This window comes from Solea solea, chromosome 14, assembly GCF_958295425.1.
Source record: "Solea solea chromosome 14, fSolSol10.1, whole genome shotgun sequence".
Classification (NCBI taxonomy): Eukaryota; Metazoa; Chordata; class Actinopteri; order Pleuronectiformes; family Soleidae; genus Solea; species Solea solea.
This window is the reverse complement of record NC_081147.1, coordinates 3840391-3906741: the sequence shown is the minus strand read 5'-3', so window position 1 is coordinate 3906741 and position 66351 is coordinate 3840391. Positions and strand designations below refer to the sequence as shown.

Below are 66351 nucleotides of genomic sequence, written 5' to 3'. Positions count from 1 at the left end.
CATTTGTGCCAAGAGTTTACAGCCAAGTTGGGGAGGAACTTGGCCGAGTGGGGAGGAAAAAAAAGAGTGAATCTAGTCCAAGGAATAAAACATGAAGTCTACCAACAGGCTGTTGTCATTTGGTGCAAAATAAAACTGGCCCAGTGTGACCATTACCCTCCAATTCTAAAGCAATCTTTAGATTAGACCCCATTTCTCAGCCACTTCCCAAATGACACACCGCAGAGCAAAGGGCTGTTCCTCCAACATGCCTCCTCTAAATAAAAGTCACTCATGTACTGGTTTTGAGATACACATCACAATTGTGGGTCACAGATGGTTTGAGCCAGCTGGTCTGAAATGATTGTACCTTGCCAGATGATTTCCACATCATTTCAGAACTGATGCACTGAAGCAACTGAACTGAATACAATAATTAAAGAAGACTTCATCTCAGTGTTAGCTGTTAAAGCGGAACTTTGCAAGTCTGGTTGCTTTTTCGTCTTTTTTTTTCCTCTACGGAGCTCCCCTAAAGCACATATTTGTACAACACTGTCTGCCACTGTCTCACTGTCATTAAACTCACCGCTCCCTTCCCCTCTCCTGGCCATGTGTATTTGTTTTCAACGGAGCCGGCGAACACGTCCATGTCCATGCCTGGCTGCATCTGTTTTGCATGCTTCTGTGCTTTTCAATGCATGCTATTCGAAAAAAGCCGGTCCAATGTTTACTCGTTTTGCTGTGTGGCCCTCGCTCGGTCAGACAGTCCACAAACAATGGTTTTCTCTGCTTCTTTTTCAGCGGCTATGCCACGATGATGTCTAAAAATAATGCTATCATTGCCTTGATCTTATTGCCAGTACCTGTTGTGTGTGTAGTGTGGTGAATTTGTGTTTCTTGTGAGACATACTGATACTGAGGACTCCGGGTCAGCGGCCCTTATTTTGCAAAGCTGGTTTTCTGCTAACAGATGGTCTGGAGGTTGGAGACAGCAATCATTAAAATATAGGGTAAGAATTATGCATATTTCTGCTTCAATTTGTGGTATAATTGAAACTTTTATAAGAATTATTTGTTTGTTATGTATTTTATGATCACTAATTTCAGCTCTGTAAGACTAATAAAGTAATATTCTGCATTAGTTCTATTTTATTTATTAAAAATCTAATGTGGAACTTCTGTTGTTCCCACTTAGAGATTCTAAATCATTACCAAAACATATGCCTTGATATGACTTATAGCGATCTCACACCACCATCACCCCGATGCTGCCCAGTTACATTAAATTATTACATTATTACATTACATGTCATTTAGCAGACGTTTTTATCCAAAGCGACTTACAATAATGTGTTTTTAGTCGCCGGCAGAAGATGTGGAGGCTTTCTGCTGTCCGGATGTCGATGGGGAGCTCGTTCCACCATTTGGGAGCTAGGACCGTGAACAGTCTTGAGTTCTGTGAATGCCTCTGCGATCCTCTCAGTGAGGGGGCAGCAAGCCGGTTTGCCGATGCAGAGTGAAGTAGGCGGGCTGAGGTGTAGGTTTCGATCATGTCTTGGATGTAGGCTGGACCAGATCAGTTTGTAGCATGGAACGCAAGCACTAGAGTCTTGAAATGGATGCGAGCAGCTACAGGAAGCCAGTGAAGGGAGCGGAGGAGCGGCGTAGTGTGGGAGAATTTTGGTAAGTTGAAGACCAGTCGAGCTGCTGCATTCTGGATGAGCTGCAGAGGTCGTATGGCACACGCAGGGAGACCAGCCAGGAGGGAGTTGCAGTTGTCCAAGCGTGAGATGACAAGAGCCTGGACCAGAACCTGTGCCGCCTTCTGGGTTAGAAGAGGCCGTATCCTTCTGATGTTGTGCAACATGTATCTGCAAGATCGAGCTGTTGCAGCAATGCTGGCAGTTTGTGTTTATCCTGACACAAGTAAATGTCCAGGTGTTTTTTAGCAGTAGTTGCCCCACTTAATTGATGCTGCTATTGTGCTTCCTACTCGCCATTTTTTCCAAATCAAATCAAGTCAGTTTTATTTATATAGCCTAAACTCACACATCACAGTGTGCCTCAGTGGGTTTTTACAATCACATATATAGCAATGTCCTCTGTGTGTACAAATTGACAAGAAAACAATTACCCAAAAAGGACTGAATAATGTGATGTACCGTATAAAAAGGCAGCAACTGCCTTAATTGGCACTTTATAACTCACTGGCCAATGGAGGAGAAACAGCAGTTTGTCCACTTCTTGCCGTTAATGGGAAAAAAAGTGGTGGATCTGTTCAGGCTAAGTGGCTATTTGAACAGGAGATACTGCAAATGTCAGATAGGAATTACCACTCTTCAAGTTGGGCTCTGATAATGTTAGAGGTAGCGCTGACTTCTCGTGTAAGCTTAAAAACTGATTTCCTCACTCTGCCTCCATTGAAAGGAGGTCAGCAGAATAAATAAATAGGATTTTCACTCAAACCAAAAATGGCGTTCGTCTGATTCAGCACATGCCGTGTATTGATGCCCCCAGCATGATAATGCTAACTCAGCAAAAGGCATTTGAGGGAAGACATGTGGAGTAACGCCTGCCTTGTGTGCAAGGCGGTCACATGAAAACGCCTTTTTCAAGCAAGAATGTGATGTCGCTTTAACATGAGGGCCTTGAGATGACATGAGAGAGCAGTCCTTTGCTATTTCTTCACCGCTATGCTGTGACTTTCTCTTCTCTTGCTGTCACATTGAATACTGGGATAAGCTTGAGTTGCCTGCACACTTAAATCTGATAAGTGCTTGTAAAAAAAAAAACTAAAAAAAAACACAGATCTAAGAATCATTTCTTACAAAAAGTTTAGGATAACTTGTGCAGCTGTGTGCAAAGACACCCAGTTAGATGGTGGAGAGATGGACGTAAAATACAGTCAAAGAGGTCGGAGCGCTCTCACATGTCAGACAGATTTTCATCCGCAGCTGTTGGAGGCAGAATAATGACTTTGTTCTTCTACAGCTCAGCTCTTATTGCTCTGCTGAACTCCACATTTTGTCTGCAGGAAGCTTGCAAAGGGCACTCTGGAGGAAATAAGTCATTGTCAGAGAGCTGTGACTTAAAACATTTAACTGGAATATTGCCTCCAATGTAAAGCAGTGGGCATTAAAACATGGCTGTGAGTACATGACCCAAAGGTGAGAGGTCTGAATGCACTTCTGTAGGCGTCTCTACAACACCATGATACTGCAGTATATTATACAGGAAAACACTGCAGGTATTTACTTGCTGCAAAAGCAATGCCTCTCTGGAAAGGTCACCCATTTGGGATGGTTATCTCAAAAATAGCTCGGAGTAGGGAATGGAAATTGTAGCTAAATTACTGACGTTTCCCTCATCCAACCTTTGTTCTACATCCATCAGGTCCATGTTCTATTCCCATTCAGGGGCCACATGGCAGCATAGTGGCTGGTATGACTGAGGGCTTTTCTGCATGGAGTTTGTATGTTCTCCCTGTGTGCGCATGGGTTTTCTTCAGGTACTCTGGTTTCAGTCCAAAAACATGCTAAATTAGGTGTGAGGTGTGTGTATGGTTGTTTGCGTCTGTGTGTTGTCCCTGCGATGAACTGGCAACCTGTGCAGGATGTCCCCGCCTTTCTCCCTGTGTCAGCTGGGATTGGCTCCACAACCCTCATTGTGAAGGATAAAGCAGTAGACAATGAATGAATGATCCACATGTGAATGGACACCAGTGTGATTGACAGCTGGTATCCAGTAGGAGCCTGGTTGCAGGTGATGTCTATTAACTTCCAGTTTCAAAAACTGACATGTCACAAGTCAAATCTGTTTGATTTGCATCAGTCTACAGTCAAGTCATCACCAAACACTGAAGTAGAAGAATGGAGACAGAGGTTATTTGTTTGGGACAAAGGAGATTGCCTTCTCAACTTTTTACCCAATGTTCAGTGCCCGGAAGAATCTTTGGGAGATTCAATCAAATTGATTCTGTGGAGTTTTGCAGTTACTATTTTAGTGAGGATGTACTGAAATGACTTTGAGACTTCATTCGAAAAAAGCTCAGTTTATTGAATTTAATTTCAACCTGCTGCCAGTAAAACTCTTCAGTTCAAATCTAGCTCTATATACTGAGTGGTTGCTCAGTGACATGGGTCTTCCAGCAAATCTAGTAAATCTGTTGTCCGACAATGCTTTATTAAATTAGGAACTTCTCTGCTCCTGTTGTTAGACTGTTGATGACTCGATGCCTCGTCCCCTCTCCAAACATGCTTGTGAGATGATGTCGGGAGGAGGGACCTTACCTGACCATCCATGCTGCTGTCACTGAGACCTGCCACTGCAGCAATTATGGCTCCACTAAGGGCAGAACACACAACTTGGTCACTGTATTTGTATATGTGCAAAATGGGTCTTAACTAGATTAACCACTGAGATAATCACCGTGTGGAAGCTAGTCAATTATATACTCTCAGTGTACAATACGTCACCATCTTCTTCACACACACATGCACTACTCTCCCCTTATATGACCCTCTTCTATCATTGTCTTCTCTGTTTTTTCTCGTCAGTTTTAAAACCCCTCATTAACTTGAGCTGGTCCCCTAAATCCTCTGTGATGGAAGATAATATATCCCCTGCTTTTAGCTTATCCTCAGAGATGAGAGAGAGAGACCCACCGGACAGTTCGACGGGGGGAAGGGTTGTTCAATTACGCCACAGAGTTTTATTTCACCCTCACGAACAAGCCTTGGATGGGGTGGAGAATGAGGGACAGGGGAAAAGGGCTGGAATCCTCTGGATGAATGACTGTTTAACAGACGGATGACAGATGAACCAAAAAAGTGTGAGGGCGGTCCATAATGTTAATTTTCACCTTTTAATTTTATTATCATGCCAACCCGAGTGGCATAGACGGCTGCAAAATTTACATTTATCGATGCCGTTACACCTGAACACACACAAAAATCAAACTCGGAGACGGTTCACACATGAGTGCACTCGCTCCATCCCACCCATACTGATGTCACATCATCATGCAGACAGCAGCGTCACACCTTCAGTCAGCCACACACATCTGGGAAATTTTACCAGCCAAGTCGGTGTAGGAGGAACAAACAGGAACAAACACACTTTTGGATGAGCAGGCATCATTTCAAGCACATTCATGAGTCAACGTTGAAACCTTCACCCGCTCCACACTCATAAGTACAGCCAATGTTTATCTTTGAGCAGTCAGTCGCTCTTGGAGATGCAATGATAAAGCAGCATAACAGAATTAAGAGCACCCCTACTGAATTTGTTCACTTGCCTTACTTTTGGTTTGAGTAGCAGGGCTTATGTTTATGTGGGAGTGAGCAAAAATAAACTGGAATCCCTGTGTGTTTCTGTCAGCCAGTGCAACACAGCTCAATGGAGTGTGTTTGTAATTCTTTTTGGACAACAATGGAGCTCCATGGCATAGAGGAGCAAAAATACCATATAATAGGTTATGGATGAACATACTTTATAGCAGGATAAACTCATTCTTATTCCTGGTCTTTTCTTGGGATTTGTTGAACTATGCAGGATTTGTAATTGTGTCATTGTGATGGTTAAATGGCTTGTTGTGGGTAGATTGGGGGCTGGCTCCACTGTCTGTTAGCGGAAAATCAGCCTTGCAAGGGCCACCCGTAGTCTTCAGAATCAGGAGGTCACAAATTGCTAACGGCACTACACACACACACTGTTGATTGTCTGCCGCCCCAATGTGATTGACCTGTGACCTATTTATCACCTGTGTCTGATTAACCCTGCCTTACTTGTGTGTTTAGCCTCTGTGCACCCAGTGTCTGTGTTGGGTCTTTTTGTTTTATTTGACATAACATTTCACTCTGGTTTGTTGCTGTATGTTTTTCTACGCATTTCATGTCACGTTAGCTGTATTACTACTTAGTGTGTTTTGACGTTTTTCTGTTCTCTTGCCTTTTTGTTTGTTCATTTCTGTTCAATTTGTAACTAGGGTTCGGTCCTCTGTTTTCTTTTTTTTTGCACACCCGTTTCACATGAATCATGCACCCATTCAGGAACAATGAGCATGTGTGTGTCACAACAAAACGAGAAACAACATTTGTGGAAAGCAGTGTTTTTGAGGGGGCGCAATCGGCAAGTCAGATTTTCAAATGGGCTATATAACCGCAAACATTGTTTTACTTCTAAATCAAATCCCTGTCGGTGTTGTGCTTGTGTTTCTAAGGTCAGTAGCAATGTTCTTTGTACTCCAATTGATTTTTGTGTGTAGCACATCCATGCCTTCTCTCCCTTCTCGTTTTCTCTAGAAAGTCATCTGCTATGAAATTATATTAAATCATTGTGAAAAGACCTGCAGGACATTGTAGTCTTTCTAGTTCTGGCCATTTCCCAAACACACTCCAATGCTTCAACTGAAAGCTAGCCTCGGCTCTCATTGAGCGTTGGCCTGGCTGTGCAGCATCACTGCTACAAAGCACACAATGACACTCAGGTGTTTGTGTCCCGGCTGAAAACACAAGCAAACACCTGTTCAGCTCCATAAAACCCACTCCCTGTGAAAATCCTCATGGTTTACCTTTGACTCAAAGCTCTTAACAGATTATTTAGCTAATCTCTTTGGCTCCGTTAGAAAGATACTTAATTTGCCCCTGTGGGGACTTTTGTTCCCCCCCTCTTTGCCAGGGATTATCTAACAGGACATGCACATATTAGTTTAGCACTAATATAACAAAGATTTTATGTCTAATGAACCTCCTCTGTCTCTTGTTCCCTTCTGCTCTACTTACTTCCCAATCTTCCTTTGTCTGCTCTGCTGTCTTGCAGGATTTTACTGACTTAACTTTGGATCAGTGCATGTGTGTGTGTGTCAGACACAGAGTTTCATGTTTCATAATCCACGAGACAGCAATATGGTTTATTGCGAAGAGGCCGGTGTGCTACAGCTACGGACTACAATGATATGCTTTGATAAAGTGACACAATGTAGGATTTCATTCATCAAATAATATATATATATATAATATATATAATATATATTATATATATATATATATATATGTATATATATATATATATATATATATATATATATATATATATATATATATATATATACAGTACTGTGCAAAACTTTCAGGCACCACCAGCTCTGTTGTTTTTCTGTCTGCCAAATTCTTTGATCATTGGAATTTGGAATGAAGTGATGCGACTTAAAGCTGGTCTTAGCGAGCTGTCAATGAGTTTAACTGATGCGACATGTGTATGTAATGCTCAAGCATGTCTTGAATAAACCTGCCGTAATAGACGTTTTTTACAGCAGACATTTCTTTAAATGAAATAGTAGGACAAACACAGGATTTACCAGTAACATTAAATAAGGTTCCACTCCAGTATTAACAGAGCTGTGCTATTACTCAAGTGTAAGAGTAGATCATGCTAAATACTTGACACCTGTAGAGGATGTTTTTTTTTAAACAACAAAAAACTGCATACATATTTTCTGGATGTGTTCCAGTAAAGTGAAATAGAAATAATTATCCTCAAAGTTATGTCCTTTTTGCTGTGAAGTAACTGTTACGGCCTCCTTTTAAGGAATAAGCATGGCTCGCAGGAGACCGAACATAAGGGACGCCACAACAGTATCTCACCAAATAATGTTGGTTTTTATTCAAACAAAGGTTGTCATTTGAGACAAAAATAGGAACGAAGGAGGTCCCGGCAAAAATAATAAAAAGCAGGTAGCAACCCAGCAATGGGCGGTAGGACAAAATCGACCCCCCAAACCTTCTGCAAAAATAGTAAATCCATTCATAGAGTATGTCTGAATTCCGCTGCGTCACTCATTAACATCATCTTTATACAAAAACCACAATCCCGAAGCTTCTTCACAAAAAATTTACCCCCTTAACCTTCTGCAAAAAAAGTAAGTCCTGTCACAGAGTGTGTCTGAATTGGAATCATTCAAATCAGGGGTGCTTTTTGCTGTGAAGTAACAATATTTGCCGGTGCACCTCCAGCAGCAGCATAATTAACCAGAAAATTCCTCGGCGAGGACTTGTGCTGGTAAAAAAGTAACATTTGGGTGGATTGAACCTTTAAAACTGAGTATTTAGGCAAAGTGGTATTTTGGTGGAATCCCCCTTTAAAAGAGACTGACTGTTAAGCAGTGAGGATCCAAACTGGGCTGGGTTGTGATCACAAAAATGTCATAGTTTAGCAGTCGTCCAAAATGTTATAGTTTAGTATGTCTTCCACACAGAAATACATCAGACCTGGGATTGAACCAAACACATTCTTGCAACAGTAGCATAGTTAAGACCTACAAACCACTATGCCACCATGCCACTGAAGTGCTGTTGTAAAATGTCATTGTTACGTATGTCGTCTAAAAAGTCACAAAAATGTCATAGTTTAGTACGTCATCCAAAATTTGACAAAAATGTCATAGGTTAGTATGTCGTCCAAAATCAGTCAAAAAAGTCATAGGTTAGTATGTCGTCCAAAATCAGTCAAAAAAGTCATAGTATAGTATGTCGTCCAAAATCAGTCAAAAAGGTTGTATGTCGTCCAAAATCAGTCAAAAATCATAGGTTAGTATGTCGTCCAAAATCACCTAAAATAGTTATAGGTTAGTATGTCGTCCAAGATCAGTCAAAAAGGTCATAGGTTAGTATGTCGTCCAAAATCAGTCAAAAAAGTCATAGGTTAGTATGTCGTCCAAAATCACCTAAAATAGTTATAGGTTAGTATGTCGTCCAAGATCAGTCAAAAAAGTCATAGGTTAGTATGTTGTCCAAAATCAGTCAAAAAAGTCATAGGTTAGTATGTCGTCCAAAAACACCTAAAATAGTCATAAGTTAGTATGTCGTCCAAAATCAGTCAAAAAAGTCATAGGTTAGTATGTCGTACAAAATCAGTCAAAAAAGTCATAGGTTAGTATGTCATCCAAAATCAGTCAAAAAAGTCATAGGTTAGTATGTCGTCCAAAATCAGTCAAAAAAGTCATAGGTTAGTATGTCGTCCAAAATCAGTCAAAAAAGTCATAGTATAGTAGGTCGTCCAAAGTCAGTCAAAAAAATCATAGTATAGTATGTCGTCCAAAATCTGTCAAAAAAGTCATAGGTTAGTATGTCGCCCAAAATCAGTCAAGAAAGGCATAGTAAAGTATGTCCTCCAAATCACTGAAAATCGTCTAAGTGACTGTCGAAACAGGCACACGCTACACAATCTAGATAAGATTACAAACACTCATGTAAAACTTTGAAGATACTCTCATAGGTCGTCCAAAATCACCTCCAAAATCAGAATATAGTATGTCGTCCAAAATCAGTCAAAAAAGTCATAGGTTAATATGTGGTCCAACATCAGTCAAAAAAGTCATAGGTTAGTATGTCGTCCAATATCAGTCAAAAAAGTCATAGATTAGTATGTTGTCAAAAATCAGTCAAAAAAGTCATAGGTTAGTATGTCGTCCAAAATCAGTCAAAAAACTCATAGTCTATGAAAAGTATGAAAAGTATGTCGTCTAAAATCACCTAAACTAGTCACAGGTTAGTATATCGTCCAAAATCAGTCAAAAAAGTCATAGGTTAGTATGTCGTCCAAAAACACCTAAAATAGTCATAGGTTAGTATGTTGTCCAAAATAAACCTAAAATAGTCATAGGTTAGTATGTCGTCCAAAATCAGTCAAAAAAGTCATAGGTTAGTATGTCGTCTAAAATCACCTAAACTAGTCACGGGTTAGTATGTCGTCCAAAATCAGTCAAAAAAGTCATAGGTTAGTATGTCGTCCAAAATCAGTCAAAAAAGTCATAGGTTAGTATGTCGTCTAAAATCACCTAAACTAGTCACGGGTTAGTATGTCGTCCAAAATCAGTCAAAAAAGTCATATGTCCTCCAAAATCAGTCAAGAAAGGCATAGTATAGTATATCTTCTAAATCACTGAAAATTGTCTAAGTGACTGCCAGAGGCAAGATTTTAACTGGTGACCGCTGGGGGAGAAAGCACTCTAATCTAAGTGTCGTAGACCACTAGGCCAACGGAAAATAGCTGCTGCACTACACAATCTAGTTAAGATAACAAACACTCATGTAAAACTTTGAAAATACTCTCATAGGTCGTCCGAAATCACCTCCAAAATCAAAGTATAGTATGTCGTCCAAAATCAGTCAAAAAAGTCATAGGTTAGTATGTCGTCCAATATCAGTCAAAAAAGTCATAGGTTAGTATGTCGTCCAAAATCAGTCAAAAAAGTCATAGTATAGTATGTCGTCCAAAATCTGTCAAAAAAGTCATAGGTTAGTATGTCGCCCAAAATCAGTCAAGAAAGGCATAGTAAAGTATGTCTTCCAAATCACTGAAAATCGTCTAAGTAACTGTCGAAGCAGGATTTGAACTGGTGACCACGGGGAGAGGCCGGCACTCTAATCTAAGTGTCATAGACCACTAGGCCAACGGAAAACAGGAACTACGCTACACAATCTAGATAAGATTACAAACACTCATGTAAAACTTTGAAGATACTCTCATAGGTCGTCCAAAATCACCTCCAAAATCATAGTATAGTACAGACCTGGGCATTTTACGGCCCGCGGGCCACATACGGCCCTTTAAGCGTCCCTGTCCGGCCCGCGGTATGTCAGTCATAAACACAGATGGAGTATTTATGCTGAGCATGCACTACAACTGTGTTGCTTTTATTTTGAAAAGCCTGACGTATGGACGCACGTATCTGCGTCTGTCTGCACAGCGACAGGTGACGCTAGCCAGTTACCCCTGGCCCCCTAAAAATGTCGACTCACGTTAAAAAAAGAAAAGTTAATTCCGAATGGTGCATTTTCAACAAGACATGGACTGCTAAATATTCTTTACAGGCGTCAAAGGTAACACCGTGTACACAAGTTGTTTGTGGTACACAAGTCGCTGTGTTTAAGGATTACAATCTGAATCGCTACTACGTGACCAAACACGAAGAGAAATATAAGAACTTATCTGATGACGAGCGCGCAAAGGAGTCGGAGGCAGCCTATATAGAAGACAACGTTAAGAACGAGGTACGTAGTACTTTTCTTCTACAAGTGTCTCGGTTTAAGTTCAGGAGTTATCATTATCCTCCTCCCTGTTCATTATCTAACCAGCGAAGCACCGTCACTCGTATGTAAACTCGTACGGTGTGATTGCAGCATTAGTGTGTAAGCGTGCAGGTGCGCTCTGCGAGTGTGTGTGTGGGTGTATATTCACTGCACTACACCACACCACACCACAGTAGTATAGTATAATAGTATTCATTATATAGTGTAGTCATTTGATATTTTCAATAAAGTTGGTTAGTAATTGTGTTTATTGTGTGTTTGTATGCTGCCCAATTTACACCATAACAATACAATTTACTGCTTTTTTTTAGATGAAAGTGATACAATTAAATTAAAATGAATTCAAATTTGGCTCGGCCCTCAACGATATTTTTTGTTTCTCATGTGGCCCCTTGTGGAAAATAATTGCCCACCCCTGGTATAGTATGTGGTCCAAAATCAGTCAAAAAAGTCATAGATTAGTATGTTGTCTAAAATCAGTCAAAAAAGTCATAGGTTAGTATGTTGTCCAAAATCAGTCAAAAAAGTCATAGGTTAGTATGTCGTCTTAAATCACCTAAACTAGTCACAGGTTAGTATATCGTCCAAAATCAGTCAAAGAAGTCATAGGTTAGTATGTCGTCCAAAAACACCTAAAATAGTCATAGGTTAGTATGTTGTCCAAAATAAACCTAAAATAGTCATAGGTTAGTATGTCGTCCTAAATCAGTCAAAAAAGTCATAGTATAGTATGTCGTCCAAAATCAGTCAAAAAAGTCATAGGTTAGTATGTCGTCTAAAATCACCTAAACTAGTCACAGGTTAGTATGTCGTCCAAAATCAGTCAAAAAAGTCATAGGTTAGTATGTCCTCCAAAATCAGTCAAGAAAGGCATAGTATAGTATATCTTCCAAATCACTGAAAATTGTCTAAGTGACTGCTAGAGGCAAGATTTGAACTGGTGACCGCTGGGCGAGAAAGCACTCTAATCTAAGTGTCATAGACCACTAGGCCAACGGAAAACAGCTGCTGTACTACACAATCTAGTTAAGATAACAAACACTCATGTAAAACTTTGAAAATACTCTCATAGGTCGTCCGAAATCACCTCCAAAATCAAAGTATAGTATGTCGTCCAAAATCAGTCAAAAAAGTCATAGGTTAGTATGTCGTCCAACATCAGTCAAAAAAGTCATAGGTTAGTATGTCGTCCAATATCAGTCAAAAAAGTCATAGGTTAGTATGTCGTCCAAAATCAGTCAAAAAAGTCATAAAATAGTATGTCGTCCAAAATCAGTCAAAAAAGTCATAGGTTAGTATGTCGTCCATAATCTGTAAAAAAAGTCATAGTATAGTATGTCGTCCAAAATCAGTCAAAAAAGTCATAGGTTAGTATGTCGCCCAAAATCAGTCAAGAAAGGCATAGTACAGTAAGTCTTCCAAATCACTTAAAATCGTCTAAGTGACTGTTGGAGGCAGGATTTGAACTGGTGACCACGGGGGGAGGCCCGCACTCTAATCTAAGTGTCGTAGACCACTAGGCCAACGGAAAACAGGCACTATACTACACAATCTAGATAAGATTACAAACACTCATGTAAAACTTTGAAGATACTCTCATAGGTCGTCCAAAATCACCTCCAAAATCATAGTATAGTATGTCGTCCAAAATCAGTCAAAAAAGTCATAGATTAGTATGTTGTCTAAAATCAGTCAAAAAAGTCATAGGTTAGTATGTCGTCCAAAATCAGTCAAAAAAGTCATAGGTTAGTATGTTGTCCAAAATCAGTCAAAAAAGTCATAGGTTAGTATGTCGTCCAATATCAGTCAAAAAAGTCATAGATTAGTATATTGTCCAAAATCAGTCAAAAAGTCATAGGTTAGTATGTCGTCCAAAGTCAGTCAAAAAAGTCATAGGTTAGTATGTCGTCTAAAATCACCTAAACTAGTCACAGGTGAGTATGTCGTCCTAAATCAGTCAAAGAAGTCGTAGTATAGTATGTCGTCCAAAAACACCTAAAAAGTCATAGGTTAGTATGTCGTCCAAAATCAGTCAAAAAAGTCATAGGTTAGTATGTCGTCTAAAATCACCTAAACTAGTCACAGGTTAGTATGTCGTCCAAAATCAATCAAAAAAGTCATAGGTTAGTATGTCGCCCAAAATCAGTCAAGAAAGGCATAGGTTAGTATGTCGTCCAAAAACAGTCAAAAAAGTCACAGTATAGTATATCGTCCATAATAACCTAAAATAGTCATAGTATAGTATGTCGTCCAAAAATTATTCAAAAAAGTCATAGGTTAGTATGTCTGCCAAAATCAGTCAAAAAAGTCATAGGTTAGTATGTCGTCCAAAATCAGTCAAAAAAGTTATAGGTTAGTATGTCGTCCAAAATCAGTCAAAAAAGTCATAGGTTAGTATGTCGTCCAAAATCAGTCAAAATATTCATAGGTTAGTATGTCGTCCAAAATCATTCAAAAATAGTCATAGGTTAGTATGTTGTCCAAAATCAGTCAAAAAAGTCATAGGTTAGTATGTCGTCCAAAATCAGTCAAAAAAGTCATAGGTAAGTATGTCGTCCAAAAATTAGTCAAAAAAGTCATAGGTTAGTATTTCGACCAAAAACACCTAAAATAGTCATAGGTTAGTATGTTGTCCAAAATCAGTCAAAAAAGTCATAGGTTAGTATGTCGTCCAAAAATTAGTCAAAAAAGTCATAGGTTAGTATGTCGTCCAAAATCAGTCAAAAATAGTCATAGGTTAGTATGTTGTCCAAAATCAGTCAAAAAAGTCATAGGTTAGTATGTCGTCCAAAAATTAGTCAAAAAAGTCATAGGTAAGTATGTCGTCCAAAAATTAGTCAAAAAAGTCATAGGTTAGTATGTCGTCCAAAATCAGTCAAAAAAGTCATAGGTTAGTATGTCGTCCAAAATCAGTCAAAAAAGTCATAGGTAAGTATGTCGTCCAAAAATTAGTCAAAAAAGTCATAGGTTAGTATGTCGTCCAAAAACACCTAAAATAGTCATAGGTTAGTATGTCGTCCAAAATCAGTCAAAAAAGTCATAGGTTAGTATGTCGTCCAAAAATTAGTCAAAAAAGTCATAGGTTAGTATGTCGTCCAAAATCAGTCAAAAATAGTCATAGGTTAGTATGTTGTCCAAAATCAGTCAAAAAAGTCATAGGTTAGTATGTCGTCCAAAAATTAGTCAAAAAAGTCATAGGTAAGTATGTCGTCCAAAAATTAGTCAAAAAAGTCATAGGTTAGTATGTCGTCCAAAATCAGTCAAAAAAGTCATAGGTTAGTATGTCGTCCAAAATCAATCAAAAAAGTCATAGGTTAGTATGTCGTCCAAAATCAGTCAAAAAAGTCATAGGTTAGTATGTCGTCCAAAAACACCTAAAAAAGTCATAGGTTAGTATGTCGTCCAAAATCAGTCAAAAAAGTCATAGGTTAGTATGTCGTCCAAAATCACCTAAAAAAGTCATAGGTGAGTATGTTGTCCAAAATCACCTAAAATAGTCATAGGTTAGTATGTCGTCCAAAATCAGTCAAAAAAGTCATAGGTTAGTATGTCGTCCAAAATCACCTAAAATAGTCATAGGTGAGTATGTCGTCCAAAATCAATCAAAAAAGTCATAGGTTAGTATGTCGTCCAAAATCAGTCAAAAAAGTCATAGGTTAGTATGTCATCTAAAATCACCTAAACTAGTCACAGGTTAGTATGTCGTCCAAAATCAGTCAAAAAAGTCATAGGTTAGTATGTCGTCCAAAATCACCTAAAATAGTCATAGGTGAGTATGTTGTCCAAAATCACCTAAAATAGTCATAGATTAGTATGTTGTCTAAAATCAGTCAAAAAAGTCATAGGTTAGTATGTCGTCCAAAATCATTCAAAAATAGTCATAGGTTAGTATGTCGTCCAAAATCAGTCAAAAAAGTCATAGGTTAGTATGTTGTCCAAAATCAGTCAAAAAAGTCATAGGTTAGTATGTCGTCCAATATCAGTCAAAAAAGTCATAGATTAGTATATTGTCCAAAATCAGTCAAAAAGTCATAGGTTAGTATGTCGTCCAAAGTCAGTCAAAAAAGTCATAGGTTAGTATGTCGTCTAAAATCACCTAAACTAGTCACAGGTTAGTATGTCATCCAAAATCACCTAAACTAGTCACAGGTTAGTATGTCGTCCAAAATCAGTCAAAAAAGTCATAGGTTAGTATGTCGTCCAAAATCACCTAAAATAGTCATAGGTGAGTATGTCGTCCAAAATCAGTCAAAGAAGTCGTAGTATAGTATGTTGTCCAAAAACACCTAAAAAGTCATAGGTTAGTATGTCATCCAAAATCAGTCAAAAAAGTCATAGGTTAGTATGTCGTCCAAAATCACCTAAAAAAGTCATAGGTGAGTATGTTGTCCAAAATCACCTAAAATAGTCATAGGTTAGTATGTCGTCCAAAAATTAGTCAAAAAAGTCATAGGTTAGTATGTCGTCCAAAAATTAGTCAAAAAAGTCATAGGTAAGTATGTCGTCCAAAAATTAGTCAAAAAAGTCATAGGTTAGTATGTCGTCCAAAATCAGTCAAAAAAGTCATAGGTTAGTATGTCGTCCAAAATCAATCAAAAAAGTCATAGGTTAGTATGTCGTCCAAAATCAGTCAAAAAAGTCATAGGTTAGTATGTCGTCCAAAAACACCTAAAAAAGTCATAGGTTAGTATGTCGTCCAAAATCAGTCAAAAAAGTCATAGGTTAGTATGTCGTCCAAAATCACCTAAAAAAGTCATAGGTGAGTATGTTGTCCAAAATCACCTAAAATAGTCATAGGTTAGTATGTCGTCCAAAATCAGTCAAAAAAGTCATAGGTTAGTATGTCGTCCAAAATCACCTAAAATAGTCATAGGTGAGTATGTCGTCCAAAATCAATCAAAAAAGTCATAGGTTAGTATGTCGTCCAAAATCAGTCAAAAAAGTCATAGGTTAGTATGTCATCTAAAATCACCTAAACTAGTCACAGGTTAGTATGTCGTCCAAAATCAGTCAAAAAAGTCATAGGTTAGTATGTCGTCCAAAATCACCTAAAATAGTCATAGGTGAGTATGTTGTCCAAAATCACCTAAAATAGTCATAGATTAGTATGTTGTCTAAAATCAGTCAAAAAAGTCATAGGTTAGTATGTCGTCCAAAATCATTCAAAAATAGTCATAGGTTAGTATGTCGTCCAAAATCAGTCAAAAAAGTCATAGGTTAGTATGTTGTCCAAAATCAGTCAAAAAAGTCATAGGTTAGTATGTCGTCCAATATCAGTCAAAAAAGTCATAGATTAGTATATTGTCCAAAATCAGTCAAAAAGTCATAGGTTAGTATGTCGTCCAAAGTCAGTCAAAAAAGTCATAGGTTAGTATGTCGTCTAAAATCACCTAAACTAGTCACAGGTTAGTATGTCATCCAAAATCACCTAAACTAGTCACAGGTTAGTATGTCGTCCAAAATCAGTCAAAAAAGTCATAGGTTAGTATGTCGTCCAAAATCACCTAAAATAGTCATAGGTGAGTATGTCGTCCAAAATCAGTCAAAGAAGTCGTAGTATAGTATGTTGTCCAAAAACACCTAAAAAGTCATAGGTTAGTATGTCGTCCAAAATCAGTCAAAAAAGTCATAGGTTAGTATGTCGTCCAAAATCACCTAAAAAGTCATAGGTGAGTATGTTGTCCAAAATCACCTAAAATAGTCATAGGTTAGTATGTCGTCCAAAAATTAGTCAAAAAAGTCATAGGTTAGTATGTCGTCCAAAAATTAGTCAAAAAAGTCATAGGTAAGTATGTCGTCCAAAAATTAGTCAAAAAAGTCATAGGTTAGTATGTCGTCCAAAATCAGTCAAAAAAGTCATAGGTTAGTATGTCGTCCAAAATCAATCAAAAAAGTCATAGGTTAGTATGTCGTCCAAAATCAGTCAAAAAAGTCATAGGTTAGTATGTCGTCCAAAAACACCTAAAAAAGTCATAGGTTAGTATGTCGTCCAAAATCAGTCAAAAAAGTCATAGGTTAGTATGTCGTCCAAAATCACCTAAAAAAGTCATAGGTGAGTATGTTGTCCAAAATCACCTAAAATAGTCATAGGTTAGTATGTCGTCCAAAATCAGTCAAAAAAGTCATAGGTTAGTATGTCGTCCAAAATCACCTAAAATAGTCATAGGTGAGTATGTCGTCCAAAATCAATCAAAAAAGTCATAGGTTAGTATGTCGTCCAAAATCAGTCAAAAAAGTCATAGGTTAGTATGTCATCTAAAATCACCTAAACTAGTCACAGGTTAGTATGTCGTCCAAAATCAGTCAAAAAAGTCATAGGTTAGTATGTCGTCCAAAATCACCTAAAATAGTCATAGGTGAGTATGTTGTCCAAAATCACCTAAAATAGTCATAGATTAGTATGTTGTCTAAAATCAGTCAAAAAAGTCATAGGTTAGTATGTCGTCCAAAATCATTCAAAAATAGTCATAGGTTAGTATGTCGTCCAAAATCAGTCAAAAAAGTCATAGGTTAGTATGTTGTCCAAAATCAGTCAAAAAAGTCATAGGTTAGTATGTCGTCCAATATCAGTCAAAAAAGTCATAGATTAGTATATTGTCCAAAATCAGTCAAAAAGTCATAGGTTAGTATGTCGTCCAAAGTCAGTCAAAAAAGTCATAGGTTAGTATGTCGTCTAAAATCACCTAAACTAGTCACAGGTTAGTATGTCATCCAAAATCACCTAAACTAGTCACAGGTTAGTATGTCGTCCAAAATCAGTCAAAAAAGTCATAGGTTAGTATGTCGTCCAAAATCACCTAAAATAGTCATAGGTGAGTATGTCGTCCAAAATCAGTCAAAGAAGTCGTAGTATAGTATGTTGTCCAAAAACACCTAAAAAGTCATAGGTTAGTATGTCGTCCAAAATCAGTCAAAAAAGTCATAGGTTAGTATGTCGTCCAAAATCACCTAAAAAAGTCATAGGTGAGTATGTTGTCCAAAATCACCTAAAATAGTCATAGGTTAGTATGTCGTCCAAAATCAGCCAAAAAAGTCATAGGTTAGTATGTCGTCCAAAATCACCTAAAATAGTCATAGGTGAGTATGTCGTCCAAAATCAATCAAAAAAGTCATAGGTTAGTATGTCGTCCAAAATCAGTCAAAAAAGTCATAGGTTAGTATGTCGTCTAAAATCACCTAAACTAGTCACAGGTAAGTATGTCGTCCAAAATCAGTCAAAAAAGTCATAGGTTAGTATGTCGTCCAAAATCACCTAAAATAGTCATAGGTGAGTATGTTGTCCAAAATCACCTAAAATAGTCATAGATTAGTATGTTGTCTAAAATCAGTCAAAAAAGTCATAGGTTAGTATGTCGTCCAAAATCAGTCAAAAAAGTCATAGGTTAGTATGTTGTCCAAAATCAGTCAAAAAAGTCATAGGTTAGTATGTCGTCCAATATCAATCAAAAAAGTCATAGATTAGTATATTGTCCAAAATCAGTCAAAAAGTCATAGGTTAGTATGTCGTCCAAAGTCAGTCAAAAAAGTCATAGGTTAGTATGTCGTCTTAAATCACCTAAACTAGTCACAGGTTAGTATGTCGTCCAAAATCACCTAAACTAGTCACAGGTTAGTATGTCGTCCAAAATCAGTCAAAAAAGTCATAGGTTAGTATGTCGTCCAAAATCACCTAAAATAGTCATAGGTGAGTATGTCGTCCAAAATCAGTCAAAGAAGTCGTAGTATAGTATGTTGTCCAAAAACACCTAAAAAGTCATAGGTTAGTATGTCGTCCAAAATCAGTCAAAAAAGTCATAGGTTAGTATGTCGTCTAAAATCACCTAAACTAGTCACAGGTTAGTATGTCGTCCAAAATCAATCAAAAAAGTAATAGGTTAGTATGTCGTCCAAAATCAATCAAAAAAGTAATAGGTTAGTATGTCGCCCAAAATCAGTCAAGAAAGGCATAGGTGAGTATGTCGTCCAAAAACAGCTAAAATAGTCATAGGTTAGTATTTCGTCCAAAATCAGTCAAAAAAGTCACAGTATAGTATATCGTCCATAATCACCTAAAATAGTCATAGTATAGTATGTCGTCCAAAAATTATTCAAAAAGGTCATAGGTTAGTACGTCTGCCAAAATCAGTCAAAAAAGTCATAGGTTAGTATGTCGTCCAAAATCAGTCAAAAAAGTTATAGGTTAGTATGTCGTCCAAAATCAGTCAAAAAAGTCATAGGTTAGTATGTCGTCCAAAATCAGTCAAAAAAGTCATAGGTTAGTATGTCGTCCAAAATCAGTCAAAAGATTCATAGGTTAGTATGTCGTCCAAAATCATTCAAAAATAGTCATAGGTTAGTATGTCGTCCAAAATCAGTCAAAAAAGTCATAGGTTAGTATGTTGTCCAAAATCAGTCAAAAAAGTCATAGGTTAGTATGTCGTCCAATATCAGTCAAAAAAGTCATAGATTAGTATATTGTCCAAAATCAGTCAAAAAGTCATAGGTTAGTATGTCGTCCAAAGTCAGTCAAAAAAGTCATAGGTTAGTATGTCGTCTAAAATCACCTAAACTAGTCACAGGTTAGTATGTCGTCCAAAATCACCTAAACTAGTCACAGGTTAGTATGTCGTCCAAAATCAGTCAAAAAAGTCATAGGTTAGTATGTCGTCCAAAATCACCTAAAATAGTCATAGGTGAGTATGTCGTCCAAAATCAGTCAAAGAAGTCGTAGTATAGTATGTTGTCCAAAAACACCTAAAAAGTCATAGGTTAGTATGTCGTCCAAAATCAGTCAAAAAAGTCATAGGTTAGTATGTCGTCTAAAATCACCTAAACTAGTCACAGGTTAGTATGTCGTCCAAAATCAATCAAAAAAGTAATAGGTTAGTATGTCGTCCAAAATCAATCAAAAAAGTAATAGGTTAGTATGTCGCCCAAAATCAGTCAAGAAAGGCATAGGTTAGTATGTCGTCCAAAAACAGCTAAAATAGTCATAGGTTAGTATTTCGTCCAAAATCAGTCAAAAAAGTCACAGTATAGTATATCGTCCATAATCACCTAAAATAGTCATAGTATAGTATGTCGTCCAAAAATTATTCAAAAAGGTCATAGGTTAGTATGTCTGCCAAAATCAGTCAAAAAAGTCATAGGTTAGTATGTCGTCCAAAATCAGTCAAAAAAGTTATAGGTTAGTATGTCGTCCAAAATCAGTCAAAAAAGTCATAGGTTAGTATGTCGTCCAAAATCAGTCAAAAAAGTCAGAGGTTAGTATGTCGTCCAAAATCAGTCAAAAGATTCATAGGTTAGTATGTCGTCCAAAATCATTCAAAAATAGTCATAGGTTAGTATGTTGTCCAAAATCAGTCAAAAAAGTCATAGGTTAGTATGTCGTCCAAAAATTAGTCAAAAAAGTCATAGGTTAGTATGTCGTCCAAAATCAGTCAAAAAAGTCATAGGTTAGTATGTCGTCCAAAATCAATCAAAAAAGTCATAGGTTAGTATGTCGTCCAAAATCAGTCAAAAAAGTCATAGGTTAGTATGTCGTCCAAAAACACCTAAAATAGTCATATGTTAGTATGTCGTCCAAAAATTAGATAAAAAAGTCATAGGTTAGTATGTCGTCCAAAAACAGCTAAAATAGTCATAGGTTAGTATTTCGTCCAAAATCAGTCAAAAAAGTCATAGTATAGTATGTCGTCCAAAAATTATTCAAAAAAGTCATAGGTTAGTATGTCGTCCAAAATCAGTCAAAAAAGTCATAGGTTAGTATGTCGTCCAAAAATTAGTCAAAAAAGTCATATGTTAGTATGTCGTCCAAAAATTAGATAAAAAAGTCATAGGTTAGTATGTCGTCCAAAAACAGCTAAAATAGTCATAGGTTAGTATTTCGTCCAAAATCAGTCAAAAAAGTCACAGTATAGTATATCGTCCATAATCACCTAAAATAGTCATAGTATAGTATGTCTTCCAAAAATTATTCAAAAAAGTCATAGGTTAGTATGTCGTCCAAAATCATTTAAAAAAGTCATAGGTTAGTATGTCGTCCAAAATCAGTCAAAAAAGTCATAGGTTAGTATGTCGTTTAAATCACCTAAACTAGTCACAGGTTAGTATGTCTTCCAAAATCAGTCAAAAAAGTCATACGTTAGTATGCTGTCCAAAATCAGTCAAAAAAGTCATAGTATAGTATGTTGTCCAAAATCAGTCAAAAAAGTCATAGTATAGTATGTTGTCCAAAATCAGTCAAAAAAGTCATAGTTTAATATGTCGACCAAAATCGCCTAGTTTAGTATGTCGTCCACACAGAAATATGTTGATGGGATTGAACCCAGCACATTCTTGCAACAATAGCGTAGTTAAGACGTACTAACCACTATGCCACCATGCCACTATGCCACTGAAGTGTTTCCTGTGTTATGGATGACTATGACTAGTGTTCAATTTTTAGGATGTAATCCAAGTAACCGATGACAAAGACTTTCACAGTAAGCCATGTCTTTGAAACCCTCAGCCACACAACATTTTACAGAACTCCTTTAGTGTTCAACCTTTAAAGGTGTTAAGGGACACAAATTGTGCCTCTGACAGAAAGACACTAAAGAGACTGTTGCTTGATGGCAGTGGTGGGATTTGAACCCACGCCTCCGAAGAGACTGGAGCCTAAATCCAGCGCCTTGGACCTCTCGGCCACACTACCTGCGGAAGACTGCTACCTCTCGGTTTTGTTTTTCAAAGATATCGCAAATCAGTATGACGTTGTCAGGTAAGATTCTCCACTGAAAAGGCAGACCACTGACATGCACAGGAAGAAGAAGGTCTAACCTAAGGAAGGGTTTCACTCTGCTGTTTGCCCAAAAGTTATAAAGACAAAGGAGAAATTCAGTAAAGCATTGCAAGGTTTGACCACCACCACTTGTATTGAGTCTATGGACTGCAGACATACGGTTTCACTAAACGGCCACACCCTGTCTCTTCCCCAGTGTCAGTATTTACCATCAACGACGCATAGAACACACATAGCATTGCCTTAGCAGAGGATGGTTTCGATCCATCGACCTCTGGGTTATGGGCCCAGCACGCTTCCGCTGCGCCACTCTGCTCCTGGCCTCAATGCAAAAATGAGAACAACAGATGGGCAAACTCTTCTTAGGTAGGTCTACCAGGGACCAGTTTGCCAAAGTCGAAACACGCCCAGCTTGAGGATCATGTGTACACATTGATTTATGTGTGCAGATTCCAACAATGCAACCCCGAAGCTTCTTCACACAAAATCCACTCCCCTAACCTTCTGCAAAAATAGTAAATCCAGTCACAGAGAATGACTCAATTGGAATCAAAACAAATCAGGGGTCCTCCCAGCACGCTTCCGCTGCGCCACTCTGCTCCTGGCCTCTCTGCAAAAATAGTAAATCCAGTCACAGTGACTCAATTGGAATCAAAACAAATCAGGGGTCCTTTTTGATGGGAGGTAACAATGTTTGCCTGCGCACCACCACCAGCAGCATACTTAACGATGTTTATGTTGTGAAACCCAATAGCAAATCAACTGAAAACCTTGTTAAAACTCTAGAATAAGGGCCGGTTAGCTCAGATGGTCAGAGCGTGGTGCTAATAACGCCAAGGTCATGGGTTCGACCCCCATACTGGCCATTGATGTCGTCTTTATACAAACACCACCACCCTTGAAATTTCTTCACACGAAATTCACCCCCAAAACCTTCTGCAAAAGAATTAAGTCCTGTCACAGTGTGTGTCTGAATTGGAATCATTCAAATCAGGGCTGCTTTTTGCTGTGAGGTAACAACCTATGCCGATGCACCACCACCAGCAGCATAATTAAATATGTTTACAGACACACGATTCCCAAAATTGCTAAGCCAAAAGTAGACTAAGCCTGGTGTCTCCTGGCAAACTTCACACTGGTGGCTGTAGAAGTGAGTAAGCCAACAGAGTACAGAGACTTTTCTGTGCCATGGATGACTAGTGTTCAACTTTTAGGATGTAATCCAAGTAACCGATGCCAAAGACATTTACAGTAAGACGTCTTTAAAAACCCTCAGCCACACAACATTTTACAGAACTCCTTTAGTGTTCAGGGATACAAATTGTGCCTCTCACAGAAAGCCACTGAAATGACTGTTGTCTGAAAAGGCCACCATGGCAGTGGTGGGATTTGGACCCACGCCTCCGAAGAGACTGGAGCCTAAATCCAGCGCCTTGGACCTCTCGGCCACACTACCTGCGGAAGACTGCTACCTTTCGGTTTTGTTTTTCCAAGATATCGCAAATCAGTATGACGTTGTCAGGTAAGATGCTCCACTGAAAAGGCAGACCACTGACATGCACAGGAAGAAGAATGTCTAACCTAAAGAAGGGTTTCACTCTGCTGTTTGCCCAAAAGTTATAAAAAAAAAGGAGAAATTGAGTAAAGCATTGCAAGGTCTGACAACCACCACTTGTATTGAGTCTATGGACTGCACACATAGGGTTTCACTAAATGGCCACACCCTGTCTCTTCCCCAGTGTCAGTATTCACCATCAACGACGCATAGAACACACATAGCATTGCCTTAGCAGAGGATGGTTTCGATCCATCGACCTCTGGGTTATGGGCCCAGCACGCTTCCGCTGCGCCACTCTGCTCCTGGCCTCAATGCAAAAATGAGAACAACAGATGGGCAAACTCTTCTTAGGTAGGTCTACCAGGGACCAGTTTGCCAAAGTCGAAACACGCCCAGCTTGAGGATCATGTGTACACATTGATTTATGTGTGCAGATTCCAACAATGCAACCCCAAAGCTTCTTCACACAAAATCCACTCCCCTAACCTTCTGCAAAAATAGTAAATCCAGTCACAGAGTATGACTCAATTGGAATCAAAACAAATCAGGGGTCCTTTTTGATGGGAGGTAACAATGTTTGCCTGCGCACCACCACCAGCAGCATACTTAACGATGTTTATGTTGTGAAACCCAATAGCAAATCAACTGAAAACCTTGTTAAAACTCTAGAATAAGGGCCGGTTAGCTCAGATGGTCAGAGCGTGGTGCTAATAACGCCAAGGTCATGGGTTCGACCCCCATACTGGCCATTGATGTCGTCTTTATACAAACACCACCACCCTTGAAATTTCTTCACACGAAATTCACCCCCAAAACCTTCTGCAAAAGAATTAAGTCCTGTCACAGTGTGTGTCTGAATTGGAATCATTCAAATCAGGGCTGCTTTTTGCTGTGAGGTAACAACCTATGCCGATGCACCACCACCAGCAGCATAATTAAATATGTTTACAGACACACGATTCCCAAAATTGCTAAGCCAAAAGTAGACTAAGCCTGGTGTCTCCTGGCAAACTTCACACTGGTGGCTGTAGAAGTGAGTAAGCCAACAGAGTACAGAGACTTTTCTGTGCCATGGATGACTAGTGTTCAACTTTTAGGATGTAATCCAAGTAACCGATGCCAAAGACATTTACAGTAAGACGTCTTTAAAAACCCTCAGCCACACAACATTTTACAGAACTCCTTTAGTGTTCAGGGATACAAATTGTGCCTCTCACAGAAAGCCACTGAAATGACTGTTGTCTGAAAAGGCCACCATGGCAGTGGTGGGATTTGGACCCACGCCTCCGAAGAGACTGGAGCCTAAATCCAGCGCCTTGGACCTCTCGGCCACACTACCTGCGGAAGACTGCTACCTTTCGGTTTTGTTTTTCCAAGATATCGCAAATCAGTATGACGTTGTCAGGTAAGATGCTCCACTGAAAAGGCAGACCACTGACATGCACAGGAAGAAGAATGTCTAACCTAAAGAAGGGTTTCACTCTGCTGTTTGCCCAAAAGTTATAAAAACAAAGGAGAAATTCAGTAAAGCATTGCAAGGTCTGACAACCACCACTTGTATTGAGTCTATGGACTGCACACATACGGTTTCACTAAATGGCCACACCCTGTCTCTTCCCCAGTGTCAGTATTCACCATCAACGACACATAGAACACACATAGCATTGCCTTAGCAGAGGATGGTTTCAATCCATCGACCTCTGGGTTATGGGCCCAGCACACTTCCGCTGCGCCACTCTGCTCCTGGCCTCAATGCAAAAATGAGAACAACAGATGGGCAAACTCTTCTTAGGTAGGTCTACCAGGGACCAGTTTGCCAAAGTTGAAACACGCCCAGCTTGAGGATCATGTGTACACATTGATTTATGTGTGCAGATTCCAACAATGCAACCCCAAAGCTTCTTCACACAAAATCCACTCCCCTAACCTTCTGCAAAAATAGTAAATCCAGTCACAGAGTATGACTCAATTGGAATCAAAACAAATCAGGGGTCCTTTTTGATGGGAGGTAACAATGTTTGCCTGCGCACCACCACCAGCAGCATACTTAACGATGTTTATGTTGTGAAACCCAATAGCAAATCAACTGAAAACCTTGTTAAAACTCTAGAATAAGGGCCGGTTAGCTCAGATGGTCAGAGCGTGGTGCTAATAACGCCAAGGTCATGGGTTCGACCCCCATACTGGCCATTGATGTCGTCTTTATACAAACACCACCACCCTTGAAATTTCTTCACACGAAATTCACCCCCAAAACCTTCTGCAAAAGAATTAAGTCCTGTCACAGTGTGTGTCTGAATTGGAATCATTCAAATCAGGGCTTCTTTTTGCTGTGAGGTAACAACCTATGCCGATGCACCACCACCAGCAGCATAATTAAATATGTTTACAGACACACGATTCCCAAAATTGCTAAGCCAAAAGTAGACTAAGCCTGGTGTCTCCTGGCAAACTTCACACTGGTGGCTGTAGAAGTGAGTAAGCCAACAGAGTACAGAGACTTTTCTGTGCCATGGATGACTAGTGTTCAACTTTTAGGATGTAATCCAAGTAACCGATGCCAAAGACATTTACAGTAAGACGTCTTTAAAAACCCTCAGCCACACAACATTTTACAGAACTCCTTTAGTGTTCAGGGATACAAATTGTGCCTCTCACAGAAAGCCACTGAAATGACTGTTGTCTGAAAAGGCCACCATGGCAGTGGTGGGATTTGGACCCACGCCTCCGAAGAGACTGGAGCCTAAATCCAGCGCCTTGGACCTCTCGGCCACACTACCTGCGGAAGACTGCTACCTTTCGGTTTTGTTTTTCCAAGATATCGCAAATCAGTATGACGTTGTCAGGTAAGATGCTCCACTGAAAAGGCAGACCACTGACATGCACAGGAAGAAGAATGTCTAACCTAAAGAAGGGTTTCACTCTGCTGTTTGCCCAAAAGTTATAAAAAAAAAGGAGAAATTGAGTAAAGCATTGCAAGGTCTGACAACCACCACTTGTATTGAGTCTATGGACTGCACACATAGGGTTTCACTAAATGGCCACACCCTGTCTCTTCCCCAGTGTCAGTATTCACCATCAACGACGCATAGAACACACATAGCATTGCCTTAGCAGAGGATGGTTTCGATCCATCGACCTCTGGGTTATGGGCCCAGCACGCTTCCGCTGCGCCACTCTGCTCCTGGCCTCAATGCAAAAATGAGAACAACAGATGGGCAAACTCTTCTTAGGTAGGTCTACCAGGGACCAGTTTGCCAAAGTCGAAACACGCCCAGCTTGAGGATCATGTGTACACATTGATTTATGTGTGCAGATTCCAACAATGCAACCCCAAAGCTTCTTCACACAAAATCCACTCCCCTAACCTTCTGCAAAAATAGTAAATCCAGTCACAGAGTATGACTCAATTGGAATCAAAACAAATCAGGGGTCCTTTTTGATGGGAGGTAACAATGTTTGCCTGCGCACCACCACCAGCAGCATACTTAACGATGTTTATGTTGTGAAACCCAATAGCAAATCAACTGAAAACCTTGTTAAAACTCTAGAATAAGGGCCGGTTAGCTCAGATGGTCAGAGCATGGTGCTAATAACGCCAAGGTCATGGGTTCGACCCCCATACTGGCCATTGATGTCGTCTTTATACAAACACCACCACCCTTGAAATTTCTTCACACGAAATTCACCCCCAAAACCTTCTGCAAAAGAATTAAGTCCTGTCACAGTGTGTGTCTGAATTGGAATCATTCAAATCAGGGCTGCTTTTTGCTGTGAGGTAACAACCTATGCCGATGCACCACCACCAGCAGCATAATTAAATATGTTTACAGACACACGATTCCCAAAATTGCTAAGCCAAAAGTAGACTAAGCCTGGTGTCTCCTGGCAAACTTCACACTGGTGGCTGTAGAAGTGAGTAAGCCAACAGAGTACAGAGACTTTTCTGTGCCATGGATGACTAGTGTTCAACTTTTAGGATGTAATCCAAGTAACCGATGCCAAAGACATTTACAGTAAGACGTCTTTAAAAACCCTCAGCCACACAACATTTTACAGAACTCCTTTAGTGTTCAGGGATACAAATTGTGCCTCACACAGAAAGCCACTGAAATGACTGTTGTCTGAAAAGGCCACCATGGCAGTGGTGGGATTTGGACCCACGCCTCCGAAGAGACTGGAGCCTAAATCCAGCGCCTTGGACCTCTCGGCCACACTACCTGCGGAAGACTGCTACCTTTCGGTTTTGTTTTTCCAAGATATCGCAAATCAGTATGACGTTGTCAGGTAAGATGCTCCACTGAAAAGGCAGACCACTGACATGCACAGGAAGAAGAATGTCTAACCTAAAGAAGGGTTTCACTCTGCTGTTTGCCCAAAAGTTATAAAAACAAAGGAGAAATTCAGTAAAGCATTGCAAGGTCTGACAACCACCACTTGTATTGAGTCTATGGACTGCACACATACGGTTTCACTAAATGGCCACACCCTGTCTCTTCCCCAGTGTCAGTATTCACCATCAACGACACATAGAACACACATAGCATTGCCTTAGCAGAGGATGGTTTCAATCCATCGACCTCTGGGTTATGGGCCCAGCACGCTTCCGCTGCGCCACTCTGCTCCTGGCCTCAATGCAAAAATGAGAACAACAGATGGGCAAACTCTTCTTAGGTAGGTCTACCAGGGACCAGTTTGCCAAAGTCGAAACACGCCCAGCTTGAGGATCATGTGTACACATTGATTTATGTGTGCAGATTCCAACAATGCAACCCCAAAGCTTCTTCACACAAAATCCACTCCCCTAACCTTCTGCAAAAATAGTAAATCCAGTCACAGAGTATGACTCAATTGGAATCAAAACAAATCAGGGGTCCTTTTTGATGGGAGGTAACAATGTTTGCCTGCGCACCACCACCAGCAGCATACTTAACGATGTTTATGTTGTGAAACCCAATAGCAAATCAACTGAAAACCTTGTTAAAACTCTAGAATAAGGGCCGGTTAGCTCAGATGGTCAGAGCGTGGTGCTAATAACGCCAAGGTCATGGGTTCGACCCCCATACTGGCCATTGATGTCGTCTTTATACAAACACCACCACCCTTGAAATTTCTTCACACGAAATTCACCCCCAAAACCTTCTGCAAAAGAATTAAGTCCTGTCACAGTGTGTGTCTGAATTGGAATCATTCAAATCAGGGCTGCTTTTTGCTGTGAGGTAACAACCTATGCCGGTGCACCACCACCAGCAGCATAATTAAATATGTTTACAGACACACGATTCCCAAAATTGCTAAGCCAAAAGTAGACTAAGCCTGGTGTCTCCTGGCAAACTTCACACTGGTGGCTGTAGAAGTGAGTAAGCCAACAGAGTACAGAGACTTTTCTGTGCCATGGATGACTAGTGTTCAACTTTTAGGATGTAATCCAAGTAACCGATGCCAAAGACATTTACAGTAAGACGTCTTTAAAAACCCTCAGCCACACAACATTTTACAGAACTCCTTTAGTGTTCAGGGATACAAATTGTGCCTCTCACAGAAAGCCACTGAAATGACTGTTGTCTGAAAAGGCCACCATGGCAGTGGTGGGATTTGGACCCACGCCTCCGAAGAGACTGGAGCCTAAATCCAGCGCCTTGGACCTCTCGGCCACACTACCTGCGGAAGACTGCTACCTTTCGGTTTTGTTTTTCCAAGATATCGCAAATCAGTATGACGTTGTCAGGTAAGATGCTCCACTGAAAAGGCAGACCACTGACATGCACAGGAAGAAGAATGTCTAACCTAAAGAAGGGTTTCACTCTGCTGTTTGCCCAAAAGTTATAAAAACAAAGGAGAAATTCAGTAAAGCATTGCAAGGTCTGACAACCACCACTTGTATTGAGTCTATGGACTGCACACATACGGTTTCACTAAATGGCCACACCCTGTCTCTTCCCCAGTGTCAGTATTCACCATCAACGACACATAGAACACACATAGCATTGCCTTAGCAGAGGATGGTTTCAATCCATCGACCTCTGGGTTATGGGCCCAGCACGCTTCCGCTGCGCCACTCTGCTCCTGGCCTCAATGCAAAAATGAGAACAACAGATGGGCAAACTCTTCTTAGGTAGGTCTACCAGGGACCAGTTTGCCAAAGTCGAAACACGCCCAGCTTGAGGATCATGTGTACACATTGATTTATGTGTGCAGATTCCAACAATGCAACCCCAAAGCTTCTTCACACAAAATCCACTCCCCTAACCTTCTGCAAAAATAGTAAATCCAGTCACAGAGTATGACTCAATTGGAATCAAAACAAATCAGGGGTCCTTTTTGATGGGAGGTAACAATGTTTGCCTGCGCACCACCACCAGCAGCATACTTAACGATGTTTATGTTGTGAAACCCAATAGCAAATCAACTGAAAACCTTGTTAATACTCTAGAATAAGGGCCGGTTAGCTCAGATGGTCAGAGCGTGGTGCTAATAACGCCAAGGTCATGGGTTCGACCCCCATACTGGCCATTGACGTCGTCATTATACAAACACCACAACCCCGAAGTTTCTTCACACGAAATTCACCCCCAAAACCTTCTGCAAAAGAATTAAGTCCTGTCACAGTGTGTGTCTGAATTGGAATCATTCAAATCAGGGCTGCTTTTTGCTGTGAGGTAACAACCTATGCCGGTGCACCACCACCAGCAGCATAATTAAATATGTTTACAGACACACGATTCCCAAAATTGCTAAGCCAAAAGGAGACAAAGCCTGGTGTCTCCTGGCAAACTTCACACTGGTGGCTGTAGAAGTGAGTAAGCCAACAGAGTACAGAGACTTTTCTGTGCCATGGATGACTAGTGTTCAACTTTTAGGATGTAATCCAAGTAACCGATGCCAAAGACATTTACAGTAAGCCGTCTTTAAAAACCCTCAGCCACACAACATTTTACAGAACTCCTGTAGTGTTCAGGGATACAAATTGTGCCTCTCACAGAAAGCCACTGAAATGACTGTTGTCTGAAAAGGCCACCATGGCAGTGGTGGGATTTGAACCCACGCCTCCGAAGAGACTGGAGCCTAAATCCAGCGCCTTGGACCTCTCGGCCACACTACCTGCGGAAGACTGCTACCTTTCGGTTTTGTTTTTCCAAGATATCGCAAATCAGTATGACGTTGTCAGGTAAGATGCTCCACTGAAAAGGCAGACCACTGACATGCACAGGAAGAAGAATGTCTAACCTAAAGAAGGGTTTCACTCTGCTGTTTGCCCAAAAGTTATAAAAACAAAGGAGAAATTCAGTAAAGCATTGCAAGGTCTGACAACCACCACTTGTATTGAGTCTATGGACTGCACACATAGGGTTTCACTAAATGGCCACACCCTGTCTCTTCCCCAGTGTCAGTATTCACCATCAACGACGCATAGAACACACATAGCATTGCCTTAGCAGAGGATGGTTTCGATCCATCGACCTCTGGGTTATGGGCCCAGCACGCTTCCGCTGCGCCACTCTGCTCCTGGCCTCAATGCAAAAATGAGAACAACAGATGGGCAAACTCTTCTTAGGTAGGTCTACCAGGGACCAGTTTGCCAAAGTCGAAACACGCCCAGCTTGAGGATCATGTGTACACATTGATTTATGTGTGCAGATTCCAACAATGCAACCCCAAAGCTTCTTCACACAAAATCCACTCCCCTAACCTTCTGCAAAAATAGTAAATCCAGTCACAGAGTATGACTCAATTGGAATCAAAACAAATCAGGGGTCCTTTTTGATGGGAGGTAACAATGTTTGCCTGCGCACCACCACCAGCAGCATACTTAACGATGTTTATGTTGTGAAACCCAATAGCAAATCAACTGAAAACCTTGTTAATACTCTAGAATAAGGGCCGGTTAGCTCAGATGGTCAGAGCGTGGTGCTAATAACGCCAAGGTCATGGGTTCGACCCCCATACTGGCCATTGACGTCGTCATTATACAAACACCACAACCCCGAAGTTTCTTCACACGAAATTCACCCCCAAAACCTTCTGCAAAAGAATTAAGTCCTGTCACAGTGTGTGTCTGAATTGGAATCATTCAAATCAGGGCTGCTTTTTGCTGTGAGGTAACAACCTATGCCGGTGCACCACCACCAGCAGCATAATTAAATATGTTTACAGACACACGATTCCCAAAATTGCTAAGCCAAAAGGAGACAAAGCCTGGTGTCTCCTGGCAAACTTCACACTGGTGGCTGTAGAAGTGAGTAAGCCAACAGAGTACAGAGACTTTTCTGTGCCATGGATGACTAGTGTTCAACTTTTAGGATGTAATCCAAGTAACCGATGCCAAAGACATTTACAGTAAGCCGTCTTTAAAAACCCTCAGCCACACAACATTTTACAGAACTCCTGTAGTGTTCAGGGATACAAATTGTGCCTCTCACAGAAAGCCACTGAAATGACTGTTGTCTGAAAAGGCCACCATGGCAGTGGTGGGATTTGAACCCACGCCTCCGAAGAGACTGGAGCCTAAATCCAGCGCCTTGGACCTCTCGGCCACACTACCTGCGGAAGACTGCTACCTTTCGGTTTTGTTTTTCCAAGATATCGCAAATCAGTATGACGTTGTCAGGTAAGATGCTCCACTGAAAAGGCAGACCACTGACATGCACAGGAAGAAGAATGTCTAACCTAAAGAAGGGTTTCACTCTGCTGTTTGCCCAAAAGTTATAAAAAAAAGGAGAAATTCAGTAAAGCATTGCAAGGTCTGACAACCACCACTTGTATTGAGTCTATGGACTGCACACATAGGGTTTCACTAAATGGCCACACCCTGTCTCTTCCCCAGTGTCAGTATTCACCATCAACGACGCATAGAACACACATAGCATTGCCTTAGCAGAGGATGGTTTCGATCTAATCGACCTCTGGGTTATGGGCCCAGCACGCTTCCGCTGCGCCACTCTGCTCCTGGCCTCAATGCAAAAATGAGAACAACAGATGGGCAAACTCTTCTTAGGTAGGTCTACCAGGGACCAGTTTGCCAAAGTCGAAACACGCCCAGCTTGAGGATCATGTGTACACATTGATTTATGTGTGCAGATTCCAACAATGCAACCCCAAAGCTTCTTCACACAAAATCCACTCCCCTAACCTTCTGCAAAAATAGTAAATCCAGTCACAGAGTATGACTCAATTGGAATCAAAACAAATCAGGGGTCCTTTTTGATGGGAGGTAACAATGTTTGCCTGCGCACCACCACCAGCAGCATACTTAACGATGTTTATGTTGTGAAACCCAATAGCAAATCAACTGAAAACCTTGTTAATACTCTAGAATAAGGGCCGGTTAGCTCAGATGGTCAGAGCGTGGTGCTAATAACGCCAAGGTCATGGGTTCGACCCCCATACTGGCCATTGACGTCGTCATTATACAAACACCACAACCCCGAAGTTTCTTCACACGAAATTCACCCCCAAAACCTTCTGCAAAAGAATTAAGTCCTGTCACAGTGTGTGTCTGAATTGGAATCATTCAAATCATGGCTGCTTTTTGCTGTGAGGTAACAACCTATGCCGGTGCACCACCACCAGCAGCATAATTAAATATGTTTACAGACACACGATTCCCAAAATTGCTAAGCCAAAAGGAGACAAAGCCTGGTGTCTCCTGGCAAACTTCACACTGGTGGCTGTAGAAGTGAGTAAGCCAACAGAGTACAGAGACTTTTCTGTGCCATGGATGACTAGTGTTCAACTTTTAGGATGTAATCCAAGTAACCGATGCCAAAGACATTTACAGTAAGCTGTCTTTAAAAACCCTCAGCCACACAACATTTTACAGAACTCCTTTAGTGTTCAGGGATACAAATTGTGCCTCTCACAGAAAGCCACTGAAATGACTGTTGTCTGAAAAGGCCACCATGGCAGTGGTGGGATTTGAACCCACGCCTCCGAAGAGACTGGAGCCTAAATCCAGCGCCTTGGACCTCTCGGCCACACTACCTGCGGAAGACTGCTACCTTTCGGTTTTGTTTTTCCAAGATATCGCAAATCAGTATGACGTTGTCAGGTAAGATGCTCCACTGAAAAGGCAGACCACTGACATGCACAGGAAGAAGAATGTCTAACCTAAAGAAGGGTTTCACTCTGCTGTTTGCCCAAAAGTTATAAAAAAAAAGGAGAAATTCAGTAAAGCATTGCAAGGTCTGACAACCACCACTTGTATTGAGTCTATGGACTGCACACATAGGGTTTCACTAAATGGCCACACCCTGTCTCTTCCCCAGTGTCAGTATTCACCATCAACGACGCATAGAACACACATAGCATTGCCTTAGCAGAGGATGGTTTCGATCCATCGACCTCTGGGTTATGGGCCCAGCACGCTTCCGCTGCGCCACTCTGCTCCTGGCCTCAATGCAAAAATGAGAACAACAGATGGGCAAACTCTTCTTAGGTAGGTCTACCAGGGACCAGTTTGCCAAAGTCGAAACACGCCCAGCTTGAGGATCATGTGTACACATTGATTTATGTGTGCAGATTCCAACAATGCAACCCCAAAGCTTCTTCACACAAAATCCACTCCCCTAACCTTCTGCAAAAATAGTAAATCCAGTCACAGAGTATGACTCAATTGGAATCAAAACAAATCAGGGGTCCTTTTTGATGGGAGGTAACAATGTTTGCCTGCGCACCACCACCAGCAGCATACTTAACGATGTTTATGTTGTGAAACCCAATAGCAAATCAACTGAAAACCTTGTTAATACTCTAGAATAAGGGCCGGTTAGCTCAGATGGTCAGAGCGTGGTGCTAATAACGCCAAGGTCATGGGTTCGACCCCCATACTGGCCATTGACGTCGTCATTATACAAACACCACAACCCCGAAGTTTCTTCACACGAAATTCACCCCCAAAACCTTCTGCAAAAGAATTAAGTCCTGTCACAGTGTGTGTCTGAATTGGAATCATTCAAATCAGGGCTGCTTTTTGCTGTGAGGTAACAACCTATGCCGGTGCACCACCACCAGCAGCATAATTAAATATGTTTACAGACACACGATTCCCAAAATTGCTAAGCCAAAAGGAGACAAAGCCTGGTGTCTCCTGGCAAACTTCACACTGGTGGCTGTAGAAGTGAGTAAGCCAACAGAGTACAGAGACTTTTCTGTGCCATGGATGACTAGTGTTCAACTTTTAGGATGTAATCCAAGTAACCGATGCCAAAGACATTTACAGTAAGCCGTCTTTAAAAACCCTCAGCCACACAACATTTTACAGAACTGCTTTAGTGTTCAGGGATACAAATTGTGCCTCTCACAGAAAGCCACTGAAATGACTGTTGTCTGAAAAGGCCACCATGGCAGTGGTGGGATTTGAACCCAAACCTCCGAAGAGACTGGAGCCTAAATCCAGCGCCTTGGACCTCTCGGCCACACTACCTGCGGAAGACTGCTACCTTTCGGTTTTGTTTTTCCAAGATATCGCAAATCAGTATGACGTTGTCAGGTAAGATGCTCCACTGAAAAGGCAGACCACTGACATGCACAGGAAGAAGAATGTCTAACCTAAAGAAGGGTTTCACTCTGCTGTTTGCCCAAAAGTTATAAAAACAAAGGAGAAATTCAGTAAAGCATTGCAAGGTCTGACAACCACCACTTGTATTGAGTCTATGGACTGCACACATACGGTTTCACTAAATGGCCACACCCTGTCTCTTCCCCAGTGTCAGTATTCACCATCAACGACGCATAGAACACACATAGCATTGCCTTAGCAGAGGATGGTTTCGATCCATCGACCTCTGGGTTATGGGCCCAGCACGCTTCCGCTGCGCCACTCTGCTCCTGGCCTCAATGCAAAAATGAGAACAACAGATGGGCAAACTCTTCTTAGGTAGGTCTACCAGGGACCAGTTTGCCAAAGTCGAAACACGCCCAGCTTGAGGATCATGTGTACACATTGATTTATGTGTGCAGATTCCAACAATGCAACCCCAAAGCTTCTTCACACAAAATCCACTCCCCTAACCTTCTGCAAAAATAGTAAATCCAGTCACAGAGTATGACTCAATTGGAATCAAAACAAATCAGGGGTCCTTTTTGATGGGAGGTAACAATGTTTGCCTGCGCACCACCACCAGCAGCATACTTAACGATGTTTATGTTGTGAAACCCAATAGCAAATCAACTGAAAACCTTGTTAAATCTCTAGAGTAAGGGCCGGTTAGCTCAGATGGTCAGAGCGTGGTGCTAATAACGCCAAGGTCATGGGTTCAACCCCCATACTGGCCATTGACGTCGTCATTATACAAACACCACAACCCCGAAGTTTCTTCACACGAAATTCACCCCCAAAACCTTCTGCAAAAGAATTGCTAAGCCAAAAGGAGACAAAGCCTGGTGTCTCCTGGCAAACTTCACACTGGTGGCTGTAGAAGTGAGTAAGCCAACAGAGTACAGAGACTTTTCTGTGCCATGGATGACTAGTGTTCAACTTTTAGGATGTAATCCAAGTAACCGATGCCAAAGACATTTACAGTAAGCTGTCTTTAAAAACCCTCAGCCACACAACATTTTACAGAACTCCTTTAGTGTTCAGGGATACAAATTGTGCCTCTCACAGAAAGCCACTGAAATGACTGTTGTCTGAAAAGGCCACCATGGCAGTGGTGGGATTTGAACCCACGCCTCCGAAGAGACTGGAGCCTAAATCCAGCGCCTTGGACCTCTCGGCCACACTACCTGCGGAAGACTGCTACCTTTCGGTTTTGTTTTTCCAAGATATCGCAAATCAGTATGACGTTGTCAGGTAAGATGCTCCACTGAAAAGGCAGACCACTGACATGCACAGGAAGAAGAATGTCTAACCTAAAGAAGGGTTTCACTCTGCTGTTTGCCCAAAAGTTATAAAAAAAAAGGAGAAATTCAGTAAAGCATTGCAAGGTCTGACAACCACCACTTGTATTGAGTCTATGGACTGCACACATAGGGTTTCACTAAATGGCCACACCCTGTCTCTTCCCCAGTGTCAGTATTCACCATCAACGACGCATAGAACACACATAGCATTGCCTTAGCAGAGGATGGTTTCGATCCATCGACCTCTGGGTTATGGGCCCAGCACGCTTCCGCTGCGCCACTCTGCTCCTGGCCTCAATGCAAAAATGAGAACAACAGATGGGCAAACTCTTCTTAGGTAGGTCTACCAGGGACCAGTTTGCCAAAGTCGAAACACGCCCAGCTTGAGGATCATGTGTACACATTGATTTATGTGTGCAGATTCCAACAATGCAACCCCAAAGCTTCTTCACACAAAATCCACTCCCCTAACCTTCTGCAAAAATAGTAAATCCAGTCACAGAGTATGACTCAATTGGAATCAAAACAAATCAGGGGTCCTTTTTGATGGGAGGTAACAATGTTTGCCTGCGCACCACCACCAGCAGCATACTTAACGATGTTTATGTTGTGAAACCCAATAGCAAATCAACTGAAAACCTTGTTAATACTCTAGAATAAGGGCCGGTTAGCTCAGATGGTCAGAGCGTGGTGCTAATAACGCCAAGGTCATGGGTTCGACCCCCATACTGGCCATTGACGTCGTCATTATACAAACACCACAACCCCGAAGTTTCTTCACACGAAATTCACCCCCAAAACCTTCTGCAAAAGAATTAAGTCCTGTCACAGTGTGTGTCTGAATTGGAATCATTCAAATCAGGGCTGCTTTTTGCTGTGAGGTAACAACCTATGCCGGTGCACCACCACCAGCAGCATAATTAAATATGTTTACAGACACACGATTCCCAAAATTGCTAAGCCAAAAGGAGACAAAGCCTGGTGTCTCCTGGCAAACTTCACACTGGTGGCTGTAGAAGTGAGTAAGCCAACAGAGTACAGAGACTTTTCTGTGCCATGGATGACTAGTGTTCAACTTTTAGGATGTAATCCAAGTAACCGATGCCAAAGACATTTACAGTAAGCCGTCTTTAAAAACCCTCAGCCACACAACATTTTACAGAACTCCTGTAGTGTTCAGGGATACAAATTGTGCCTCTCACAGAAAGCCACTGAAATGACTGTTGTCTGAAAAGGCCACCATGGCAGTGGTGAGATTTGAACCCACGCCTCCGAAGAGACTGGAGCCTAAATCCAGCGCCTTGGACCTCTCGGCCACACTACCTGCGGAAGACTGCTACCTTTCGGTTTTGTTTTTCCAAGATATCGCAAATCAGTATGACGTTGTCAGGTAAGATGCTCCACTGAAAAGGCAGACCACTGACATGCACAGGAAGAAGAATGTCTAACCTAAAGAAGGGTTTCACTCTGCTGTTTGCCCAAAAGTTATAAAAACAAAGGAGAAATTCAGTAAAGCATTGCAAGGTCTGACAACCACCACTTGTATTGAGTCTATGGACTGCACACATAGGGTTTCACTAAATGGCCACACCCTGTCTCTTCCCCAGTGTCAGTATTCACCATCAACGACGCACAGAACACACATAGCATTGCCTTAGCAGAGGATGGTTTCGATCCATCGACCTCTGGGTTATGGGCCCAGCACGCTTCCGCTGCGCCACTCTGCTCCTGGCCTCAATGCAAAAATGAGAACAACAGATGGGCAAACTCTTCTTAGGTAGGTCTACCAGGGACCAGTTTGCCAAAGTCGAAACACGCCCAGCTTGAGGATCATGTGTACACATTGATTTATGTGTGCAGATTCCAACAATGCAACCCCAAAGCTTCTTCACACAAAATCCACTCCCCTAACCTTCTGCAAAAATAGTAAATCCAGTCACAGAGTATGACTCAATTGGAATCAAAACAAATCAGGGGTCCTTTTTGATGGGAGGTAACAATGTTTGCCTGCGCACCACCACCAGCAGCATACTTAACGATGTTTATGTTGTGAAACCCAATAGCAAATCAACTGAAAACCTTGTTAAATCTCTAGAGTAAGGGCCGGTTAGCTCAGATGGTCAGAGCGTGGTGCTAATAACGCCAAGGTCATGGGTTCAACCCCCATACTGGCCATTGACGTCGTCATTATACAAACACCACAACCCCGAAGTTTCTTCACACGAAATTCACCCCCAAAACCTTCTGCAAAAGAATTAAGTCCTGTCACAGTGTGTGTCTGAATTGGAATCATTCGAATCAGGGCTGCTTTTTGCTGTGAGGTAACAACCTATGCCGGTGCACCACCACCAGCAGCATAATTAAATATGTTTACAGACACACGATTCCCAAAATTGCTAAGCCAAAAGGAGACAAAGCCTGGTGTCTCCTGGCAAACTTCACACTGGTGGCTGTAGAAGTGAGTAAGCCAACAGAGTACAGAGACTTTTCTGTGCCATGGATGACTAGTGTTCAACTTTTAGGATGTAATCCAAGTAACCGATGCCAAAGACATTTACAGTAAGCCGTCTTTAAAAACCCTCAGCCACACAACATTTTACAGAACTCCTTTAGTGTTCAGGGATACAAATTGTGCCTCTCACAGAAAGCCACTGAAATGACTGTTGTCTGAAAAGGCCACCATGGCAGTGGTGGGATTTGAACCCACGCCTCCGAAGAGACTGGAGCCTAAATCCAGCGCCTTGGACCTCTCGGCCACACTACCTGCGGAAGACTGCTACCTTTCGGTTTTGTTTTTCCAAGATATCGCAAATCAGTATGACGTTGTCAGGTAAGATGCTCCACTGAAAAGGCAGACCACTGACATGCACAGGAAGAAGAATGTCTAACCTAAAGAAGGGTTTCACTCTGCTGTTTGCCCAAAAGTTATAAAAACAAAGGAGAAATTCAGTAAAGCATTGCAAGGTCTGACAACCACCACTTGTATTGAGTCTATGGACTGCACACATACGGTTTCACTAAATGGCCACACCCTGTCTCTTCCCCAGTGTTAGTATTCACCATCAACGACGCATAGAACACACATAGCATTGCCTTAGCAGAGGATGGTTTCGATCCATCGACCTCTGGGTTATGGGCCCAGCACGCTTCCGCTGCGCCACTCTGCTCCTGGCCTCAATGCAAAAATGAGAACAACAGATGGGCAAACTCTTCTTAGGTAGGTCTACCAGGGACCAGTTTGCCAAAGTCGAAACACGCCCAGCTTGAGGATCATGTGTACACATTGATTTATGTGTGCAGATTCCAACAATGCAACCCCAAAGCTTCTTCACACAAAATCCACTCCCCTAACCTTCTGCAAAAATAGTAAATCCAGTCACAGAGTATGACTCAATTGGAATCAAAACAAATCAGGGGTCCTTTTTGATGGGAGGTAACAATGTTTGCCTGCGCACCACCACCAGCAGCATACTTAACGATGTTTATGTTGTGAAACCCAATAGCAAATCAACTGAAAACCTTGTTAAATCTCTAGAGTAAGGGCCGGTTAGCTCAGATGGTCAGAGCGTGGTGCTAATAACGCCAAGGTCATGGGTTCAACCCCCATACTGGCCATTGACGTCGTCATTATACAAACACCACAACCCCGAAGTTTCTTCACACGAAATTCACCCCCAAAACCTTCTGCAAAAGAATTAAGTCCTGTCACAGTGTGTGTCTGAATTGGAATCATTCAAATCAGGGCTGCTTTTTGCTGTGAGGTAACAACCTATGCCGGTGCACCACCACCAGCAGCATAATTAAATATGTTTACAGACACACGATTCCCAAAATTGCTAAGCCAAAAGGAGACAAAGCCTGGTGTCTCCTGGCAAACTTCACACTGGTGGCTGTAGAAGTGAGTAAGCCAACAGAGTACAGAGACTTTTCTGTGCCATGGATGACTAGTGTTCAACTTTTAGGATGTAATCCAAGTAACCGATGCCAAAGACATTTACAGTAAGCTGTCTTTAAAAACCCTCAGCCACACAACATTTTACAGAACTCCTTTAGTGTTCAGGGATACAAATTGTGCCTCTCACAGAAAGCCACTGAAATGACTGTTGTCTGAAAAGGCCACCATGGCAGTGGTGGGATTTGAACCCACGCCTCCGAAGAGACTGGAGCCTAAATCCAGCGCCTTGGACCTCTCGGCCACACTACCTGCGGAAGACTGCTACCTTTCGGTTTTGTTTTTCCAAGATATCGCAAATCAGTATGACGTTGTCAGGTAAGATGCTCCACTGAAAAGGCAGACCACTGACATGCACAGGAAGAAGAATGTCTAACCTAAAGAAGGGTTTCACTCTGCTGTTTGCCCAAAAGTTATAAAAACAAAGGAGAAATTCAGTGTAGCATTGCAAGGTCTGACAACCACCACTTGTATTGAGTCTATGGACTGCACACATACGGTTTCACTAAATGGCCACACCCTGTCTTTTCCCCAGTGTCAGTATTCACCATCAACGACGCATAGAACACACATAGCATTGCCTTAGCAGAGGATGGTTTCGATCCATCGACCTCTGGGTTATGGGCCCAGCACGCTTCCGCTGCGCCACTCTGCTCCTGGCCTCAATGCAAAAATGAGAACAACAGATGGGCAAACTCTTCTTAGGTAGGTCTACCAGGGACCAGTTTGCCAAAGTCGAAACACGCCCAGCTTGAGGATCATGTGTACACATTGATTTATGTGTGCAGATTCCAACAATGCAACCCCAAAGCTTCTTCACACAAAATCCACTCCCCTAACCTTCTGCAAAAATAGTAAATCCAGTCACAGAGTATGACTCAATTGGAATCAAAACAAATCAGGGGTCCTTTTTGATGGGAGGTAACAATGTTTGCCTGCGCACCACCACCAGCAGCATACTTAACGATGTTTATGTTGTGAAACCCAATAGCAAATCAACTGAAAACCTTGTTAAATCTCTAGAGTAAGGGCCGGTTAGCTCAGATGGTCAGAGCGTGGTGCTAATAACGCCAAGGTCATGGGTTCAACCCCCATACTGGCCATTGACGTCGTCATTATACAAACACCACAACCCCGAAGTTTCTTCACACGAAATTCACCCCCAAAACCTTCTGCAAAAGAATTAAGTCCTGTCACAGTGTGTGTCTGAATTGGAATCATTCAAATCAGGGCTGCTTTTTGCTGTGAGGTAACAACCTATGCCGGTGCACCACCACCAGCAGCATAATTAAATATGTTTACAGACACACGATTCCCAAAATTGCTAAGCCAAAAGGAGACAAAGCCTGGTGTCTCCTGGCAAACTTCACACTGGTGGCTGTAGAAGTGAGTAAGCCAACAGAGTACAGAGACTTTTCTGTGCCATGGATGACTAGTGTTCAACTTTTAGGATGTAATCCAAGTAACCGATGCCAAAGACATTTACAGTAAGCTGTCTTTAAAAACCCTCAGCCACACAACATTTTACAGAACTCCTTTAGTGTTCAGGGATACAAATTGTGCCTCTCACAGAAAGCCACTGAAATGACTGTTGTCTGAAAAGGCCACCATGGCAGTGGTGGGATTTGAACCCACGCCTCCGAAGAGACTGGAGCCTAAATCCAGCGCCTTGGACCTCTCGGCCACACTACCTGCGGAAGACTGCTACCTTTCGGTTTTGTTTTTCCAAGATATCGCAAATCAGTATGACGTTGTCAGGTAAGATGCTCCACTGAAAAGGCAGACCACTGACATGCACAGGAAGAAGAATGTCTAACCTAAAGAAGGGTTTCACTCTGCTGTTTGCCCAAAAGTTATAAAAACAAAGGAGAAATTCAGTGTAGCATTGCAAGGTCTGACAACCACCACTTGTATTGAGTCTATGGACTGCACACATACGGTTTCACTAAATGGCCACACCCTGTCTTTTCCCCAGTGTCAGTATTCACCATCAACGACACATAGAACACACATAGCATTGCCTTAGCAGAGGATGGTTTCGATCCATCGACCTCTGGGTTATGGGCCCAGCACTCTTCCGCTGCGCCACTCTGCTCCTGGCCTCAATGCAAAAATGAGAACAACAGATGGGCAAACTCTTCTTAGGTAGGTCTACCAGGGACCAGTTTGCCAAAGTCGAAACACGCCCAGCTTGAGGATCATGTGTACACATTGATTTATGTGTGCAGATTCCAACAATGCAACCCCAAAGCTTCTTCACACAAAATCCACTCCCCTAACCTTCTGCAAAAATAGTAAATCCAGTCACAGAGTATGACTCAATTGGAATCAAAACAAATCAGGGGTCCTTTTTGATGGGAGGTAACAATGTTTGCCTGCGCACCACCACCAGCAGCATACTTAACGATGTTTATGTTGTGAAACCCAATAGCAAATCAACTGAAAACCTTGTTAATACTCTAGAATAAGGGCCGGTTAGCTCAGATGGTCAGAGCGTGGTGCTAATAACGCCAAGGTCATGGGTTCGACCCCCATACTGGCCATTGACGTCGTCATTATACAAACACCACAACCCCGAAGTTTCTTCACACGAAATTCACCCCCAAAACCTTCTGCAAAAGAATTAAGTCCTGTCACAGTGTGTGTCTGAATTGGAATCATTCGAATCAGGGCTGCTTTTTGCTGTGAGGTAACAACCTATGCCGGTGCACCACCACCAGCAGCATAATTAAATATGTTTACAGACACACGATTCCCAAAATTGCTAAGCCAAAAGGAGACAAAGCCTGGTGTCTCCTGGCAAACTTCACACTGGTGGCTGTAGAAGTGAGTAAGCCAACAGAGTACAGAGACTTTTCTGTGCCATGGATGACTAGTGTTCAACTTTTAGGATGTAATCCAAGTAACCGATGCCAAAGACATTTACAGTAAGCCGTCTTTAAAAACCCTCAGCCACACAACATTTTACAGAACTCCTTTAGTGTTCAGGGATACAAATTGTGCCTCTCACAGAAAGCCACTGAAATGACTGTTGTCTGAAAAGGCCACCATGGCAGTGGTGGGATTTGAACCCACGCCTCCGAAGAGACTGGAGCCTAAATCCAGCGCCTTGGACCTCTCGGCCACACTACCTGCGGAAGACTGCTACCTTTCGGTTTTGTTTTTCCAAGATATCGCAAATCAGTATGACGTTGTCAGGTAAGATGCTCCACTGAAAAGGCAGACCACTGACATGCACAGGAAGAAGAAAGTCTAACCTAAAGAAGGGTTTCACTCTGCTGTTTGCCCAAAAGTTATAAAAACAAAGGAGAAATTCAGTAAAGCATTGCAAGGTTTGACCACCACCACTTGTATTGAGTCTATGGACTGCAGACATACGGTTTCACTAAACGGCCACACCCTGTCTCTTCCCCAGTGTGTGTATTTACCATCAACGACGCATAGAACACACATAGCATTGCCTTAGCAGAGGATGGTTTCGATCCATCGACCTCTGGGTTATGGGCCCAGCACGCTTCCGCTGCGCCACTCTGCTCCTGGCTTCAATGGAAAAATGAGAACAACAGATGGGCAAACTCTTCTTAGGTAGGTCTACCAGGGACCAGTTTGCCAAAGTCGAAACACGCCCAGCTTGAGGATCATGTGTACACATTGATTTATGTGTGCATATTCCAACAATGCAACCCCAAAGCTTCTTCACACAAAATCCACTCCCCTAACCTTCTGCAAAAATAGTAAATCCAGTCACAGAGTATGACTCAATTGGAATCAAAACAAATCAGGGGTCCTTTTTGATGGGAGGTAACAATGTTTGCCTGCGCACCACCACCAGCAGCATACTTAACGATGTTTATGTTGTGAAACCCAATAGCAAATCAACTGAAAACCTTGTTAAAACTCTAGAATAAGGGCCGGTTAGCTCAGATGGTCAGAGCGTGGTGCTAATAACGCCAAGGTCATGGGTTCGACCCCCATACTGGCCATTGACTTCGTCTTTATACAAACACCACAACCCCGGAGTTTCTTCACACGAAATTCACCCCCAAAACCTTCTGCAAAAGAATTAAGTCCTGTCACAGTGTGTGTCTGAATTGGAATCATTCAAATCAGGGCTGCTTTTTGCTGTGAGTTAACAACCTATGCCGGTGCACCACCACCAGCAGCATAATTAAATATGTTTACAAACACACGATTCCCAAAATTGCTAAGCCAAAAGGAGACAAAGCCTGGTGTCTCCTGGCAAACTTCACACTGGTGGCTGTAGAAGTGAGTAAGCCAACAGAGTACAGAGACTTTTCTGTGCCATGGATGACTAGTGTTCAACTTTTAGGATGTAATCCAAGTAACCGATGCCAAAGACATTTACAGTAAGCCGTCTTTAAAAACCCTCAGCCACACAACATTTTACAGAACTCTTTAGTGTTCAGGGATACAAATTGTGCCTCTCACAGAAAGCCACTGAAATGACTGTTGTCTGAAAAGGCCACCATGGCAGTGGTGGGATTTGAACCCACGCCTCCGAAGAGACTGGAGCCTAAATCCAGCGCCTTGGACCTCTCGGCCACACTACCTGCGGAAGACTGCTACCTTTCGGTTTTGTTTTTCCAAGATATCGCAAATCAGTATGACGTTGTCAGGTAAGATGCTCCACTGAAAAGGCAGACCACTGACATGCACAGGAAGAAGAAAGTCTAACCTAAAGAAGGGTTTCACTCTGCTGTTTGCCCAAAAGTTATAAAAACAAAGGAGAAATTCAGTAAAGCATTGCAAGGTTTGACCACCACCACTTGTATTGAGTCTATGGACTGCAGACATACGGTTTCACTAAACGGCCACACCCTGTCTCTTCCCCAGTGTGTGTATTTACCATCAACGACGCATAGAACACACATAGCATTGCCTTAGCAGAGGATGGTTTCGATCCATCGACCTCTGGGTTATGGGCCCAGCACGCTTCCGCTGCGCCACTCTTCTCCTGGCTTCAATGGAAAAATGAGAACAACAGATGGGCAAACTCTTCTTAGGTAGGTCTACCAGGGACCAGTTTGCCAAAGTCGAAACACGCCCAGCTTGAGGATCATGTGTACACATTGATTTATGTGTGCAGATTCCAACAATGCAACCCCAAAGCTTCTTCACACAAAATCCACTCCCCTAACCTTCTGCAAAAATAGTAAATCCAGTCACAGAGTATGACTCAATTGGAATCAAAACAAATCAGGGGTCCTTTTTGATGGGAGGTAACAATGTTTGCCTGCGCACCACCACCAGCAGCATACTTAACGATGTTTATGTTGTGAAACCCAATAGCAAATCAACTGAAAACCTTGTTAAAACTCTAGAATAAGGGCCGGTTAGCTCAGATGGTCAGAGCGTGGTGCTAATAACGCCAAGCTCATGGGTTCGACCCCCATACTGGCCATTGAAGTCGTCTTTATACAAACACCACAACCCCGGAGTTTCTTCACACGAAATTCACCCCCAAAACCTTCTGCAAAAGAATTAAGTCCTGTCACAGTGTGTGTCTGAATTGGAATCATTCAAATCAGGGCTGCTTTTTGCTGTGAGGTAACAACCTATGCCGGTGCACCACCACCAGCAGCATAATTAAATATGTTTACAGACACACGATTCCCAAAATTGCTAAGCCAAAAGGAGACAAAGCCTGGTGTCTCCTGGCAAACTTCACACTGGTGGCTGTAGAAGTGAGTAAGCCAACAGAGTACAGAGACTTTTCTGTGCCATGGATGACTAGTGTTCAACTTTTAGGATGTAATCCAAGTAACCGATGCCAAAGACATTTACAGTAAGCCGTCTTTAAAGACCCTCAGCCACACAACATTTTACAGAACTCTTTAGTGTTCAGGGATACAAATTGTGCCTCTCACAGAAAGCCACTGAAATGACTGTTGTCTGAAAAGGCCACCATGGCAGTGGTGGGATTTGAACCCACGCCTCCGAAGAGACTGGAGCCTAAATCCAGCGCCTTGGACCTCTCGGCCACACTACCTGCGGAAGACTGCTACCTTTCGGTTTTGCTTTTCCAAGATATCGCAAATCAGTATGACGTTGTCAGGTAAGATGCTCCACTGAAAAGGCAGACCACTGACATGCACAGGAAGAAGAAAGTCTAACCTAAAGAAGGGTTTCACTCTGCTGTTTGCCCAAAAGTTATAAAAACAAAGGAGAAATTCAGTAAAGCATTGCAAGGTTTGACCACCACCACTTGTATTGAGTCTATGGACTGCAGACATACGGTTTCACTAAACGGCCACACCCTGTCTCTTCCCCAGTGTGTGTATTTACCATCAACGACGCATAGAACACACATAGCATTGCCCAGCAGAGGATGGTTTCGATCCATCGACCTCTGGGTTATGGGCCCAGCACGCTTCCGCTGCGCCACTCTGCTCCTGGCCTCAATGCAAAAATGAGAACAACAGATGGGCAAACTCTTCTTAGGTAGGTCTACCAGGGACCAGTTTGCCAAAGTCGAAACACGCCCAGCTTGAGGATCATGTGTACACATTGATTTATGTGTGCAGATTCCAACAATGCAACCCCAAAGCTTCTTCACACAAAATCCACTCCCCTAACCTTCTGCAAAAATAGTAAATCCAGTCACAGAGTATGACTCAATTGGAATCAAAACAAATCAGGGGTCCTTTTTGATGGGAGGTAACAATGTTTGCCTGCGCACCACCACCAGCAGCATACTTAACGATGTTTATGTTGTGAAACCCAATAGCAAATCAACTGAAAACCTTGTTAAAACTCTAGAATAAGGGCCGGTTAGCTCAGATGGTCAGAGCGTGGTGCTAATAACGCCAAGGTCATGGGTTCGACCCCCATACTGGCCATTGACGTCGTCTTTATACAAACACCACAACCCCGGAGTTTCTTCACACGAAATTCACCCCCAAAACCTTCTGCAAAAGAATTAAGTCCTGTCACAGTGTGTGTCTGAATTGGAATCATTCAAATCAGGGCTGCTTTTTGCTGTGAGGTAACAACCTATGCCGGTGCACCACCACCAGCAGCATAATTAAATATGTTTACAGACACACGATTCCCAAAATTGCTAAGCCAAAAGGAGACAAAGCCTGGTGTCTCCTGGCAAACTTCACACTGGTGGCTGTAGAAGTGAGTAAGCCAACAGAGTACAGAGACTTTTCTGTGCCATGGATGACTAGTGTTCAACTTTTAGGATGTAATCCAAGTAACCGATGCCAAAGACATTTACAGTAAGCCGTCTTTAAAGACCCTCAGCCACACAACATTTTACAGAACTCTTTAGTGTTCAGGGATACAAATTGTGCCTCTCACAGAAAGCCACTGAAATGACTGTTGTCTGAAAAGGCCACCATGGCAGTGGTGGGATTTGAACCCACGCCTCCGAAGAGACTGGAGCCTAAATCCAGCGCCTTGGACCTCTCGGCCACACTACCTGCGGAAGACTGCTACCTTTCGGTTTTGCTTTTCCAAGATATCGCAAATCAGTATGACGTTGTCAGGTAAGATGCTCCACTGAAAAGGCAGACCACTGACATGCACAGGAAGAAGAATGTCTAACCTAAAGAAGGGTTTCACTCTGCTGTTTGCCCAAAAGTTATAAAAACAAAGGAGAAATTCAGTAAAGCATTGCAAGGTTTGACCACCACCACTTGTATTGAGTCTATGGACTGCAGACATACGGTTTCACTAAACGGCCACACCCTGTCTCTTCCCCAGTGTGTGTATTTACCATCAACGACGCATAGAACACACATAGCATTGCCTTAGCAGAGGATGGTTTCGATCCATCGACCTCTGGGTTATGGGCCCAGCACGCTTCCGCTGCGCCACTCTGCTCCTGGCTTCAATGGAAAAATGAGAACAACAGATGGGCAAACTCTTCTTAGGTAGGTCTACCAGGGACCAGTTTGCCAAAGTCGAAACACGCCCAGCTTGAGGATCATGTGTACACATTGATTTATGTGTGCATATTCCAACAATGCAACCCCAAAGCTTCTTCACACAAAATCCACTCCCCTAACCTTCTGCAAAAATAGTAAATCCAGTCACAGAGTATGACTCAATTGGAATCAAAACAAATCAGGGGTCCTTTTTGATGGGAGGTAACAATGTTTGCCTGCGCACCACCACCAGCAGCATACTTAACGATGTTTATGTTGTGAAACCCAATAGCAAATCAACTGAAAACCTTGTTAAAACTCTAGAATAAGGGCCGGTTAGCTCAGATGGTCAGAGCGTGGTGCTAATAACGCCAAGCTCATGGGTTCGACCCCCATACTGGCCATTGAAGTCGTCTTTATACAAACACCACAACCCCGGAGTTTCTTCACACGAAATTCACCCCCAAAACCTTCTGCAAAAGAATTAAGTCCTGTCACAGTGTGTGTCTGAATTGGAATCATTCAAATCAGGGCTGCTTTTTGCTGTGAGGTAACAACCTATGCCGGTGCACCACCACCAGCAGCATAATTAAATATGTTTACAGACACACGATTCCCAAAATTGCTAAGCCAAAAGGAGACAAAGCCTGGTGTCTCCTGGCAAACTTCACACTGGTGGCTGTAGAAGTGAGTAAGCCAACAGAGTACAGAGACTTTTCTGTGCCATGGATGACTAGTGTTCAACTTTTAGGATGTAATCCAAGTAACCGATGCCAAAGACATTTACAGTAAGCCGTCTTTAAAGACCCTCAGCCACACAACATTTTACAGAACTCTTTAGTGTTCAGGGATACAAATTGTGCCTCTCACAGAAAGCCACTGAAATGACTGTTGTCTGAAAAGGCCACCATGGCAGTGGTGGGATTTGAACCCACGCCTCCGAAGAGACTGGAGCCTAAATCCAGCGCCTTGGACCTCTCGGCCACACTACCTGCGGAAGACTGCTACCTTTCGGTTTTGCTTTTCCAAGATATCGCAAATCAGTATGACGTTGTCAGGTAAGATGCTCCACTGAAAAGGCAGACCACTGACATGCACAGGAAGAAGAAAGTCTAACCTAAAGAAGGGTTTCACTCTGCTGTTTGCCCAAAAGTTATAAAAACAAAGGAGAAATTCAGTAAAGCATTGCAAGGTTTGACCACCACCACTTGTATTGAGTCTATGGACTGCAGACATACGGTTTCACTAAACGGCCACACCCTGTCTCTTCCCCAGTGTGTGTATTTACCATCAACGACGCATAGAACACACATAGCATTGCCCAGCAGAGGATGGTTTCGATCCATCGACCTCTGGGTTATGGGCCCAGCACGCTTCCGCTGCGCCACTCTGCTCCTGGCCTCAATGCAAAAATGAGAACAACAGATGGGCAAACTCTTCTTAGGTAGGTCTACCAGGGACCAGTTTGCCAAAGTCGAAACACGCCCAGCTTGAGGATCATGTGTACACATTGATTTATGTGTGCAGATTCCAACAATGCAACCCCAAAGCTTCTTCACACAAAATCCACTCCCCTAACCTTCTGCAAAAATAGTAAATCCAGTCACAGAGTATGACTCAATTGGAATCAAAACAAATCAGGGGTCCTTTTTGATGGGAGGTAACAATGTTTGCCTGCGCACCACCACCAGCAGCATACTTAACGATGTTTATGTTGTGAAACCCAATAGCAAATCAACTGAAAACCTTGTTAAAACTCTAGAATAAGGGCCGGTTAGCTCAGATGGTCAGAGCGTGGTGCTAATAACGCCAAGGTCATGGGTTCGACCCCCATACTGGCCATTGACGTCGTCTTTATACAAACACCACAACCCCGGAGTTTCTTCACACGAAATTCACCCCCAAAACCTTCTGCAAAAGAATTAAGTCCTGTCACAGTGTGTGTCTGAATTGGAATCATTCAAATCAGGGCTGCTTTTTGCTGTGAGGTAACAACCTATGCCGGTGCACCACCACCAGCAGCATAATTAAATATGTTTACAGACACACGATTCCCAAAATTGCTAAGCCAAAAGGAGACAAAGCCTGGTGTCTCCTGGCAAACTTCACACTGGTGGCTGTAGAAGTGAGTAAGCCAACAGAGTACAGAGACTTTTCTGTGCCATGGATGACTAGTGTTCAACTTTTAGGATGTAATCCAAGTAACCGATGCCAAAGACATTTACAGTAAGCCGTCTTTAAAAACCCTCAGCCACACAACATTTTACAGAACTCTTTAGTGTTCAGGGATACAAATTGTGCCTCTCACAGAAAGCCACTGAAATGACTGTTGTCTGAAAAGGCCACCATGGCAGTGGTGGGATTTGAACCCACGCCTCCGAAGAGACTGGAGCCTAAATCCAGCGCCTTGGACCTCTCGGCCACACTACCTGCGGAAGACTGCTACCTTTCGGTTTTGTTTTTCCAAGATATCGCAAATCAGTATGACGTTGTCAGGTAAGATGCTCCACTGAAAAGGCAGACCACTGACATGCACAGGAAGAAGAAAGTCTAACCTAAAGAAGGGTTTCACTCTGCTGTTTGCCCAAAAGTTATAAAAACAAAGGAGAAATTCAGTAAAGCATTGCAAGGTTTGACCACCACCACTTGTATTGAGTCTATGGACTGCAGACATACGGTTTAACTAAACGGCCACACCCTGTCTCTTCCCCAGTGTGTGTATTTACCATCAACGACGCATAGAACACACATAGCATTGCCTTAGCAGAGGATGGTTTCGATCCATCGACCTCTGGGTTATGGGCCCAGCACGCTTCCGCTGCGCCACTCTGCTCCTGGCCTCAATGCAAAAATGAGAACAACAGATGGGCAAACTCTTCTTAGGTAGGTCTACCAGGGACCAGTTTGCCAAAGTCGAAACACGCCCAGCTTGAGGATCATGTGTACACATTGATTTATGTGTGCAGATTCCAACAATGCAACCCCAAAGCTTCTTCACACAAAATCCACTCCCCTAACCTTCTGCAAAAATAGTAAATCCAGTCACAGAGTATGACTCAATTGGAATCAAAACAAATCAGGGGTCCTTTTTGATGGGAGGTAACAATGTTTGCCTGCGCACCACCACCAGCAGCATACTTAACGATGTTTATGTTGTGAAACCCAATAGCAAATCAACTGAAAACCTTGTTAAAACTCTAGAATAAGGGCCGGTTAGCTCAGATGGTCAGAGCGTGGTGCTAATAACGCCAAGGTCATGGGTTCGACCCCCATACTGGCCATTGACGTCGTCTTTATACAAACACCACAACCCCGAAGTTTCTTCACACGAAATTCACCCCCAAAACCTTCTGCAAAAGAATTAAGTCCTGTCACAGTGTGTGTCTGAATTGGAATCATTCAAATCAGGGCTGCTTTTTGCTGTGAGGTAACAACCTATGCCGGTGCACCACCACCAGCAGCATAATTAAATATGTTGATTTGAACCAACGCCTCCGAAGAGACTGGAGCCTAAATCCAGCACCTTGGACCCCTCGTCCACACTACCTGTAGAAGACTGTTATTTTTCGGTTTTGTTTTTCCAAGATTCTGCAAATCAGTACGACGTCATAAGGTAAGATGCTCCATTGAAAAGACAGACCACTGACATGCACAGGAAGAAGAATGTCTGACTTGACGAAGGGTTTCACTCTGCTGTTTGCCAAAAAGTTATAAAGACAAAGGAGAACTACAGTCAGTAAGAGAGCCTGGTGTCACAGTGTGGTGCTAATAACGCCACGGTCATGGGTACTGGGCATGAAAGTGTGCTTGATAGAAGAACTACCACACCAAACCTTCTTCACACAAAAAACATAATTAATTATGTTTATTCTGGGAAACCCAACAGGAAGGCATTTAAAAGCCTTGTTAAAATGCAAATCAGGTGCATATCAATGACCAGTGCTTTGACTGGGCGGTAAATAAATAAATATATCTAAGTAAATACTTTAACATGTGGGATTTTGAGTCTTCTATAAATGTGTTATGATGACTTACTTTAACATGTGCAAATCCAATTTTGATATCACAACCCCTGCAACGACAAAGCCTTTGTGCACTCTTTGTCAACTATAGCGCTCCCTTTAGGGGAAGCACAGGCCCCAGGTTTGTATCTGTGGTTATGCAGTACAATTTCACCCACCAGTACTTCGAGCATGTATGTGTCTACAATGGTGTTGCAGCTGTTTCTCTGTGTCTCATGGGCCTTTTTTAAGTGATTCATGTTTTTGGCTTTAGAAGCAATATTCATTGTACCCTCAGCTCCCTCTTTTCTCTCCTCTGTTGCAATTCACTGCTGACTTTGGGAGAAAAAGCACCCTCACTCCCTCCAAGTATTCAAGCCTTATTTGTCATAGCAAGACCAATACAGTACATTTTTCACTTCAGTAAAAACATATAATGCTATATCTTATTTGAAATTATTTAATATTTATTATTTATCCAAAGATAATATTTATCCCTCTTACAACTCAGGGTTTTTTAATCATTCCTCCATCCTACATGTTTGTTTGAGACACTTTATCAGTTATCTGTTAGCTTCCTGCTACACAGTGCACAACCATCAGACAACATCAGCAGTGACTGACCGTCAGAGCAGCATTGACTGGAAAGGGTCAACATCATCGACCATGAGTCAGTGGATAAGAAAGATCTCATTCTAAAAACCCTGCCCGAACAGAGACAGACATTATCATCTCTCCTGAATACACATCCACTTATCATCCCATCACTGGTCCACACTCAGGTCAGCCAAATTTACTTTGCTGAAGAAGACCGCAAGATCCTGCTCTCTTGTACAACTACTATACCCATGGTCAACAACAACCTTTAGACCTCTGACAGAAGCTAATAACTAACTCACACAGTTTTAACAAAATATGAATAGTAATATATTTTATTAAGTAATATTAAAGCTACACAAACTAATGGTGCTTTTCCATTATATAGTTCTAGCACTACTGGACTCGCCTCTACTCGGTTTGGTATCAGGCAGGTTATTTTCCATTACTTCATATTACCTCCTCATTGTGGGCGGGGTCATCATAGCATGGCTACAGGAAACTGTCAAAGCTGTTATTTTCAGTGTTCTAACTCATTAGAATTGTCATGGCACTTTTAGCTGAACATTTATTCAGTTTTCTTTTGTTGTTTTTTTTACGTTGAATTTTTAAATCGGTTTCTTGTTTCCTGTTTTATTTGCTTCCTGTTTTATTTTGAAGTTTTTCCTTCCAGTGCACCTTGTGTGTAGTTTTGCTTCCTGTCCTGTCTTCTGTGATTGGCTGCCCCGCCTTAATGTGTTTCACCTGTGTCTTGTTTGATTTTCCTCCCTCGTGTGTTTAGAGTCTGTGCTCCGCAGTGTCAGTGTTGGGCCATTTGGTTGCATGATACATTTTAAGTCCTTGCTTTTTTTTCTTCATGCTCTGGTTTCATATATTCCTTGTAAGCTCTTTTAGCGCTTTTACTCTTTAAATATGTACTTTATTAAATACTTTTTTATTCAAACTGTATAATGGAAAAGCGCCATAAGAATTAATGTGGTTCTGGAGGGCTGATGATCAGAGAGAGTGATGAGTGTGACTGCAAGGTCTTAGGCACAACAGGGAGACTGGCCAGGTGTTCGCAGTTGTGCTAATTATTCTGTCTCTATACTGTACCTGCAAGACAAAAAGGCAAGAACCAGGAATAACTCAAAAATACCACAGGCCCTGCTACAACAGGAAGGCTGTCACTTATATCATAGAGCTATCACTTTTTCTAAAAATCAAGTTCAAACTAATGTAAAGTGACATGCTATTCCAAAGATATACGGATATGGCACCATGTTTCCTCAGCTTATTCAGCTTAACATCTGTTTGTCACAATGAATCTGTGTGAAAGCAACTGTTAGCTGACTAACTGTGCTAGTTTCGCACATTGAAGCAGTAGCTTACTGTGCAAACAAGGAAGAATGGCTCTGCCCACATACATGTCAATTAACACTGCACATTGTAGCTTTTCACAGGAGGATGAAGAACCTAACAAGACCCAGGCAAACAACATTGGGGTGGGACAGACAAATACTGGATATGAAACAAAATAAGGTACACAAGGGGAAAAAAAGTACAAATAAACAGCTAGTAACATTAGAGAAAGACACAATCTACAAGACAATACATGATTAACAAAAGAGAGTAAAGGATAACAAAACTAAACTAAAATCCAAAACCAAATCCAACTGTAGTACAAAAATAAAGACTTCAAACTGAAAATCTAATGTAATCAATCAAAACTTCAGCTCATGACACACATGCTTACAAATCTCTCAGTTCACTCACCAGTCATGACTGATTTCAGGACATAAACTAAAATAATGTAATTTAAAATATGACTTAGTAAATAGGTTGATGTGTCTGAGTTTTACATTTGCTGTATCCCTTTACTTGAGAGCCAGCGGAATGCACTGATGTGACTGCTCTTGGGAGGACAGAGGCCTCTTTAATTCAGCAGCTTTTTCAGAGCCAAGTGCTTAAATTGCTCTGCTCAGGTAGCTACAGGCACTATGTCGAGACATGGATTTGGTCTGATGAGCCATGAATGGCTTCATTTCCCTCTCTGTCCTCTGAAAGTTGGAATCTTCTCAAAAATTGAAATGGGCAACTGGAAGGCATTAGCTTGTCACATCCAGCCTCTGAAGAATTGAGAAGAATAACTTTGAGCACTGTGCAATATTGAATCCAGTGGCTTGAATTCAATTATACAACTGGGCTGACCATGGGATGTAGCTGCTGTGCCTGTATCAGTGAGGACTGTCATTCATAAGAGGAGCAAAGGGGATGTTTCAGTTTCATTTAGATGAGGACAAATCACCTTTCAATTCATTTGCCATTGAAGTGTCTGTAAACTGATTTCCACATTTTTAATTTAACCAAAATTTGCACAAATATATGTTTCCATCGTCTTCTGATTGTTTGCTAATATAACAATAATATAATAATTCCAGATCACCAGAGAAGAAATATACCAAGGCAAGTATTCAGATGCACCCTTGCTTTTTCACCAAATGCACCATTTTTTGTAAGCTAACAAATTTTAAAGTAATTTGTAAAAATCCTCTTCAGGTCCTGATAGCCAGCAATAAATAAAGTTGTCTGGGGGGAAGAAGGAAAACAAATCTGGTGTAGTAGGAGTCTGTAAAATGTTAAAAATAGCAACCCATGCAACTGCAACATCCCACTCCCTCCTCTCTATCCTCTTATCAGAGTTGTACCCTCAAAACACAGAAAGCACACATTCCTACAGCCTCCGAGTGAAGGAGAGATTTTGGCTTCATTGATACTTAGTATGTTGACATGTCACTAGAAAAAAAAAATGGTGTTAGACTAAAACAGGACTTCAAATTTTAGTCTGACTAAATTGTACTAAAACCTATTTCAAGTCGGACAAACACACCCAGAAAATGTGATTGGGAGTCAAGCTATTACTGCATGTATACCTTCAGACCACTACTGGACTCAAGCTGGCCTTGGCACTCTGGGCATGGGTTACAGTTCCCATCCTTGGGTAATACCCATAAATAATAGAAGAACCCAGTAGACGGACAAAAAGGCAAGAGTAACAAAATTCTAGAAGGTACAATTTTTGGGACAGCTAAGGAGATTGATTTTATGTCCTGTCAGTTTAAATAATCTCATATTTTTAAATTAATGGATGGTAGGAAGACTGAGGAAAAGCTCAATAGGTGGAGATATGCTCTAGAGGCTACAGGGAGTGGAGATAAAGAAGGTGGAGGATTTAGGGTCAACAGTCCAGAGCAGTGGAGATTGTGGAAAAGAGGTGAAGAAACGTGTTCAAGCTGGTTGGAATGGGTGGAGAAAAGTGTCAGGGGTAATGTGTGATAAAAGAGTATCAGCCAGAATGAAAGGAAAGATATACAAGACAGTGGTGAGACCAGCGATGCTGTATGGTCTAGAGACAGTGGCACTGAGGAAAAGACAGGAAGCAGAGCTGGAGGTAGCAGAGATGAAGATGTTGAGGTTCTCTTTGGGAGTGACAAAGATGGATGGGATCAGGAATGAGTCAATCAGAGGAACAGCACATGTTAGATGTTTTGGAGATAAGGTCAGAGAGGCCAGAATGAGATGGTTTGGTCATGTACAGAAAAGGGATAGTGAGTATATTGGTAGAAGGATGCTGGGGTTGGAACTGCCAGGCAGGAGGTCCAGAGGAAGACCAAAGAGAACCAAACCGAATTACCATAATGGAAACACAGCATTACAAGCTGAAAATGGGTGTTTCGCCCCCTAGTGGATCGGAGGCGGATTCCTCACTTGATCTTGTATAGTGGGACATGAACAGTAGTCTAACTGAATGGCATAACCAAATAAAAACTGTAGCTGGACTTAACTGTGTGTGCATTGAAACATACTGAATGACTCCATCATGTCTGAATCAATCATTTAAAAACATCAAAATTAACCATGCAGATTAGGTAGTGACAAATGTGAAGGACATTCAATCCACTTGTTCCAAACAAATCATTGCTTTTCGTCATGTTTATGCCTTTTAATGCAATGTTTTTTTTAAGCCAGTACCAGCAGTGTGTGCATGTTTGTCTGTATGCACTTGGATCTAATGTTCATTTCATGTTCATTTTGACGGCCAGTTTTAAAGCCTGCTTTTCTCAAAGCTGTATACAAAAGCTGCATCCACATATTTGTTGAACATAAACACAAAAACAAATCCCTCTCATCCCATGATGGATTCATCAGGTCAGATTTGTCAACACAACCATGACACATTATCTCATTATGCACTGTGAGTGAGACTGACACAGATGTACTGACAGAGGGAAATGCAGAGAATAAAAAGCAGTTGCTTTACATAATTCTCCATAATTTCCAGTCACGGACTAATAGATTTTTTATTTACATGTGCCAGAAATAATTTCCCATGCTTCATGAAGCTTATTATGGTAAATGTACGACGGAACAAAGCCAGCGAGTGTCATACTAACATTATTTTACTTTTTTTAGTTTCTAATTTCTATACAGGTGTTAGAATAAATCTTCAAGTGCCCTTTATAGTGATGATGGCAAACATAGCTGTGGCATACTGCTGTTAATAATTCATGTTTGGTTTCTACAAGTTCATCTTACTCAGTAATTAAAGACCCAAAGGTTACAGCTCAATTTGTCAGGTCTTTCAGCAATACAACCTTAAAAGCTTTAGGATGATGTTTGCTCATGTTTCATTTAAAATTGCATTAGGAGGTGGGATTATTGGAAAAAGTTGATTTGAGTTTTGTGCACAGAATTTTAAAATACTCGCAATTTGTCTGTCTCTGGAGCTCTTTGCTGATATGCACACAAATCTGGAGGGGCAGAAAAGTATGTGAGGGTGGTGCAGGACATGTAAGAAGACAGTGCGACAGTGGTGAGGTGTGCAGTTGGAGTGGGCTTTCAAAGTTTACAACAGGGATCAGCTTAGAGCCCCTTATTGTTTGCAATGGTGATGGACAGGTTGACAGATGAGGTCAGGCAGGAGTCTCTGTGGACTATGTTGTTTGCAAATTATATTGTAAACTGTATTGAGAGTATGGGACAGGTGGAAGAGAGCCTGGGGAGGGGGAGGTATGCACTGGAGGGGTGAAGAAGAGAGTGCAGGCAGGTGGAGATGAGTGTCAGGGCTGATGTGTGACAGAAGGATAGCAGCAAAAGTGAAAGAGAGGGTCTACAAGACAGTAGTGAGACCTGCTATGACGTATGGCTTGGAGACAGGAGGCAGAGCTGAAGATGAAGAACATTTGTTAATTTCCAATTATTCTCATGTCTTGGCATTGACGCTTATCCTCACTGCTGATTGGAACTGATTGCCGCCTCTTCTACCACCACCTCAACTACTTCCCTTTCGCTTGTTAACCCTTCTTAATAAACAGTTAAAAACTTGCACGTCTCCCCGCCTGCCTGCCGTTTTAAGTAAATCCACTAAAGGGGTTTTTGTTTTATTGTATCAGTGTTTTTTTACCCACATGGAAACTGTGTTTTGGGAACCCTGAAATGCTATTTTTTGTGAAAACAGGTCACAGAGTGGGAAAATGTTTTTTTTTTTTTTTTTGCTTTTTAGTGTATAAAACCAATATGCCACTTTGGGAAAACAATGTCACAATCCCACTTCTCTCTTGCACTTGCATTCGCTGCAGTTTATCGCCATTGTCGTCATCTTCCTCTTCCTCTTCCTCGCTCAATGATGTCTTTTTATTTTTCTTTCATTGTCGCCTTGGCTTTCTTCATTCTCTATCTGTTTGTGTGATTGTATACATTGTAATGTACGCTTATTTTTATAAAATGTAATTTAAATAGTTTGTGCAAATACATCTTCTCCGGTTTTGGTGTAGCAGCCCTACGACGCTATGTACACACCTGGCATAGGTATTACAGCTTTTTGGGGGGGGTTTCATGTGGATGACAACATTTCCTGAAATAATGCCATGTTCATGGAGGTCTATTTCAAAACGACAAAGAAAAAGATTGTTTCCGTGTGGATAGGCCCATGTGGAAAATCATGCAGTCCAGTGTGTGTGTGTGTGTGTGTGTGAGAGAGGTCTCAACATATTATTACACATAAATTGGAAATCTAAGTGACTGTGGCAGGGATGTAAACTGATGTAATATCAGCAGAATCAAATCAATTCGGCTTTTCAAAGTGAAAACCGCAGGTGCTTTGTGTTATGTTCAGTCAGATTTCAGCTTGGAGGAATACTGTGTGTGCTGTCACGTACTTTTCACATGGCTATGAAAACTCCGAGCATTGTCAGAATATCTGCGTCATTATTTTTCTCGAGGTGTCCTTGCCCTCTATAATCTGTTTTCTGTGTGTCTTTGTGTTCTGCTGGAGTTCAGGTTTGCTGTTTGTTTGCAAGACTTTTCGTACCTCAACAGCTCTTTCACAGATTTGAATTGGTAATCTGTCTTTTTCGTCCCTACTTCTCTCTCCCGTACGTGCTTATTATAAAAACTTTCATTTAGATTTACCAACAGGGAAATCAAATTCACTTTTATGTATTCATAATCTTGTGTCTTCCTCTCTCTCTCTCTCCCACCACAGTGGGATATGTGCTCATTAAAGAATGAGAATTTAGGCAATGAGAAACCAAAAAGGAAATGAAATCTGCCCTGTTGCCCTTCCAATTGTTAATTCGGGTCTGGCATGGGACGGATGTAAGTCCTCCATCAGACACAAAGCAACTTGCAAGGAGTCACACATAATTAAAGGGTGCTAATTTGAAATAGGATTCTCAGTAACACAGTAACTGAGGTCATTGCTGTGTGCCCCGTATCTATTATAAGACACAATTTGTGGGAATTAGAAGAAGAATTTCCCATTTGACTTGTGACCTCCATGCTTTTTGTAGCACAGACAAGCACAGTCCGAGTGCATTTCTAGGAATTCCAATTTCATGACATTCATTTATGAAGGAACAAAATGAGCTTGTGGGTTGTCTTTCATCCCACTGTCCACTAAATTGAGCGGAGGTGTGAGTTTGAGAGTCAAAGGTTGTCCGTCTGTCTTTTGTCTCTGTGATGGACTGGTAACCTTTCCAGGATGTACCCCGTTTTCTGTCCCATGTCAGCTGGGATTGGCTCCCAGTAGAGGATAAAGCAGCAGACAATAAAATAAATGAATATGGTCATTATTTAATATGTAATATGTATTGTATCGTGAACTCTGTATTGTGACGATGTATCATACGTATCTTGAGATTGTAGGAAACACTCAGTCAACTGATTTGACTCTTGGTTTTGTTGGTCTGCAATTGAGAAGAGAAACAATGATTCAACATTGGAGTTTATGGCCTTCTTTCCTGCCGCTTGACTGCTCTGGAATGTAGCAATTTTTAACCTCATGAATATTCCATCTATCCATCCGATATCTACCGCTTTATCCACCACTGGAGGGTCGCGGGGGTGCTGTGCCAATCTCAGCTGACATAGGGCAATCGGCAGGGTACAACCTGGATAGTTCGCAAGTTCATTGCAGGGGCCACAGATAGAGACCATTCACTCCCACATTCACAGCCTATGGTCAATTAAGAGTGACCTAATTTACCTAATCCCCATGTTTCTGGACTGTAGGAGGAAGCTGGAGAACCCGGAGAAAACCCAAACAGAGAGAGAACATGCAAACTCCATGCCTCCATCTTGCCCCTATCCCTTATGTCCTCTTCTTTTATATTAACTGTCCTCATACCTTCCCCATCGTCTTCTATGGATTTGGCTTTAACTTGTTATCCTAATTTGGAAACTGATAATGTCATAGTGATGAAAATCATCCTAAGCCTTGCTTTGATTATATTACATTATACTATTCTATTGGCAAATAGGATGTACAGTAGTTTTTGTGACAAACTGACAAACGGAACTGCATTGTTCTGTAACCAGTACAATGAAGAGAATAGAATGCTCCATTGCCAGTTTTGGAAATGCCAGGTCGAGCAGCTGAAACTCAACCTCGCAAGAAAAAAACAACCCTGTTGGACGAACAAAATCAGAAGAAGGTGGAGAGTGACAGAGAGATAAATCAAAAGTGAACCCCAGACTGCCTTCACTCCATGGAGAGAGCTCTGACACTTAAGAGGCCATGATTAAATATAGCTGGACATTTAACTCGGGGGTTATTTGTCATTCTTTACTGTTGTTTTCTGCTTTGGACCATAGCCATGTTGCTGGCAGCTTCATGCTGAAGTTCAGAAGAGTTTTTAGTTGAACAATAGCAGAGTTGGAACCATGACAATTCAAAGGTTTCTGAACTGCAAATGTTGAGCTGCAAATTAGTAGAACGGGAGCCAGAGAGGACAGACACCACTTAACTCAGAGAGCACCAAGAGTCAATCCTGAGGATCCCAGCCAGGACAGCTCTTTATCATCAGTCAGCCCTTTTAGCCATTAGTTTTACACTTTTAACCTGAGGGCTTGTGCTGACAACACTGGGAATGAAGCTTTTGTATCTTTCTAGTCAAGCTCTTCTTCACAACCTGGAACTTTTCATAATTTGCTGAGCTCTGCACAGTTCAATGGATACTACATTGTCAGCATCCTTCAGGTTCCTACATATTAATATACCTTTTCTTGAGAAAGTGTCAACGTTCAATCACAGACACTGACGATCATTAAATGAACATTAAGCCAAGTGGTTGTCAGTGATCAGATTGAGCTTGCATGCTGCAGGAGCAATATTGTGAGGTCATTGTTTCTTTAAAGGTTTCTGGTGTTATACAGTATTCAGAATTAGTCATTTGCATGACCAATTTTAAAACAAAGTTTTATGGTTTTATATTATTTGTAGGCACTTTCAATCAGGCTGTGGTTCTCATGCCCACTCTGTCTTTTTCTTGATGTAAATGCAACTTTGTTTGTTACTGAAGGTGTACTTTCTGTTGCCAGAAAGTGGCACCATGACGGGCTTTGTAGGCTATCATTGTGGACCTATTTGCCCTAAAAAGAAGCTCAAATAAAAATAGAGATGGGGTGGAAGCCTACTGCGTTTTATTTCTGCAAACATGCTTTTGGCCACTACAATGGTTGTCCCAGTAATCTGGGGAGGGTGGCGTCCGCCTGGATGAACACAAAATGTGAAAATGTGTGAAATTCCTGCAAAATTCATCAGATCAACCTACAATTCTATCATATTTTCCTGGGTCCTGAAGTACGGTGATTTTCCATGCATGGCCCAAAATAGACCTGGTGAGAAAATCTAAGTAGATACTTGTATAGCAGAACCCTTGCCTAACATACATATAAAATGCTGATTCTAAGGCTATGAAAATCATAATTGTTGTATATGATCATGATTATACACTCATTCCAGCATACTTATTGCTAGTATATTCAATTTCTGAAAATAAACCGCCTAAATTAAAAAAATTCTGGACTTTTAAATCACACTTTAAAATGTACTAAACAAATAAATGTTACTTCTGCAGTTTTAGCTATTGGGTTTAAAAATAAAATTCAGTGATTACATTGAATATTTCTCCTGTAGAATGTAGCGATATGAGGGGCAGTACGAAAAGTTTTTTCAAATTTTGTCCAAGGTGGGATTTGGATAAATCTAGCCTCTAGCAACACATTTCTTACGGGGGGGAAACTAATACTAATTTGTTTCTGAGGCGGCCTGCCAGGTAACATGACGAGATTGATTAATTGTTTGCTTCCCCTGAAAAGCTCCCATAGATGTTGCAATGCTGTTAAATGCTGCATTGTTATTGGTTGCAGTTCAAAAACATGTCGATTTTAGTCATTAAATATTAAAAAACCTTACAAAGGTGTTCTGTTGCACTCCAGGTTTGGAATAAAAAAATGGCCCAAGAAGGAGTTCATTTTCTACCTCTTCAATCTTCAGATCTCTTCAGTCTTGGCACCTTGGCATTAACAGTGTGTGAGATTGTGTTTGTGTGTGTGTGTGTTTCTGACTATTATTCATCATGCTTGTCTTAAAGCTCCAAGTCATCTTGTAAGCGCTGACTAAATGTCCAAACTGTTCATATCAACTTGCTGAGTTTGCACTGTTTCTGCAGTCATCAGCTCATGTACTTGTCAATTAAAAAAGTGCAAAATGCATGAGACGAAAATTATACAACAACCATCCACAAATGAAACGGCCAGACTGACACAATCTCTTTAGGGCATTGAAGGACGACTCATTCTACCACTGCTCCCAGGTCACCTTAATGTGTCATCCACTGACATGTCAACATGCTTGTCCAAAGTCACTGATAGAACTGGCTGAGTGGTGTCACATGACAATTTACAGTGTCTGTAATTGGTCTGAATTTCAAAAAAAGCTGCACCAGTTATACAATATAACTGTACACAATGCAAAAACTTAATCAAAACGTGGCAATTATCAATGATTAATGGATTTTGGTCCAAGTATGGACAGGACAGCATCTGGATCCAGATCTGGAGTGTGATCTGCCTATTAATGACCTCTTTCCAGGACGTATGGTCAAACACTTGGCAGGATGGACAAAATATTCTCATAGGCAGCAGCAACAGAAACACTCTGCACTTTGTCCAAATATGTAGCTTTGTACTTCACCCGTCTGTTCTCTTTCTCTATGTCATTTCTAATAAACTGTTCCTAAGGAGGCAGACTGGGGAAAACATGATGCTCTATGCTGCAGATGATAAAACTGTAATGTAAGATGGAGTCAGTCCTCCTCTTGTCTCAGAAAGAGTCAAACCAAGGTGACAATAACAGTATTAGTCTTCAGTCTGCTGCCAGTTGCCCCGTTTCATCACTTATTAGACGCTAGGTGGGTGGGAGACATAACAACAAAGTCAAACGTGGTGGCAGAGGGAACAGCTGAACACAGAGCTGCATATAAATGTAGGGACAGCAGCTGCAGCTATTTATACCCTGAAACAGTGGGGTGAAATTAAGATCAAAGATGTCACTAATGCATGGATGTACAGCGGTGGCAGATGTCAGATGGGTCCGCAGGGGGAAAAAGTACTGATTTAGAAAGCATTTACCATGTGTACTGCACTCAGTTAATTAGATAATCTCCATTAACACATTCTGCATGTAAATATACAGGATCACGATTACTGTGGCATGCAGTCTGCTGTAGTTCCAGCAAAAATATTACTTTAATACACTTAGATGGGTTTCAGTTATTTATATGGCATCATGTTGCTATTCCTGATCTGTGTTCTTCACCAGCCAGAGTCTGTCAATGGCAATACTTCATTTTGTTATAAAATGTTCTTCTCAACACGACTGATTCCATTGGAATACAGTTGTCACTAATTTGTTATTTGTTGGTGGGTGTCACATGACCTCTGACTGGGCTCCACCCATGGTTTCACTGCTCCGTTTAGTGGCTCACTGATAGAAATGGGCAATAACACCCTACTGGGCCTAATAGTAGACAAGTAGGCCCCTACTGGCCCATACATATGGGACTGATGTGTGTTGATAACGATCATTCAATAGTGTGACAACAATCACATCAGGTGGTAGTTCCAGTAAAAATATTACTTTAATACACTTGGGTTTCAGTTATTTATAAGTCATCATGTTGCTGCTGATTTGGCAGCTGCAATTTCATGATGCCAGTCTCCTGATCTGTGTACTGTCTTTGCATGCAGACACATCTGCTGCTGCAGATTCACGCTTCACCTGCACTTGTTGCCTTCTTTCTCTTACTTTGGTTAAAGATTATTTATTTATTTATGTGTTAACTGAAGCTTCATAATTCCTGTTGCCAGTAGGTGGCACGATGTCTGGCTTTGCAGGTTATCATTGTGAAAGGATTGGGCCTAAAAAGAAAGAGGGTTGGAAGCCTGCTGCGTGCTTTTCCTGCAAACATACTTTTAGCTAATGCCATTGTTGCCACGGTAGCCCACATACAAATCAAAGGAAGGTGAGGGTCAGTCTGTGTGGAAGCTTTGCTAGTGGGAACACAAAATGTGAAAATTTGTTTTTAAAGGCGACATAGAATGCTTGTATCACACATATATGTTAGTTATGGAGGTCTACTTACATATATTAACTTGTTTTCATGATTAAAATCCTCCTAATCGCTGCAAACGAGCCGATCAAAATATCTCCTCACTGACGCTCTCGTCAGCCGCGCTGTTTCAGACCAAACAGTTGCTGTGATTGGCCAGCCAACGAGAGCTTTCCTACTGTCCTGTGATTGGCCAGGTACCTGGAAGTGACGTAATAGATAGGCCAGCTCTCAGATACACAGCTCCCCCTCTGGCACGGTGGATGCTCTGCATCTCAGCAGCTACAACGAGACTAGTTCTTCTTCTTCTTCTGCGGTTGAATGTACGCAACCGGATGTGCCCGGACTAGTGCCCGCACCGGGAGGCGCTACGGTGGTGAGGATTTCTGATGACGACATCAAATTAAGGAAGTGTCGATCCGCTTCGCAGAGCCCAGGAAAACAATACAACACTATTTTCTCAGCAGTGGCTGAACTGTTTGTTCTGAAACTTTAGGGTTTCATAAACGAGGTCATGACGCAGCTACACACACAAACGCAGCGTTAATTGGAGCTTCCGGTCTATGTCACCTTCAACAATAATTCCTGCAAAATTCATCAGATTGCTGTGAAATTCAGATCGCAATTTTCATAGATCCTGAAAAATGCACTCAAATAGTAACTGAAAGAAAAGGGACATTATTAAAAAGAATAACCAGATGTGAATACAAGGAGCTTCAGTTCTCAAGCCCTAAGTATAATTTTGTTTGCAAAGGTTTTCATGTAAGACTGGGTGTTTTCTTCATTAATAATACATTATCTCACCTGCCCGGTTCTCATCTGAATTTCTACTACTCAATCTGATCTGCAGTTTTACCACATTTCAATGGGTAAAACTGCAGCCTGCACATCTGTAGTAACTGGACAAGGCCAAAGAGAAGAAATGCAGTTTTTCTTTTTCTTTTTTTCAAACTCAATTACAAACTAAACTAATAAACTAATCATCAGATGTCTAGCAGACAAGCAAATGTATTATGACAAATTATTCATGCAGAAATATGTATGTGGACATAAACTGCTGTGACACCAAGTTTCATAGTGTCATCATATGTTATATTATTTAATAATTGTCAAAATAAACACAACTAACCTTTATGGTAACCCTTTCCCTTTAGGGGTCGCCACAGTTGTGTTCACCTCCATGTTTAACATCCTTTGTCCAATACAATCCCTATCCCTCCTCTTGTTTTCAGATTTCACTGTTTGTTTTACCATTTCTTTTACAGGCCAGTTTAAATTTGACTCCATGTGACTTGATGGGTGCTACTGAGTCTGTCACCAGAGGAGCAGGAGAGATGGACGTGACAATGCATCAGCTATCGCAGTTCAATCTGTATTGACGGTGCGTGAACTACATACAAAGCGGTCAGTTCTGACTGACAGAAGATCAGTTGTCTCCTTCAGTTTGGCCTTGAGTTTGATATGTATGTAGATAAGAAGACATGCACCGTCAGCTAAACTCAACCCACTTCCAATGTAGGGCTGGGCAATTCACGGATTTAATTAATGGTTCAGGACAATGCGTTTTAAATGAAAATTGATTGCTCTATAACTTGCTATGGGCCACCCACCTTAGGCTTCGTGCAGCTCTGTTACCCATTTCCTTAAGAGATAATAACAAAATAGCAGCAAGCGATGAAGTTGATGTTCCTAAAAAAATACTGCAGTCTCCTCAGTAGCATGTACCTGGTTCAGTTTTGCAAAC

General features: G+C 41.6%; 55 non-coding genes across 55 annotated transcripts; 21 read left to right on the top strand and 34 right to left on the bottom strand.

Moving 5' to 3' along the window:
• Nucleotides 1–21662: 21662 nt before the first annotated feature.
• On the bottom strand, nucleotides 21663–21744 carry trnal-uag (transfer RNA leucine (anticodon UAG)). The gene has a single exon. It is a non-coding gene; the product is annotated as a tRNA-Leu (tRNA).
• Nucleotides 21745–22075: 331 nt separating this feature from the next.
• On the bottom strand, nucleotides 22076–22147 carry trnam-cau (transfer RNA methionine (anticodon CAU)). Its single transcript has one exon. It is a non-coding gene; the product is annotated as a tRNA-Met (tRNA).
• Nucleotides 22148–22623: 476 nt separating this feature from the next.
• trnai-aau (transfer RNA isoleucine (anticodon AAU)) lies at nucleotides 22624–22697 on the top strand. Its single transcript has one exon. It is a non-coding gene; the product is annotated as a tRNA-Ile (tRNA).
• Nucleotides 22698–23205: 508 nt separating this feature from the next.
• Nucleotides 23206–23287, bottom strand: trnal-uag (transfer RNA leucine (anticodon UAG)). Its single transcript has one exon. It is a non-coding gene; the product is annotated as a tRNA-Leu (tRNA).
• A 331-nt stretch (nucleotides 23288–23618) lies between these two features.
• Nucleotides 23619–23690, bottom strand: trnam-cau (transfer RNA methionine (anticodon CAU)). Its single transcript has one exon. It is a non-coding gene; the product is annotated as a tRNA-Met (tRNA).
• A 374-nt stretch (nucleotides 23691–24064) lies between these two features.
• On the top strand, nucleotides 24065–24138 carry trnai-aau (transfer RNA isoleucine (anticodon AAU)). The gene has a single exon. It is a non-coding gene; the product is annotated as a tRNA-Ile (tRNA).
• A 508-nt stretch (nucleotides 24139–24646) lies between these two features.
• trnal-uag (transfer RNA leucine (anticodon UAG)) lies at nucleotides 24647–24728 on the bottom strand. The gene has a single exon. It is a non-coding gene; the product is annotated as a tRNA-Leu (tRNA).
• A 777-nt stretch (nucleotides 24729–25505) lies between these two features.
• On the top strand, nucleotides 25506–25579 carry trnai-aau (transfer RNA isoleucine (anticodon AAU)). The gene has a single exon. It is a non-coding gene; the product is annotated as a tRNA-Ile (tRNA).
• A 508-nt stretch (nucleotides 25580–26087) lies between these two features.
• On the bottom strand, nucleotides 26088–26169 carry trnal-uag (transfer RNA leucine (anticodon UAG)). The gene has a single exon. It is a non-coding gene; the product is annotated as a tRNA-Leu (tRNA).
• Nucleotides 26170–26500: 331 nt separating this feature from the next.
• Nucleotides 26501–26572, bottom strand: trnam-cau (transfer RNA methionine (anticodon CAU)). Its single transcript has one exon. It is a non-coding gene; the product is annotated as a tRNA-Met (tRNA).
• A 374-nt stretch (nucleotides 26573–26946) lies between these two features.
• Nucleotides 26947–27020, top strand: trnai-aau (transfer RNA isoleucine (anticodon AAU)). Its single transcript has one exon. It is a non-coding gene; the product is annotated as a tRNA-Ile (tRNA).
• Nucleotides 27021–27528: 508 nt separating this feature from the next.
• Nucleotides 27529–27610, bottom strand: trnal-uag (transfer RNA leucine (anticodon UAG)). Its single transcript has one exon. It is a non-coding gene; the product is annotated as a tRNA-Leu (tRNA).
• A 777-nt stretch (nucleotides 27611–28387) lies between these two features.
• trnai-aau (transfer RNA isoleucine (anticodon AAU)) lies at nucleotides 28388–28461 on the top strand. Its single transcript has one exon. It is a non-coding gene; the product is annotated as a tRNA-Ile (tRNA).
• Nucleotides 28462–28969: 508 nt separating this feature from the next.
• On the bottom strand, nucleotides 28970–29051 carry trnal-uag (transfer RNA leucine (anticodon UAG)). The gene has a single exon. It is a non-coding gene; the product is annotated as a tRNA-Leu (tRNA).
• Nucleotides 29052–29828: 777 nt separating this feature from the next.
• On the top strand, nucleotides 29829–29902 carry trnai-aau (transfer RNA isoleucine (anticodon AAU)). The gene has a single exon. It is a non-coding gene; the product is annotated as a tRNA-Ile (tRNA).
• Nucleotides 29903–30409: 507 nt separating this feature from the next.
• On the bottom strand, nucleotides 30410–30491 carry trnal-uag (transfer RNA leucine (anticodon UAG)). Its single transcript has one exon. It is a non-coding gene; the product is annotated as a tRNA-Leu (tRNA).
• A 331-nt stretch (nucleotides 30492–30822) lies between these two features.
• Nucleotides 30823–30894, bottom strand: trnam-cau (transfer RNA methionine (anticodon CAU)). The gene has a single exon. It is a non-coding gene; the product is annotated as a tRNA-Met (tRNA).
• A 374-nt stretch (nucleotides 30895–31268) lies between these two features.
• trnai-aau (transfer RNA isoleucine (anticodon AAU)) lies at nucleotides 31269–31342 on the top strand. The gene has a single exon. It is a non-coding gene; the product is annotated as a tRNA-Ile (tRNA).
• Nucleotides 31343–31849: 507 nt separating this feature from the next.
• Nucleotides 31850–31931, bottom strand: trnal-uag (transfer RNA leucine (anticodon UAG)). The gene has a single exon. It is a non-coding gene; the product is annotated as a tRNA-Leu (tRNA).
• Nucleotides 31932–32708: 777 nt separating this feature from the next.
• On the top strand, nucleotides 32709–32782 carry trnai-aau (transfer RNA isoleucine (anticodon AAU)). The gene has a single exon. It is a non-coding gene; the product is annotated as a tRNA-Ile (tRNA).
• A 507-nt stretch (nucleotides 32783–33289) lies between these two features.
• Nucleotides 33290–33371, bottom strand: trnal-uag (transfer RNA leucine (anticodon UAG)). The gene has a single exon. It is a non-coding gene; the product is annotated as a tRNA-Leu (tRNA).
• A 331-nt stretch (nucleotides 33372–33702) lies between these two features.
• Nucleotides 33703–33774, bottom strand: trnam-cau (transfer RNA methionine (anticodon CAU)). The gene has a single exon. It is a non-coding gene; the product is annotated as a tRNA-Met (tRNA).
• A 374-nt stretch (nucleotides 33775–34148) lies between these two features.
• trnai-aau (transfer RNA isoleucine (anticodon AAU)) lies at nucleotides 34149–34222 on the top strand. The gene has a single exon. It is a non-coding gene; the product is annotated as a tRNA-Ile (tRNA).
• A 507-nt stretch (nucleotides 34223–34729) lies between these two features.
• On the bottom strand, nucleotides 34730–34811 carry trnal-uag (transfer RNA leucine (anticodon UAG)). The gene has a single exon. It is a non-coding gene; the product is annotated as a tRNA-Leu (tRNA).
• A 331-nt stretch (nucleotides 34812–35142) lies between these two features.
• On the bottom strand, nucleotides 35143–35214 carry trnam-cau (transfer RNA methionine (anticodon CAU)). Its single transcript has one exon. It is a non-coding gene; the product is annotated as a tRNA-Met (tRNA).
• Nucleotides 35215–35588: 374 nt separating this feature from the next.
• On the top strand, nucleotides 35589–35662 carry trnai-aau (transfer RNA isoleucine (anticodon AAU)). Its single transcript has one exon. It is a non-coding gene; the product is annotated as a tRNA-Ile (tRNA).
• Nucleotides 35663–36031: 369 nt separating this feature from the next.
• Nucleotides 36032–36113, bottom strand: trnal-uag (transfer RNA leucine (anticodon UAG)). Its single transcript has one exon. It is a non-coding gene; the product is annotated as a tRNA-Leu (tRNA).
• Nucleotides 36114–36444: 331 nt separating this feature from the next.
• trnam-cau (transfer RNA methionine (anticodon CAU)) lies at nucleotides 36445–36516 on the bottom strand. Its single transcript has one exon. It is a non-coding gene; the product is annotated as a tRNA-Met (tRNA).
• A 374-nt stretch (nucleotides 36517–36890) lies between these two features.
• On the top strand, nucleotides 36891–36964 carry trnai-aau (transfer RNA isoleucine (anticodon AAU)). The gene has a single exon. It is a non-coding gene; the product is annotated as a tRNA-Ile (tRNA).
• A 507-nt stretch (nucleotides 36965–37471) lies between these two features.
• Nucleotides 37472–37553, bottom strand: trnal-uag (transfer RNA leucine (anticodon UAG)). Its single transcript has one exon. It is a non-coding gene; the product is annotated as a tRNA-Leu (tRNA).
• A 331-nt stretch (nucleotides 37554–37884) lies between these two features.
• On the bottom strand, nucleotides 37885–37956 carry trnam-cau (transfer RNA methionine (anticodon CAU)). Its single transcript has one exon. It is a non-coding gene; the product is annotated as a tRNA-Met (tRNA).
• Nucleotides 37957–38330: 374 nt separating this feature from the next.
• Nucleotides 38331–38404, top strand: trnai-aau (transfer RNA isoleucine (anticodon AAU)). Its single transcript has one exon. It is a non-coding gene; the product is annotated as a tRNA-Ile (tRNA).
• A 507-nt stretch (nucleotides 38405–38911) lies between these two features.
• trnal-uag (transfer RNA leucine (anticodon UAG)) lies at nucleotides 38912–38993 on the bottom strand. Its single transcript has one exon. It is a non-coding gene; the product is annotated as a tRNA-Leu (tRNA).
• Nucleotides 38994–39324: 331 nt separating this feature from the next.
• trnam-cau (transfer RNA methionine (anticodon CAU)) lies at nucleotides 39325–39396 on the bottom strand. The gene has a single exon. It is a non-coding gene; the product is annotated as a tRNA-Met (tRNA).
• Nucleotides 39397–39770: 374 nt separating this feature from the next.
• Nucleotides 39771–39844, top strand: trnai-aau (transfer RNA isoleucine (anticodon AAU)). The gene has a single exon. It is a non-coding gene; the product is annotated as a tRNA-Ile (tRNA).
• Nucleotides 39845–40351: 507 nt separating this feature from the next.
• trnal-uag (transfer RNA leucine (anticodon UAG)) lies at nucleotides 40352–40433 on the bottom strand. The gene has a single exon. It is a non-coding gene; the product is annotated as a tRNA-Leu (tRNA).
• A 331-nt stretch (nucleotides 40434–40764) lies between these two features.
• trnam-cau (transfer RNA methionine (anticodon CAU)) lies at nucleotides 40765–40836 on the bottom strand. Its single transcript has one exon. It is a non-coding gene; the product is annotated as a tRNA-Met (tRNA).
• Nucleotides 40837–41210: 374 nt separating this feature from the next.
• Nucleotides 41211–41284, top strand: trnai-aau (transfer RNA isoleucine (anticodon AAU)). Its single transcript has one exon. It is a non-coding gene; the product is annotated as a tRNA-Ile (tRNA).
• A 507-nt stretch (nucleotides 41285–41791) lies between these two features.
• Nucleotides 41792–41873, bottom strand: trnal-uag (transfer RNA leucine (anticodon UAG)). The gene has a single exon. It is a non-coding gene; the product is annotated as a tRNA-Leu (tRNA).
• Nucleotides 41874–42650: 777 nt separating this feature from the next.
• trnai-aau (transfer RNA isoleucine (anticodon AAU)) lies at nucleotides 42651–42724 on the top strand. Its single transcript has one exon. It is a non-coding gene; the product is annotated as a tRNA-Ile (tRNA).
• Nucleotides 42725–43231: 507 nt separating this feature from the next.
• trnal-uag (transfer RNA leucine (anticodon UAG)) lies at nucleotides 43232–43313 on the bottom strand. The gene has a single exon. It is a non-coding gene; the product is annotated as a tRNA-Leu (tRNA).
• Nucleotides 43314–43644: 331 nt separating this feature from the next.
• trnam-cau (transfer RNA methionine (anticodon CAU)) lies at nucleotides 43645–43716 on the bottom strand. The gene has a single exon. It is a non-coding gene; the product is annotated as a tRNA-Met (tRNA).
• A 374-nt stretch (nucleotides 43717–44090) lies between these two features.
• trnai-aau (transfer RNA isoleucine (anticodon AAU)) lies at nucleotides 44091–44164 on the top strand. The gene has a single exon. It is a non-coding gene; the product is annotated as a tRNA-Ile (tRNA).
• Nucleotides 44165–44670: 506 nt separating this feature from the next.
• On the bottom strand, nucleotides 44671–44752 carry trnal-uag (transfer RNA leucine (anticodon UAG)). Its single transcript has one exon. It is a non-coding gene; the product is annotated as a tRNA-Leu (tRNA).
• A 777-nt stretch (nucleotides 44753–45529) lies between these two features.
• On the top strand, nucleotides 45530–45603 carry trnai-aau (transfer RNA isoleucine (anticodon AAU)). Its single transcript has one exon. It is a non-coding gene; the product is annotated as a tRNA-Ile (tRNA).
• A 506-nt stretch (nucleotides 45604–46109) lies between these two features.
• On the bottom strand, nucleotides 46110–46191 carry trnal-uag (transfer RNA leucine (anticodon UAG)). The gene has a single exon. It is a non-coding gene; the product is annotated as a tRNA-Leu (tRNA).
• A 776-nt stretch (nucleotides 46192–46967) lies between these two features.
• trnai-aau (transfer RNA isoleucine (anticodon AAU)) lies at nucleotides 46968–47041 on the top strand. The gene has a single exon. It is a non-coding gene; the product is annotated as a tRNA-Ile (tRNA).
• Nucleotides 47042–47547: 506 nt separating this feature from the next.
• Nucleotides 47548–47629, bottom strand: trnal-uag (transfer RNA leucine (anticodon UAG)). Its single transcript has one exon. It is a non-coding gene; the product is annotated as a tRNA-Leu (tRNA).
• A 331-nt stretch (nucleotides 47630–47960) lies between these two features.
• trnam-cau (transfer RNA methionine (anticodon CAU)) lies at nucleotides 47961–48032 on the bottom strand. Its single transcript has one exon. It is a non-coding gene; the product is annotated as a tRNA-Met (tRNA).
• Nucleotides 48033–48406: 374 nt separating this feature from the next.
• Nucleotides 48407–48480, top strand: trnai-aau (transfer RNA isoleucine (anticodon AAU)). Its single transcript has one exon. It is a non-coding gene; the product is annotated as a tRNA-Ile (tRNA).
• A 506-nt stretch (nucleotides 48481–48986) lies between these two features.
• Nucleotides 48987–49068, bottom strand: trnal-uag (transfer RNA leucine (anticodon UAG)). The gene has a single exon. It is a non-coding gene; the product is annotated as a tRNA-Leu (tRNA).
• A 776-nt stretch (nucleotides 49069–49844) lies between these two features.
• trnai-aau (transfer RNA isoleucine (anticodon AAU)) lies at nucleotides 49845–49918 on the top strand. The gene has a single exon. It is a non-coding gene; the product is annotated as a tRNA-Ile (tRNA).
• A 506-nt stretch (nucleotides 49919–50424) lies between these two features.
• On the bottom strand, nucleotides 50425–50506 carry trnal-uag (transfer RNA leucine (anticodon UAG)). Its single transcript has one exon. It is a non-coding gene; the product is annotated as a tRNA-Leu (tRNA).
• A 331-nt stretch (nucleotides 50507–50837) lies between these two features.
• On the bottom strand, nucleotides 50838–50909 carry trnam-cau (transfer RNA methionine (anticodon CAU)). The gene has a single exon. It is a non-coding gene; the product is annotated as a tRNA-Met (tRNA).
• A 374-nt stretch (nucleotides 50910–51283) lies between these two features.
• trnai-aau (transfer RNA isoleucine (anticodon AAU)) lies at nucleotides 51284–51357 on the top strand. Its single transcript has one exon. It is a non-coding gene; the product is annotated as a tRNA-Ile (tRNA).
• The last annotated feature ends 14994 nt before the right edge of the window (nucleotides 51358–66351 follow it).